Below are 60,948 nucleotides of genomic sequence, written 5' to 3' on the forward strand. Positions count from 1 at the left end.
GTTAATTAAGTGCTTTCAGATCTCCCAATTCAAGGAGCTATATAATTGCAAAATATTAATTATTGTTTACTACTTATCACTAAGCCAATAGCAAAACCAGATGCTTATCTGCCTCAGCCATGACTCAGAAAGAGGATGATGGCTGATAAAGATAGAGGTGTAGAGTCCAGTTAATCCTGTACAGTGACACACGTGTATGTGTATGTGTGTGTATGTACATGTGCAAAGGCACCTGACACAGCAGGGCCAAGGCCAAATTAGGCCATACTCATGTCAAAGCCATGCAAACTGGAAGTCCATGGTGATGAGCAAAAACTCATCTTGCCAAACACCTAGTTGGGAAAACGGATGTCTAGCAATGATTCACATGTTTGAAAATCATGCTCATGAGAGAGACCATGTGCCACAGAGAATTACAATAGTCAAGGCTCTAATAAATTACCATCAATGACTACAAAGTTATTGTAAGCATAAGCTATCCTCACAGTGTGTTTGAAAACCTCATTGTCAAAGATAATAACCCATACGTGAGGGGCAGGAGAGAAAGAGGCAGGGAGAACAACATCCAAGAAAGGAGATCTTGGCAGACAGATGGAGACGAAACTGAGCTTAATATTTTGTCATATTTTGTCAAATTCTTGCAGGATGGTAGAAATGAGGTTTGGGTTGGACTTTGAACCAGCTGGTGGTCAGAGGACTGGAGCAGGGTGGGTATTCCACAAGCAAAGACCACATAGGTGATATCCTCTGATTAAAAGATGTTTAGGGCTGACCATGTTGATGGAGCAAAAAAGATTGACTCTACTGGAAAAAAGACAATTCTAGGCAAACTCTGGTAGACAGATTTGGGAAGGACCCTGAAGAGGGATGAGGGGCACCGAGCTTAATGCAGCTTGTTGAGGCCTCAGAGGAGGGGTGAAGGGCTCACACTGCTGGATCAAGAGCAGTTATGCTTTGCAAGGTGCACTGGGGAAGGGAGGAGGAGAAAACATGGAGGAACATAGGAGTTTTGGGCAAAGGGTGGACTGGGTCCCAGAGATTCATGGAGGAAAGCAGAGGTTGGGTTTGGGAAATCCATGCCATGGACGATGAAGAGCTTTACATTACAAAGGTTGTCAGGCATTTACAGGTGCCTCCAAATTACCATCTGACCTCAAAGGACCTACCGAATCCCTTAGGCATTCTAGCATCCCTAAACACCTCAAATTGCAGCCTAGCATTTACACTGACATGTAAAATTATCTTCCCTGTGAGGGCTTCAAAGAGAGACCTGGAAGCCTGTAGCTGTGGCTCCTGCTTGGCTGCTCGCAGAGCGCCAGGTGCCTCTGAGCCACAGTGACTTTCTCTGCAGGTCAGTTCAGAGCCAACTGCATATACTGTTGGCAGCCTGAGCAGCTCTCCTACTCACACATCCAGGGAAATAAACACATGGAAGCTGGATAAATTTCCCTAAATAGGTCCTCAGGAGAACAAGAATGGTTCTGACCTACAAAAGCAGGATCCACAAGTCCAAGTCCATTTGCTTTCGGGGGTCTTTAGTTAATATAAATGACTATAACATACTAGTCCAAGGGAGTTATGCAAGTTGATGCTACCCAGTAAGGTGAAAGATGGGGTAGCCGATGTGCCATGAAACCAGATGCAGACCAGGAATGTGCACAAGTCAATGGCAAGAGCCAACAGCTCTCTTCACATGGAGAAATATCAGCAGGACCCAAGTTGGTTTATGGCCAGGGGCTCATGGAGCCCTCAAGCTGTGTCCTCTCTTCCATCTAGGGCCAAAAACAAAACAGGCCTAATCTAATATTGCAGTGATAAAATGTCCTCCACACACTACAGAACAAAGCCACAGGACTTCCTACAGCCCATGTGTTGTGGTATGGAAATGGTGATGCAGCTCTCAGTGCAGCACACTCTCTGAGCAGTCCTGTATTTCATCCACCGTTCACTATGTTAGAAAACCAACGTCAAAGCAACCATCAGACACTATTTTTTTTTTCTCCTGCTTTGTGACTTCTGCCTAACTCGCCAGAAGCGATGTAGAGCAAACAAACAGCTCCCATCAGAAAATCACTGTTGTTCTCTGAGACACAGCAACTTAATGATGTCCTCTCTCCGATCCTGGTGTCGGGATCTAGCTCCTGATTCTATACCCACCTCTGACGAAGAGGTCTAGCCTAAGGAAATACACTTAAGCTTCAGGGTGTCTCTGAGATATGATCAGTCTGGAAGGCCCCAGTCTGCTGGGGAAGTTTCGTTCTTATATTGCAGATGAAAGTTCAGAGGAGTCAGAGTATTTGCCCAAAGCTATTCAGAGAGTCAGGCACTCAAATGCCTTTTGTCTGACACCTGAGCCACCACACTGATACCTTTTGAGTCTATTGTGACCATCCTCCTCTTCATAAATTGCTCCCCAGTGACTCCTGGCTATGGTGAAGTCTGTGCAGCCTGAACATCACAGAAGCTCAGCGTCATGTTCTGCTGGTGGCTGTGGTGCTTTCAGGAACACCATTTGCTCTTGGTTGCAACATTCCTTTTAGGAGCACTATTCTTCCTTATTACTTTCCATCATCCCCTTGAGATTCTGCTGAGAGTTTTGTACTGTCAGGATCCCATTGTGCATTTGCAATGAGCTCAACAGAGAGAACAAACAATTTAAATATTGACTGATTTTTCAGGTGTATTATTTTACACAGCTACAGCCCTTTTTGTTCCCATCCCTCAAGCTCCTGGAACCACATATTTCCAAAACATCTCAAAGAACCAACTTTTAAAGCCTTGCCAATCATGTCTGGGCCCAGATCTACAAAAGTGACCTACATTAATTGGGTTGCCTTGTTACAAAAACCAGCTGCTTACTTTCATGTTGAGTACTTTTACCAGCTTTGACTGAAAATCTAAGTCTCAACAAGCAGAATTTATTCTTATAGCCTCTTGCCAGATCTGTTTTGTAGCCATGAATAAATCTGGGTCATATCCACATTATAACACTAGCCTAATCACAAAACCTGGGTCAACAGATTTGATGGCTTCAGTATAAATCGGACTAAATTGTGCTAATCAGAAATAAATAGATTAAAAGGTAGGTGTTCTGCCTCATTCTAGGCCTGGAGTCTGATTCTTTTCTGACTGTTCTGCCTGAAGGTCCTGAGAGGAGACATACCAGCAGCCATAAACACTACTGACCCCAGGGTGTGGAACTTGAGATTATTGCAGGCATCATTAAAGAGGGAACTTGCCTGGTGCCCCGATGAATGCAGAGTCAAAAAGTAAATTGCAGACATCCAATCTGTCTCTTACTGTCCAACAAGAAGCAAAAATAAATAAATGATGAGTCACAGCATCTTCCTGTTTATGCTTCCTTAGCTAAGAGGAGGTAGATTTCCATCTGAGCAACTCCACCCCGTCTGCATCTATTGTCTTATTTGTCCTGGCTCCCACACTCACTACTTTTACACTCTCTCGTACCCTCCGCAGCATCTTATCTCGTACCCCATCTCTACGTTTGCTGAATGGCTGACCTCTCTTCTTAGCTGCAGAGAAGCTAAGCCCCCTAACTGCCCTTGCAACAGGACCCCACCAGAAACAAGGTCTCACCAGTGCTACAGATTCAGTCCTAATAGTGGACATACTTTCAGTGTTTCTGTGTTCCCCAACACAGATCTGCTTATAAGGGCAGACCAGACCTAACCACATTTTATCAAATGACATCTGCAACTTGTCCTAGACCCTTGGATAAGTTGGGATCATGCAAACATCTGAACTACTCATGACATGGATCTCTGCTCTAGCTGGGTTTCCTGCCACAGTGAAAGTTGTAAGGTAAATGCACACTGAGATGAGGAAAGAAGAAAGAAAATACAAGTGGCCTTGTGAAGGTGAGGCCACTTAATCCTCATCTTCCACAGTCTATCAAATCCCACAACTTCCTCCTCTATGAGATTCCTACTGGCTCTGACCAAAAACTTCACATTGGAAGATGCCTTTGTGTCAAAAGGGACAGGACTGACAGCTGCCCTCAGGGTGTCAGGTAGAAACTCTCCGCTGTGTTCTGTAGGTTGGAGGACAACACAGCAGAAAAGGTGGACCTTGTTTTTCTCCATACATACCTCAGTTCAGACTGAACTGTCCTCCAACAGCCTTCCCACGGCACTTGTACTATTGGATCTTGTGTGGCAGCAGCAGAATAAGGACAGTGGGCTCCGAAGAGGGGATTTCAAACATGGATAATGGGTTTCAAAAAAGGAGCAGTCAGCGAACTTGAGGAATTGACCCTAGGGAAAAAAAATATAAATCAATAACTCAAGTGCAAGAGAGCCTGTGTGCTACCAAAAGACATTATGGATGTGTTTACTCGTCACAAGAGATCAATTAGTGCATTGGAAGGCATTACTGCCAATAAACTAATGTGATAATTGACTATATGCAAAAGACTAGTCCGTTGCAAATGCGATAAAAAGGGTTTGCTTAACCCAGCCATGAAAGTGTTTAAACTAACCCATTTAATTTCACAACCAGGACAGGCTCAAACAGAAGGAGAGAGTCAGTTACTATGTTTCATCTGACAGGTAATAATTTCTTAAGATGTGTTGACTTAATTCTCTTGCAATTACATGAGCATGCCCTTAATTAAGCACACAAAGGCAATCTGTCCTGATGAGCAGGGGAGAAAGGCAGTACAGTGAGAGATGACAGTGACAGCATCAGGCGCCAGTTGGTGACCTGGGAATCAGAAAGGAATTGTACAACAAATGAAGATGCTGTCATATGAGTAACGATGAGACGGAAAGGCCCAGGCAGGCAAGGATAAAGTCAGATAGGCTGAAGAACCTGCAAGGGTTAGAAGCTAGTGAGATATATAAGGGGTTCTACAGAAGAGGTTCTTGAATTACATTGGAAGTAAGTGGAAGACGAAGAAATGAAGATCTGCCGTTTACAGGAAAAGAGAACACATAGCAAGTGATTGACTGAAAGCTGGTACGTCCCATGCCACGCTTCAGGTGTAGGAAAAGGTTAACTGGGACAAGCTACCAACAACAGAAAGTGTTAATAAAGGGTGGGAGGATAGTCCAGAATAGGAAAAACACAAGTCGAAGCCCAGTGGGCAGAGTTTAATAAACCAGGGGTACTTAAGGAAGCAGCTGGAGACACTTTGGACCCATTAGTAATTATCTCTGAGATCTCTTGGCCTTCCCATAGGACTGGTGCAGGGTAAACACAATATCTATCTTTAAAAAGCAGGCCCAGGAGGACACTGGGAATCCCAGCTCAGTTAAGCCACCTTCTGTACCTGGAAATATCTCCGCCTGCCGTATTAACTGATTCGTTTGTAAGTTCTGGGAATGTAATGAGGTGATAGGTGCAGTCAAGATGGGTTTGTTGAGAAGAAACCACGTCAAATCAAACCTGTTTCCTGGCAGATTACCTCATGGTCTGGGAGGAATGAGGAGACGAGATACCACTCTTGGCACTGTCATGCATGAAATCCTAATACAAAATCAACAGAGTGCGGCTGTAGTTCTGGTTAAAAAAAAATCTGCGCTCGGAAACTGTTGTGCTCTCAAATATGTGAACGTCTCAAAAGGATGCTCAGAGGGGCCAGCCTTGGGCATCCTTTTGGTCTGTATTTTTACTGATTCCCAGGTGGAAAAAGAGGAGGCTTGCAAGTGAGTCTGGGAGGCTTTGGAGAACAGGCTCAGGTAGAATATAAATGGCTTTAATAAACCAAACTAAAAGGCTGTAGTGCCCAGGGAAAAAAGGGTGGCTAATGTGTGGGTGGTAAGGACAGGAGAACCAGAACTGGGGCATGGGAAGTAATTATTTTGCTTTTTCCAGTGCTGATGGAGCTGGAGCTGGAGTCCAGTGCCCAACTGCAGGCACTGCACCTCTGAAACTGCAGTACAGACAAGCCAGAGGGAGTCAGGACAGATCAGCAAGAATGGTTGGAGGTTTCAAATGGAGAGGTATGGTGTGAGTTCCAACCTGCCTGCAGCACAGCTCCCAGCTGCCAGAAGGTCAGCATGAAGACCACAAGCATCTCAATGTGCCAAGGACATGCAGGCAGGGTTGGGGCACCCACGTGAGCTGGGGAGAATGAGGGTCCTGCAGGTGCTGGTATTTGTGGTCTCCCAGCTCCAGCATGTGCTGGTATCACTGACCCCCTTCCACAAGCCCTCCGCAAGGTTTCGTGCCAGAATAGCTGCATTCGCTGGGGGCTTTGCAAGTTGCCGCCAAGTTTAGGGGAAAACAGCACTCTGTGTGCAAGGACTTCGATGGGAGAGACATCACCTTTGCCCACACAGATCTGGACTTCATGGTTTCTACCAGTCAGTACTCATTTATAGCCCAGACGTTTCTCCCTGTGCTTGGCCAGAATAAACCCAAGGGTGCGAGGCCCTGGCTGGGAACCAGAGAGATGCACATACTCAGCAGCAGGCATCTAGCAGAGGCTGATGGACAGCCCCCAAGAGCAAGGCAAGCAGCGTAAAAGGAAGAAGCAAGTTGTTGCTGTCACCCTGTCAGTCCAGTTCCGTGACTAATGCCCTGGGTGACACGATGCAGGTGATTCAGCAAGGAGGGATGGAAGCAGCACCCCTCTGCTCGAGCTCCCCACAGGGTCCCCATCCCCCTTGCCACCCCCAGTTCTGCTGCCAGATCCAGCTGGGCTGAGACACCGGGCGCCCAGGGCCAGCCTGCCTCCATGCACCCATCCCCTCCCCAGCACAGCGTTGCCTCACCTTGTCCTCGGTCACTCCGCGCCAAAGGGACCCCGCCAACTCATGACGCAAGAGCATTATTCATCAGCAGCTGGGAGAAAGGGAAGTCGGGTTTTACTTTCGCAGTGATTTTTTTGTTTATGCCGTTCCCTCCCTCAGGGGATGCCTCTGCAGTTGGCATTGAGTAGGATAAGCCAGGACCGTCAAGCAAGATTCACATCTTCATGGGGCTGAAGGTTGTTTTCCCAGGCCGGGGATGCTCAGCAGTCACGTTAGGCTGCTGCTGCAGTAGTCTGAAGGGGTTCAGGAAGGAGACCTACCCAAAAGGTGGGCATGCACCCAAGCAATAGGTTCATACTGACATTTAGGAACAAGCCTAGTGTCATCTGCCCCCAACTTGAGCCACGTGAGCCATCCTCCTTCTCTGTTTATTTTACATAGCCTGCACCCAAGCTGCTCCCCCGTGCCCCTCATTGCTGGAGCAGAGTTGTTTGGCGATGGGTCCACCTTTCAGAAAAACCTCCTCAGCCACAACAGGCCACACAGCACAAAGCTACATAATTTGCTGTGCCCCTGCTTATGAGATAGAAGCAGTTACCACCAAATCTCAATTACTCACCAATCTTTCCCCAGTTTGCAGGCAGGGCATGTGGGACATCCTTCACCATCAGCTCCACAGGTCCCTGCTCCTGAGTTTGGACCCTTCTTCCTCATGTTGTCTAAAAGTAGACAGTTTTGGTCGTTAAACTGGAAGAGAAAATTCATCCCTACTCACTCAGCTATCATGGCTGCTGGAATTTCTCTCAAGTAACAAGCTAATCAGGCCCACCTCCAACTTTTTTCCTGTTCTCCATGCTCAACGCAACATCTCTCTCCCCATCCTGCACAGGGGCAGGACTTAGTGCTGCCAGCCCCGATGTCCCCAGCAAGCTGCTTAATGAAAACCACCCCGGCTCAATTCCTCCCGCAGAGAGACTACTCCACTGCTCGTGCTTCCCAGGGCAGCCACGGCACCTTGTCCTCAGCTCAATCCAACGAGTGGCTCAGCGATATTCCCCGAGACCTCCCACCTCTGCAGCATTGGGTCCACCAGGACCTGGCACTCCCCGGGTCTCTGGTGCTAAGACTTGCCCTTGCTGAGCCTCTTGAGACCAGTCTTTGCCCAGCTCAGAGGTGTGTGCAAACCGGGGCACTGCTGGGAGAGGGTTAAAAACCCAGTGCTTGCATATTGGTGGGGTATTTTGGAAACCATGAGGAATTCAAGCTACTTTGTACCAGGGTGGACAAGGAAACCCAAACAACCACAGGCAGCTTGCTACGTGGTTAGGAAGCTCTCAGTTAATTGCCACCTCCCAGCTGAGATGTGGTGCTGGACTGTGTACTAATTTAGATGCAAAACAGCAGATCAAGACATTCACCTGAACTCGATCACAAGCCAGAAAATAACCTTCACATGAAACTTATAATCTTGCTTTACATAGCAGGTTGTAAAACCAGGGACCCTTTGGTCCAAAAGGCAAGGAAACAATTAATGTCTTCTTACGGGAAGACAACTCCTACACATACAAGACATCAGATTTAGTGTAGACACAATATCTACAAGCTTTGTAAGATATTTATGTTTTTCAATGACGTATTATTGTGCAAGAAATATTACCTGGCTTGTTGGCTGGGAGCAAAGATGTAGGAGGGTGTTATTAGAGCCATTAGAGCCAATAGCTATGTCAGAAAAACACGAGCCTACGTTCTGCTTGAGAAAGATGCTAGTTTGAGAAAGACGCTAGTTTGAGAAAGGCACCAGTTTAAGTAAGGGCAAAAGGCACTGCAAATTTTGTACGGAAAAGTATGTTCTTCTAGAGGCACTTTCTATCCTCCTAGTATCTCAAGCCGATAGATGGCTGGAAAAGTTTCTACAGATGTTAGTTATCTTTCTGATTCAAGACTCTCACTAGCCTTGGTTATTCCTTAACTGACTGTGATGACAAAACTCTTTGAAGAAGTTTAGTGTGGATTTTTTTCACCTTATACAAACCTTCATGTAATTACCCCTTCATTGCTTTTTTTATGTAAATGTGGGAGGGTTTATGTTGCATGTGGCAAACTCCCTAAAAAAACAATTGTTAGCATGATCACCACCAGAATACAGAGCATTTATAAGAATCAGGAGATTATTTGTCTGGCAGCACATAGACAACTTCCTTAGAAAATTCAGAAAGATCTGAAGTATGTTAGGAAGAAAAGATGGTTGGATTTTTAAAAACAAATAAAGTGTCAAAATTTTCTTCAAGAATTAATATCATTAAAAAGACAACTTCCATGCTGGAGGACTTTTATACAAAAAGTAAAGTTTGTCCAGTTTATCTGGAACAAAATCTCCACTCCTGTAAGACCCTAAAAAATCTAGAATGGCATCTCACCAAATTTAAATCCATTCAGATAATTTCTTTACTCAAGAATAGAGAGAAACAAAAATAACTTCTGTAAGAATGACAGAGTTCACAAAGCCATAAGCTGAAAATTTCAACAAGCTAATCCCATGAGGACACTGACTCATTGCAAGGACACGGAGGCAACACAGCAGCTTGCTTCAAATCCAGACAAGTATAAAAGAATTGTATTTTCTTTCTTCTTTGGGTCTTTGGAAAGAAGTGATCACAAAAAAACCCTCTGAACTAAACATGTAAATGTATCCTCTATCCTCATCCCTCAGCACTCATCACACCCTCTCTGCAAACAACCCCAGCAAAAGGAACAACAGAAATAAAAGAGTTTATCACATAGCACAATTGTCAGACTCAGCAAAGTTTCAGCAAAATGACATATCAGAGACTTCTGTGCGCTGGGTGGGGCAAAGCATTTAAACCACTGCCCACGAATCAGAGCAACACCTTTATAGATGTTAATGGGTTTTTTAAACATTCTGGTTAATTCTGTATATCCCTGTTAATCTCATGATTGGGTCATGTTTTCCTGGAGATGAAACACAAACAAAATTACAATGGGAAAGAAAACCAGTAGGATTTGATTGTGCTTTGGCTAGTTACTGAGATTTGCTATCTCAAGACAAGTCTTTAGATTACTTTTTCTGAATAAGAGGCTTTGAGGATTTCTTTGATTTCATAGGACTTTATTAATAGCACTTGTGTTTGTCCATTCAACCTAAGAGTTTATTCTTGACATGCCTGTAAGGATTCTCCAAGAAGGAAATGGTACTGCCGCCTGTGAAGCCTCTTAGCTACCGATGATACTTCTTGCAGCAGCTCTTCTAATTTGGGCAAAAGGGTGAGCCCACTGAGAGGGGTAACCCTGAAGGGCTTTCTGCAAAGGGGTCGCAGCAATCTGAAACACTGTTCACTTTCTGCTTACTTTAACACCCTACAAAATAACTTTGCCTTTGATTATGTTGCCTGTAAGTGCTGAGCAAAGATATCCAGGAAACCCTCTGGAGTGGAAATGTCCTCCCCGTGAACCAGGATTAAAAGAGAGTCTACTAAGAAAAATCAGGCAGCACATGTAGGTGCCCCGAGTGGTGTCCACATTGAGGTGAGATGCATTTTCATCAGTGCTGTGAAGCTAATGTGGGGCAATCAGTTATTGCATGCCAGAGACATAATGACTGCCCCACTTCTAAATTGTGCCTTGACTTACCCAAGCCTTTTAGATAAGTCAGTCAAGGATTTGAGAGGCAAGAAACTTTTAAAACTGCATATGAACTGCAGTGAATGTAGCTGGAGTAGAACCAAAATAGCAAAAAAAAAGCAAGCCCCTGCCCTTGCACTGCAACTACAGAGGTCCTGAATCCGCCCATGCAGAGTGCAAGTGTCTCACCTCGCCTGGCTCATCCTCATTAAATACCCTGTCCTCAAACCACCTTCCAAGACCATCAGCTCTTCCACTCTTTCTCCTACCTCTTAGTGAGGTACTCTGCAAGAAGTGCTGCCTCTACAAAGTTACGTATACAACAAGGATTTGACTGGCTTTCAAAGATCTCTCCTCGCTAGCAAATAGAGATATTGCTGTAAGTAACTGCAGCTTTTGCTTCCTTCAAGCCACAGCGAGTGTTTTTAGAGGAATTGGATCCTTGGCAAAGCCAAGGTTTCTGCCTGCTATTCCTGGAATTACCTTTTGTCTTGCTGCTACCTGGTAAAATTCAAGATAGCGCAGATTAAGGGAGAGGTAGATCACGTTCAGGAAGGTTTATTTGTCAGCACTGTGAAAAGTTAGGCTCAAATCAGATGCTGGAAAAAAGGAGTATCTGAGGCCACTGTATTTAACTCTCAGAATCAACATGCCAGTCTCTTGATGTAGAATTATGGAAAAATAGACTTGGGGAGGTCTGACTAGCAATCCGTGGAAACCTGGGGCTGGATTAGTGGATTAGTATTGCTCAATATACTTTTACTAATCCAGAAAAGGAAGTGAGCAGTTAGGTGACAACTGGTTCATTGCTCACTCCCTTCTCAGCTGTGTTTATGAATATATTAAATAACAATGACCATAAATTAGCACTAGCTAGTTACACAATCATAGAGACTTGGGATGCAAAGTGACCTTGAGAGAGCCAAGAAGGGGTCAGCCCTATCCTTGTGATTACAGAGAGATGTTTATCTAGCCTGTTCTTTGAGATTCCCCTGCCGGGAATTTCAAGCCTGCCCAGATGACACGTTCCAGCACCTAGCGATCCTACTATCCATAAGATTTCACTCCCTCCATCTCCATTGCTAAAACACACCCTCCTAACTTTCTGCCCCTCCAACTGGGAGAACAGCTTCTTCCTTGTATTTTATGCATTTAAAAATTGACACTGGGTCCCTTTCAGTCTTCTCTGTGCAACAGCAGTGGTTTGCTGTCTGTCACTTCAGTGTTGGACCCTAAATAAGTTCTCCTGCAAGTGCAGACCTTTTTAGAGATATATCTGTAGGCAGCTCTAAAGCATATAGAAACTTGCTTTTCTTAGACACCTCTTCCAGACCCTTTAAAAATAGACCAGAAGACAATAGACCACAGTCCAAAAAATCACTGCTCTAGACTAAACAACCCTTGTCTCATCAGTCCTTCTCCATGCGTCATGTCTCCTCACCCTCCAATCACTTCTGTTCCATTCCTCTGGACTCTCTCCCACTGGTACACATCTTTCCAGAAGGGTAGTGCCCAGAGTTGGTCATATTACTGCCATGTAGGCATGGTCTACACTAACAGATTCTTGGAAGTATTTCATGTGTCCTGCAAACAATGCTCCTGTTTATACAACCCAGGGATGTTTAAGTTTTCCTTTCTTTTTTGCAACACCATGACGCTGTTGACTTATGGTCAGCTGATAATTACTACCACCACCTGCAAAGCCTTTTCTATACAGCTGCAGTCTACCTGACTGTTTGTCTGCCTCTCCCCTATTTGTACAGAGGACTGTTCCTGCATTCATACCAAAACCTGAGCCATCCTCCTCGAATTGCATTCCTTTTCTCCGGTCAGAGCTAACAAATACGGTGAGCAAAGAGCAAACGGGGCTGGGCATGGTAACCGTACAGTGGTCTATAACACTGGCAGGTGGAACTCCATAATACCAACTGCAAGGAAAAAAACATTTGAATTATTCAAAATATTGCTTAGTTCAGCCTCTCCGCAGAGAGACCTGACCACCACAGTAGACAACTCACTGACAACCTCTATTCCATCTGCAATGAATCACATATAGTTTATTTTTTAATTAAATCTCTGCTTCTGAGTGGAAAATTCTCCCAACACCTCCTGATTCCTTGCTGACGATCTGCAAGAGGCAGCCCAAATAGCGCATGTTTTATAACAACCTGTGCAAACGAGCGTGTGATTGCAATGTTGGCACCATGCAGCTCCAGTTATGTCCAAGGAACAAGGAAGTTCAGGCAGGGATTCCCAGAAGCAAAAGTGAAAAGCGCAGCTTTCCTGATGCCCGAGCCGTTAGCCAGCACAATCTGCATCGCTGCAAAGATCTCATCCTGATGCAACGCCCATTTTCGCTTCACATTTCACCTGTTGGATGGTAGTGACCCTGTGAGCTCCCAGCAAGGTGGAGCTTCAACATCTACCTAGGGCTCTACACCTTGGCTGTGTGGTAGGTGAGGTGGATTAAACAAGTGACAGCAACTCTCGAGAACAGTGACCAGGAAACCCATCAGAGTCATCCTGGCTTTTCATACATGCTTCAGCAAAAGCTGAAATTCAATGCAAAATATCAGCAAGAAACAGGAGGATGGATGAAGGGGAAGTCTCAGGAAATTTTCTAGCTTTATCAAAAGAATTACGTCTGGAGACTTTTGACTGAATACCTTTACTTTGAAATGCCCCACAGACAAGAGTTGTGTGGGGAGTCTCACGTAGGGTGTCCTGTACAGACGATGCTCGCTGGTAAGACCAGGGCACTCAACCTCCTACAGAGGTGATGAGGACAAGCCAAGCAGATTCATGAAGGATCTTGTAATGCCCATCTCATGAAATTTCCCTGTTTTATTTCTCTTCACGCTGAAGAATACTTTAACTGACACCAAGCTTCTCAGCTAGTTCAGGTCACAGATTAAGACAGAGCAAAGGTCCATCAGATTTTCTGTATATCTTCTTCCCTTTGTGTCAGGATCTCCTAATCACTAGAATCTCCCTTACTAAGTAGACCTGAACTGACTGAAGAGCAAGTGCTTTAGCACCCAAAGCCCTACAGCTTTCTCTGCTGTAGTTCCATGCAGGACATCCTTCACACACCTGACAATCCCGTCAGCCTCCTGGCTCACACACGGCCAGGTGTCAGCTTCTCCCGCCACTGTGAAATACTTCTAATTTAAAGGAATACAAAAGAATATAAAATCACAAGTTATCCCACACGCACAGCTTCTGTAGCATGAAAGATTATTGCGAGGGCCCTGGTGCTCGGTGAGATGGATGGGGCAGACCCACCTCACCGGGCTGTGCAAGCCATGCCATGCCACGGCCACGCTTGCAGCACATCCCTAGCAATCTCAGCCGGATCTCCTCTAACAGGAGGGGAGGAAGGCAGAGGAGGACTAATGGGAGTACCGAGGAGGCTCTGGGCTGCTGGAGCACCCCATTTGCTGTGTGATTTGACCACCTCTCAGGACAACTCACGCGCTGGCCAGGCAGTGAGGCAGCAGTGCTGCTGAGCCAGAGTCTGTTTCATGAGAGGGCCCCATAGCTATTTTTCTTCCATTTGGCACCTGCATCAGCTGTTTCCAGCCCATTAGCTGTTCTGTCGCAGCCTGGGTGTGGATGCTTCCATTCCTGGGGCACGTATGAGGCCCTATTGATGGATTAACCACCTGAGTGGGCAACGTGAACGGCAGGCATGATTTGTGCTCTCAGGCTGCAGCTGCCAGGCGGAATTGGATTTTAATCTCACGCCGCAGGGGTCATATCTTCAGTTCACAGCCTGAATCACATCCTCACCTCGCATTCCTGACCCACCTTCCAGCATGGTCCAGCCGCCTTGGTGAGGAAATGGTGAGGGCTAACTCCAAGCACATCACTGAGGCATCGGAGGGGAAAGCCATGCATGAGGCTCCCAATGTAAGCAGTGGAAAGGGCGAGCAGCTGAGCCCTCTTTAGACCTGGCCCTCAGGAGGAGGAACCCAATCCCTGCCTTCTTTCTTTTTAAGGAGAGCAGAGAGGACTTTTTCGAGATGGATGTTGACCGAGAGCTATCAAACCCACAGTTGCATGGATTTGCGTTCCTGGCCCTCTAACGCTACACCCTCCCAGGCAGCGAGCAGGCTAGAAACAACAAACCCATCCATGCCCCGCCACTTAGCCTTCTCCCATATCACAGGAATCAGGTCTGGTTCTTGATTCAGCAAATGTCCTGCAAATAAATTACACAAGAAACCTCTGATTACATAAAGTGCATTGCACAACGCATTATATAAAACTCAGGTCACGGCCCAATCAACCAGCACTCAGCTCCCTTACATCGAGAAAAATTAATCCGAGGAGCAGCAAGGAAGGAAAAGAAGGAGGAGGATGCTCTTCTCCTCTTAAGGAGGCGTGTGGCATGCACGTGGCAAATGTGCCCACAGAGTGCACCTCCATTCCCGAGCCGGCCTGAGAGGAGAAGCTCCCAGCCAAACCCTACCTTTTGGCTCTAAGTCCACCTGCAGGATACCCAGACTGGAGGGAGGGTTATGCGTCCTGCAGAAGAGAGACCTATAATCACTACCACCTTGCCATTAACCTCGTTTGACTCTAATCAGGTTGCCCAGAGGCAGGGGGTGTCCATCCACCACTGTAACACACCGTGGAGGGGAAAAACGAGAAACTTCTCTTGAATGCATTGCTCAAAAAGGCCTGGTTTTCTTTTTTGACGCTTTCTGATTTCAAATCAGCAGGAAATAACCATGGGGAATGGCTGAATGCTGACAGTAATAGAGCAAGTTTCACACCAGAAGGCGGAAACCAAAACAAAGTGGGAATGCTATGCCAAGACTGGTGCCAGAGATGCCCCCAAGACATACAACAGAAGCCAAAGGTCCCATTTCTGTGCCCCAATATTCAGATTTTTCCAGGAAAAGGATTTGGGATTCATAGATTTTAAAGCCCAAGAACCCCATTAAATTAGACCCAGCATTTCCAATCAATCCACCATAGGGACGACAGGTGGGACCTGCTCCTTCTCTCGGGAAACCTTGCTCTTGGAGATCCCTGAAGCTACCTGTGGTTTTAGTACATCTCTTTCAATCAGCTTCAACCAGTCTTGGACAGGATTTTGAGCTTGCAAGCACTTCAGGGGCAGGAAACGTCTGCAAAAGTTTCTACCGTGCCTAGCAGGATCAGATTGAATCAGCAGGGATCTCAGTGAAATTAATTTGTTGCTGCTGTTTTCAGTGATAATAGCACACATTACAAAGGAAAAGCAATAAATCTATAGGGGAGATACACTGAAAATAAACAGTGAGGTTTCAGCTGTGCTTTGAAGTACCATGGAAAGGCCCAGAGGCAAAGAAACGCTGGGAACTGCTTGGTCCATTGTGTCAGATCTGCAGAGGAGAAGTTTCTTTACCACTGGGGAGACTGAAAGGTGTAAGGAGAGGAGAAATGCCCTCTCTGAGGCTTGGTTTTGCTGCTGGGCTGGGCTTTTAAATGGGAGGTGGTATTCCAAAAAGTGAGATGTGGATGTAGGAAAAGTGAACGGCAGTGCAGAGAAGTCCTCATGGGATATTTCTGAGCCTTGGAGGAAGGTGCTTTTTAACGTTGTTTGCCAGGAGAATGACCATAAGAGAATCCAAGAGGAGCTGGGATTTTGTGCACTGGCACATCTCCCTTCGGTCACAGAAGCACCAGCTGTCAACATGGGAACACAGAGGTGGGTCAAATGGATGACACCCAGATGGAGGGGTGTCATATGTCTCTGGCACATCCCAACACAGCTGGCAGCAGATTTAGGGTAAAAAAACCCAGAAACCTTGCCTGTGTAATAAAATCAAAAGGGAAATCTTGAGGTGGAAAGGGAGCCAGAGCACCATTCCGTGTAACCAGCCCTGCCTGGGGAGGGAGTTCCCACCATGTATCCCACAAAAATGAATGAGTCAAGGAGAAGTTTCCACGGGCACGACGGGGCACACAGGTGTGCACAGGCAGAGCAGGGAGACAGCTTTCCTCCTCTGTTGATGGGAATGAGGAGGATAACTCAGGAGATCTTTTTTACAGCCAAGGTCTCCATGGATCGGATCAAACAGGTTCTCAGGAGTGGAGATACCACAGAGAGGTCGACATGCCAAAGCCTGGCTGTGGCACCAGGAGAAATTCATACACTTGGACCCTGCCTGAGCTCAGTGGCTGCTGCAATAGCAACTGGGTTTGGGTTGGGGCGCAGAGGCGACGGGGTTGCTCCTAGCTACTCCTTCCACCCATACTCCTTTTCTTCCAAAAATGATGGTATCTAGGGGTTATTCAGTACACAAAGGCTTTTCTGTGCCAAGGTTAGTTCGCTGAGTCACTAAATGGAAAGCAAACCCATGCCACCGGGGGGAAAATGTGTGTAATGCAAAGGCAAGAGGGCTCTTGCACAAGGTCCTGGGTTCCCAACGATGGCTGGCCCCACGCCTAGCAGAAAGTTGTGGGCTTTTATACTCCAAGTAAAATTTCCTGGGCAGACACAAGATGCCAACCCATGGGATGCTCGGACTGGCTTCACCTCCTGCTCATCCGGTCGGGAAACTGGTTTTGCAGCATGACCAGGCAAACCTGGCCCCCGCGGTGCCTGCACCAGATCCCCCCTTTATGTGAAACAGCATTGAAGAGGTGTTCCCACTCACGCTTTCCCCAAAAAGACTGATGTGCCACCCACACCTCTGTCTCACACAAATGGTGCATTCAAGAGATCCCCGCTTATTACCAAAGCAAAAAGACTTTGCACTGAGACCTGTGCAAGAGGAGATAATCACAGGATCATGTTATTCTTATTAAGATCAGGCTCTGAAGCCCATACTAACACAAAGCTCCCATCAAAGTCAAACAAAAGACAACACAATTGGACAAAATGGTCTCATAGTTGGCCCTGGCAAGCCTTAGTGACAGTCAGGTAATCCAGAATCATGTTTGATACACAGATTGATGCCTCTCAGGGTTTTTTGTCACTGTGGGTAGCAGCACACGATTGCTCAGATGCACAGGGGAGGTGAGACCCTTCAGCTGCAGAGGAGCCCTCCATGGGCCACGACAGAGGCAATGCAGACCAGCCTCATCAGCCTTCCTGCACCAGGGATTTCCTGGGTCAGGGAACCGATGACGATGAATACACTTTGCACCAAAGAACAAGGCTCGTAGGAGAACACTGCAAACTCTTGGGGTCAAACCATTCACCAAAGCCAAGAAATGGAAATTACTAATGGCACATTCTTGGCCAAACACCGACTATGTTGGTACAACATAGGCAGTGCACAAGAAGGGTTCCTGGCAAGGCACTGGCCCATCAGTCCATCTCCCAAGGCTTTGTCAAGCCTCAGATATAATGCAGAGGACTCAGTGCTGACCTCCTTCACCCAGTGGTCTTCACTTGATGATCAGGGGAATCCATACTCAAATCCCTTCTCTCCTTGGAGAAATCAGACCCAAAACTGAAGAGATCAGCCCCTGTGCTAACAGCCACCCTGAGTGTCAGACGGCCGTGGGTGACATTTCCACATCTCTCCTTTGGAAAGTTTTCCCACTTTCTATGAAATAATCCAAAAGAGAAAGCGCAAGTCACTTCCATCAGAAAGGGCATGGCAGAGGGCCTTCAGCAGGAGAGCTGGTGAGAGCCCTTCACCTCAGTACCCTCTCAAGTCCACTTGAGCTTTCATGAGAGTCGTGGGTTCAGGTCTCTGCAAGTGGGGAGGGAGCTGGACCTGGCTCTCCTGCAAACACAGGATGGGTCAGAGAGGTAAAAAGGTACAAAAAGGAAAGCAGCTGGGGAAGGAAAGGCAGATAGCTGTAGGAGAGGACAGACCAAGACTACGTATCCTCCGCTGCCCAGAATTAAGGGGGATGGAAATGGTGGGTATTTGGCTTAAACACCTCCACTCTCAGATTGGAGCATTTTGGGAATTTTGGAAATTCCCCAGCTGTGCACTGCGTAGAGGCTAGGGGAGTTAATACCATGTTTCCTAGATGGGAAAGGACACTGGGGTTAGAGGTGTCCCTGTCCCACAGCAGTCCCCTTCCCCAGGCATCCCAGGGGAGCCTCGCACAAGCTCTCCATGCCTCGGTTGAAAATTGCCATGATGGAGCTGCTGTGCCTCGGGCTGTGCAGGGAGGGTCACGGGGCAGAAGATGCAAGGCGCAGGTATGGCAACACTTGAGTCACCTACAGCCCAGTGCAGAAAAGATCTGGCTGCTGTTGCGGGGACACTAAAGCACCCACTGAAGTCAGGGTGATTTATGGGGAGCTCTTAGAGAGCAGAGGCAGTTGTGTGTTGCAGGTCCAAAATCACCTTCTGCATGGGACCAGCTGCCTCCCTGAAGCCCCATGGTGGTGTCCACCCCTCCCTGAGCTCTAGTAGAATAAAGAACATGTTTCTTCCTCCCCTTGTTTCTGGGGTCCAGTGCCTGGCTAAGGAACAGCAATGGAAAGTGATACGTGTATATATATTGGGAGACAGGTAGCAGTGACCTTCGCAGTTATAGTTATCACTTGACTTAATTATGCAGACATCATTGTGTACTTCTGCCACAGTAAAACACTTGCCAGCATTTTTCTGTCATATTTATTAGTTACCACAAATGTTAAGGCATTTTCAGGGCTCTGATCTACATGCACAAGGTCAGGCACAGTATAAAGCTGTGACGGAAATGATCTACACCATGTGAAGGAAGGGAGTCCAAGGGATTTGCACCAGGTAAGAGCTTGGCTGTCTGGTCCAACTCAGCCGGCAGACCTCTGGATTTAGTGCCAGTCCTGCTCAGAAACTGTGTCTTATAGGGGATGCAGTGCCTGGCAGACACTCTTTGCCAAAAGGTTGCATGTCTGGTTTTGATCGGGGCAGAAGCAGTAGCATTCACCCCAGAGCCCAGGCGAGGAGTGCTGCTGAGGCAACCTGGTGATGCCCTGCGTGTGGCTCAAGAGAGGCAGGGAAGGCGTTCCCTTCACCACTGCTCTTGCTGCTTTCCTGCTTGGGCATGGGAGAAACATCAGCGTGGTGTCAAGGGCAGGGGAAGGCAGATTGTCAGGCAGCTGAGCAACCAGGTCTCTTCCTTGTCATCTTTTTCAACATTTTACCTTCTTTAATCTATGGCTTATCTGCTGCTGGAGCTTTGGGGCACCACTTGCTGCCCAGCCACTTCCTTGTCTTCCTCTCTACAGCCTCTTTGGTCAAGGCTAATCAAGTGTTACAAGGCAAGGGAAGCTGACACCTTCTCAGAGGCATCAGGCATGGGCAGCCACGGGCAGAGTAGACAGATCGTGGGTGTAATAAGGGAGTACTCACCTTCCCTTCCTCAGGTCAACCAGACACCCCTTGCACCTTCAACTGTTTCTGTGCACTCTCCTATCTCTGCATGTGGAGGTTGGCTCCTTCTCACATTGAGACCAATGATGAAAGCGGGAAATAATAAACAAATAAGGTAAATTGAGAAAGATCAGCTCATCAGGCCAAGTGCAAACACTACCTAGTCATCCAGGGAGCGTCTTGTAACGTGCAAACGGGAACTGATAGAGATCCTTTTCCAAGGGCTGAGCCGACTCATAACTGGCAGATTCCCTTGGCCAAAACCGCCTCCTGCATATCTGGGTGTGAGCACTGCTATCTACCGCTGCATCGTGCACAGCCCAGATCTCTCATGGGCCGTGGGCAATTCTCAAATTAGAGAGAATGGTAGCATCAACAGCAGCAGATCTGTTGTCCTCGTTAGTCCAGCATGTCAGAGAGCATTTCAGGATGAAAGTGGGGGGCAGGAACATGCATTTTTATCTTGTCACATTCTTGCATATGGAAGGGAAGAGCTGAATCCCTGTGACGAGCTCTGCCTAGCAGACCTGCAGGACCAGCCTGTGGATCTCATGCTACAGCCGACCAAAACGTCACCTTGGGAACATCTCTTGGTGTTCACACTGCAAAAGGGCTCAGTGCCTGGCAACAACAACTACAACAGTGGAAAAATAGCCTCACTAAGGGGTCAGGGCTCTCAAGGTACTGCAACTTTCTTCACAACTAGTCTCACCTACTCTTTTTTTTACCCTGGGGAAGCTGAGCTGTGGGAAGCCACCTGAACACCCTCATAGGAAGTGCTGTGATGGGAAGGGTGCCCAGCAAAGCAGTTAGTCTCACACCTCACTTCCACTGCACAGGGCATTGCTGAAGGAAGGGACATCTTAGGATCACTCAAGGGCAGGTAATGAGGCAAGACAGCAGCAGGATGAAGCAACAACGTGGGCAGCACAAGGCACAAGCAGGAAAACCTGCTCTTGGGTCAGATTCCTTGGTCCAGGACAGGACACACAGCTACGTCCCATTCCTGGTATTATTGCCGCTGACCCCTGCGGAGCAAACACTGACATCCAGAGATCTGCAAGGCAGATGGACCGTAACCATCAAGGCTGACCCCTGGCATCACCCAGGCCAAAGAGCTCCACACCCAGCAATTCCCACTCCAAGCCTGTCCGTCCTGCTTGGCGGAGGGGGTCTTGCTTTCAGCATGACACCAGACCTTGGTTGAAAGGCTGTGCCACCTGGTGCAGTGCTGGGCGGGGATGCCCCACACGAGCTCTGCTTGATGGAGGACGGTAGGAGGAAGGAGTTAGGAGCTAGCACAGGCAGAGCAGCCAGCTAACGGGGGGTACAGCACCCAGTGGCCAGTCCTGCTTGTCCAACACATGCTGGGGTACCTCTTCTCCACCCCACGCAGCCTCCCCTACCCCCAGCACTGTCCCCAGCACGGACGAGATGCTCAGGGCAGGGGAAGAGCAGAGGAGCGGCGGGATGGTGGGACTGTGCTTAGCTTGCTTCAAAGGGGCCTGGATGAATCAAACCTGCTAAGGGTGGAAAATGGGCTTGTCCTTAAAAGTGTAAAGCAATTATTTATTGGCCAACACACACACACACATGCACAAAAGATAGCTAGGACTTTGTGAGCTCCTCAGCTAGGCGTTAGTGTGCTTGCTACCTCGAAAAGGTGCCCAAAGGGTCTTTGCTGGCTAGGGATTATTGTCTGTTGATCTTCACAGCTCCTAGGGATGGTCTCACCGTGGTGCCCAACAAACCCCCCGACTCCCCGCATTTTTTCCTTTAGGAATTTGCACCTTCCCTTGCTGCCACCATCTCGACTATCCCACCTCTGTCTGCAGTCTTACCTTCCCCAGCGTGGTTCTTTCCCCAGCTCGCGGCCAGGGTATGGCAGGGTCAGAGCTGGGACTTCAGACTCGGAAGCTGAGCCCTGGCAGCAGGGGATTAGCCATAGGTGGGGTTATAGAGAGATGGGGTGAGGGGGCAGAGCAGAGGCGGCCTCTCCATGCTTTTTGCTTGAGCTGTTCCAACTAGAAAGGCAAAAAAGAAAAAAGAGTCCCTTTTTTACGCACCAGAGAGCGCGTAAAGAGCAAGCGCAGCCCCACCGTGAGTCACCTCTGCTGTAAGACAGGAAGGTAAAGTTGATGTTTCCCACTCCATGAACACAGGGGTCAGTCTGGCAATGCCACTTCATGCTGGGGAGCATCTCCCACGGAGTAAGAGACACACAGCCCTTGGGGACTGAACGAGCCAAAGTTCAGCCTGAGAAGAGCAAACACCATGGCACAGCTGATACGTGATCCCCAGTCGCGTGGCTTGTGTGACATTCAGCAACACCCCTTTGAAGTCACAGCTTAATGGGGTCAGGGCAAACCTCCCTGCAAAGCGAGGACCCAGCCTGCGCGTAGAGAGCACAGGCAGCATCCGGAGACCATTCCTTGGACATGTTACTGCTGAAATCCCAGGTGGATTAAAGATGAATACAGGAACTTTTCGCACTACTGCCACACTCCCACTGGAAAGACTAAACCCAAACCTACCCTCAGAGCAGCCCACATCCTTTGTGCTGCTGCAGAGAGAGCAGCATGAGAAGTTTCCACCTGCTCTGCCCTTCCCAGCCTTTCCCCCTGTATCCCAGGAGATGGGACAGGGTGCAGAAGCAGCGTTTGGGATGACAGTGCTTGTGGGACCCATGGGACTTAGGAACCCAGTTAGGGCCTCCCTGCTCCCACCCCAGGACTGGATGGTGGTCACCCAGCCCCCCTAGAAGGTCGTTGCGAAGGTAGATGCTGACCTTCAGCCCTCCCGGCTGCTTCAACAGCCAAGCAGACACACGGGCTCAAGGCACGAGCTGGACGGACACAGCTCATGCAGGGGGTTCTCCTCTCAGGGCTTTGCAGACCTTTTTGGGGGTAACACAGGTTCAGGCTGTCCTAGTGGGTAGCGCAAGGGTAACCTGAAGCCCAGTGGTTTAACTGGAGATGGGTACACTACAGAAGGCAGGATGGAGGCAGCTTGGGCAAAGCAGAGGGCTGTGCAAGCTCTACCCTCCTCTCTCGGTGCTCCATCTATGTCCACCACCCCCAGTCCCAGGTTAGGTATTTTTGTTGGCAATGCACACGGCCTGGATCCATGTCTTCTTGATAACTCAGCGTGGGTAATCCCCAAAGAGACCTCAGCTCCCCTGGCAGCAGCGTGTTGCAACACTCCTGCTGTGCACGCTGCACTCCTCAACAGAGCTGCTCAAAACCCAGCAATTCAGGGACAAGCAAAACAGTTTTCTCCTCTCGGGAGCCCCAGATGGCTGATTTAGTAGTGAACTCGCCTTTGCTGTCTCTGGCAGCTCCCAATGGAGGCTGCTAAGTTTTTTTCTAGGAGATCAACACCTTCCCAAGGGCTGCAGCACATGCGCTAGCACAGCCGAGGTCTGCCGTGGCTCACGCCGAGACCCGTTTACCCCAGGGGTACCGGTTCAAGCTGTAAATCCCAGCCCAAGCGAGGCCTGCCAGTTCACGTGGCCCAGCCAAAATTCCTAAAGAAAAACTAATCCTAATAAATAAAGGTTTGCTGGAAGTGCTGGCACAAGCCAGAAGGAGGTTGCTGAGCTTTGCACAGAAACCTACCAACAGTGTTGTGGTTTCAGATGAAACTCAAGACACGTGAGCCCTCGGCCGAGTTTCACCGCCGGGTTTCAGTGTCACCCTCAGCAGCAGGAGCCAGCCACCGCTGCGGGACGTGGCCGAGGCAGTGCCGGGAGATCAGGCTGATGGCTGGGAGCACGGCTGGCCCCCGGCCCCTCCAAGGCTGGAGCAGTTGGGCTGGTTTAGGAAGCGGAGGGGAGTTGGTCCACCCTGTACCCACGATAACGGGGTGCCCTGGCAGCTTTCAGGTCCCAGATTTCAGCTCACTCCCCATAAGGTGGCAGGGAGGCAGCCCAGCCCTCTCCAGCTTGCACCAGGGAAGCAGCGGAGGCACACGGGGTGGCACCTGGATCGCAAGCCACAAAATGCAGCTGGGACCTGGGCAGGCAGCCCATGCACCCCTTGCATGGCCATGCAGCCACTTCATCTCTCGCCCTGCATCCCCGAAACGTTGCGGCTTGTGGATTCAGGGCTGCTCGCTGCTGAGCAGGCTGTTTTCTCCTTCTCCCACCACCAAATAAATTTTCCCCCGTGCAAAACTGCAGCCAGACCTCCCCCTGTTTCCAGGGGTAAGCGCCTCAGGGGGAAGTCCCTGTGCTCAGGTAGGGCTCTTTTGCCCTCGTCACAGGAGGGACAGCAGCTTTGCAGCATCCCATTTACACGGAGCTGCCCCGCTGCTGCACACCGGCACCCGGAGGTGCAGGAGAGGCCTCGCAAAAGTGTGTTATGGGCTGATAGTTTATCTTGGATCGCTCCTGAGCGCCGGCAATCCCACACCCGTTGGAAGAAAACCCTCTTGGCAGTTTTGAACGTTATTCTTCAGGCGCAGCAGCAGGCGCGTGGAAATATTTTCGTGCTCGGGAACAAGCTATCTGTGAGATGCTACGCTGCTCTTCCCAGCCTACAAAGCCCTTGAGGCAGTCTCAACTCGGTAGAAGAGGGGGTGAGAGCCATGAGGGTGCTCCCAGCCCTGTCGACAGCTTGCCCTGGGGCTTTAGTCACTTCCACAAGCCTCACGGTGGCCAGCTGAGACAGGAAGATAAAGGCAGCCGTGTCCCCGCACCGCCAGACCATGGCTGTAAGGCATTTTTATAGCACTTTTCACATACGGGTGGCAAATAGCGCAGCCATGCAGGGAAACCGCCGGGTTTGCCCCCTGCCCTGGCCCTGGGGAGACGCGGGAACGGCTGCTGCATTGGAGAAATGGTGTAAGCACCACAGGGAGCACAGGTTTGGGAAAGGCCAACGCTTTTCCCCAGCATGGTGGCAGCATCAGTGCCGCAGTCCCACCTTGGGATGGACAGCACGTCGCTGGGGCGAGCAGGGGGTGCCAAACATGCTTTTGTATGCTTTTGTTGAGGGCTAAAATGAGGTCCATGTCCACGGCAGGGAAAAGAGCAGGGGAAGGAGCCCTGCAAGCCCATCTCGCTGTGAGCTAGCATGAGCGAGAAAGGGAGCCATCCTCCTGCCTCGGATGGCAGGGACAGGCTCCTCCCATTTTCAGGGTCATTCCAGGATCCATGGCTGTGATGTACCACCCCATCCCTGCCCCGGACCCCACGCTCCCCCCATCGGTCCCTCCTCGGCTGCCGCTCACGCCCTCCATGTCTCATCCCGCCTCCTTATAACCGTCAGTGCTTCAGGGCCAGGAAAGTATCTCATTGCCTCTTTGTGATGGGTTGCGGCAAATCGCTGGCGCTAAACAAATTGCAGTTCTTGACAAAAAACATCACGGTCACAGGGCAGGAGCTGTGAGTATTACTCACTTGGGGAATTGCTTTCAGTTGTGTCAAAAGGGGCCAGGGGCAGGAGCTGCAGGGATGGAGACTGGGAGCCCTGGCTCTCCGCTCCCAGCCGATGATGAAGTGGCACAGGCCACCATTCCCCCAGCTACCTCTGCCAGGGAAAGGCGCGTGGTTCCCCAACACCTCGCCATCCCCCAACAGGTACCCAGGCACCCCCAAAAAAGTGAAGGACAGATGCAGGCATACCTATATAAATACAACGTATAGGGCAGGTATAAGACAGGGCAATATATTGCCCTGTGTCCATGCAAGGGAGGGACATGGATGTCTATTTTGAAGGGCATAGGGGAAAGGAAATGGGATGGGACTGTCAGGACAGAAAGTGACGAGGTCCTGGCGCCGCGGCCACGGGAGGAGGGCTACCATTCTGCAGCCCCAGACTGGATTGGGAGGCAGCCTGGGGTCCGGTTGCCCATTATTCCACCTGGCTGAGCCTTTAGGAAAGCTAATCCCCACTGACAAGACCTAACAGCCAGAGCTGGCTCAGCCCTGTGCTGTCGGACACCCCTCAGACCGGGCGGTGCTGCCCTGTGAGCCCTGATCCCACTGGATGGAGGAAAGACATCACCACCTGCCCCCTCCGCTCTTCCTTTTGTTTGGGGGGGGGGTGTCCTCACTCCAGGATGGGGTCTGCTGCTCCCTGGTGTCACTACAGAGCTGGCTGCCCACCAGCATTACCACACCCCTCATCCCCTGCCCTGTAACACCAGCGGGGTCTCCAAGCACACAGAAGGACACAGTTACCCCGTGGCAGCATCTCCAGCCCATGATCATGGTCTGGCCCTGCGTTAACGCAAGGCAGCTCAGCATTCAGCAAAACCAAGCTTGGCTCCTATGTGTTTTGGCAGGGAAGACCCAGCAAGCTACAAACTCGCAGCCCAGTGGAGCCACCACTGTAGTTTTCCTCCCAAACACTGAGATCCTTAACGTTTTAATATGCACGGAAACAACGGGCGATTTAGCCAAAAGGGAGAGACTCCAGCTAATAAATCTACACTGTCCCAGGCTCCTGCCATGCCCTTTGCTGGCACCTCCCTCAGCCTTTCCAGGCACATCCAGGAGCAACGTGAACAGGAACGGTCTGTCTGCTACCTTCGGCAGCGCAGGAGCCACCAGCACAAGGCGCGAGTGTTTCTGTGCGAGCTCACGGCCAACACAAGCTCTTGGCACCTTCGTTAGTGACGGCAAATGAAGCCCTGAGGAGCAGATCTCCCCTCTCTCACTCTCTGGTGGGAAGAAGCAGTGAGTTTGCTGAACTTGATCCCAATACCCAGCAGGAAAGTGGAGTAATGGGGAGATCCTTGATGCGTTCCTCTGCAAGAGCCCACGATGGCATCACCAGCCACGCAGCACCTCCCCACCGCGCTCATGGTCGATGCTTATTTTCCTCCCAGTGGCTGCTGAGCCTTTAGCGCTTGGGTCTGGCACAAGGACTTCATGGCACGAGAGGCAACGTCTTTGCGCCAGTTTGAGCAACTGCTGCTCCCCCAGCACAGCCCTGGGGTGCCAGCAACCAGCATCACTTCCTCCACTGCCAAACTGCCCTTTCTTTCCCAACCCCAGCCCCTTTCCAGACCACATTTCTCCCATTTTTCAATTCCCCCACCTGACCTTTTGCTTCTCCCTTCCCTGTGGTGCACCCTGCACTTGCTACCTGCCACCCTCGCCGCTTGAGCAGCATCACTCTGCCTTCCCGGGGAGACCATGCACGTCAAAACCTGCCGCTTGCCAGAACTGCTTTGCTACCGGCGCTTCCCGAAAGCTGCTGCCTTGGCTGGCAAAAATCACTTCAGGTCCAGAGTGTTTTCCTGATAACAGAAACCCCAGCAAACAAGCCATCGCCCAGCCAAGCAGCACGGCTGCTGTAGGAACAGCAAACTAGGGGAGGATATTCCCTTTCTGTGCCAAAAAAACAGGCAATCCCTCCTTCCCCAGCCAGCCATGGAAATTTAGCCTAAGGGTTTTCAAAAATGACCAGTGATCGTAGGTGCCTGAGCAAAATGCTCCCTACAAGTGCCTTTATTTCCAGGAAACACACGCTTCTTGCATTCAGGGAGTCTGCCTGAAGCCAGATAGCCACAGAGACCCCAAACCACCTCCAAAAAGATCCCGGTAGCCCTGATCAGTGAGAGCTGAACCGTTCAGCAGGCAGGAAAATCCCACAGCACTCAACCTGCTCTGATCATCCCAGCCGCGTTTCATCAACTTGTTCCCCCAACTTCGTTTCATAAATCTTGCGATTGCCACTCAAAGCTACCAAAGGCACCTGGCAAGCAGCGGTCTGGTGGCAGAAGAAAGACTCCGTCCATCACCCCTTCCCCTGAGCCACCCCTGAGCACCAGCTGCCCTCCAACAACCCATTTTACAGAGAACATCCTTGCAAAGCACGAGCTGACCTTTTTAGGAGAAAGCTGCCCAAAGGATGGCTCAGGAAAAGGCCCAGGAGGACACACCAACTTTTGGGAAGGTCTGCTAGAAAGCAGATACTGCTGAGCCCTGTCTTGGCTGACTCCATCCACCTGCTAAGTATATCAACATCGCTCCAGCCCAGCCTTGCATTTGGAAACACCTCCCTGTTTGTGCTCACCCCCCATGCATGGGAGACTTGCCGTAAAGAGCTTCAAAAGGTCTCCTATCGCTCTACAAAATCAATGTGGTAGCAATGCCTACGCATCCCGAGCGGTGGCAACACATCAAATCCCATTGCTATTGCCTCAGCTCCGGCGCTTCCCTCCCTTTCCCTTTGTCCTGCCTCTTGCGACATGACAAGGTACGGGCTCTCCAGGGCCCTCCGTGTTTGTACAGCTCTTGTTTATGGACGGCACCACAGCTAAGCAAACACCTGCAAGCAAGTGCCCACTCACTGCTCTGGAAGTGGAAACCCAGCACGGGTTGTCAAACAAGCGTGCTCTGAATAACCCAGGCCCTACCCCAGCTTTCACAATAGAAATTAGTCACGGTGCACCAACAAAAGCAGTAAATCGGGCAACAGGAGATAAAGTTTGCAATGGAAACCTCACTTGTCCTCTTTTACGTACCTGAGACACCCCTTTCCTTTGGCTCCTGCCTTTCCAGACCCATTAAAGGCACAGGGACGCTCTGCTCCTGCGGCAGAGGTGCTTAGTATTTTGCTTTAGATATCAACTGTTGCTCGAGAAGTCAGATAGCACCAACACTCGGTCTCTAAGAGCATCCCCAGGCTTTTCCAGCTAAATTTCAAGGTGGTTTTGTCCACCCACATTGGCCACAGGGATCTGATTTTAGCAGGTGATAAAACATGACCCAGAACATGTGCAACGTTTGACCATACAAACAAGGGCTCCAGGGTGGCTCAAAGGTGCCTTTAAATATTTGGATACTGAGGGATTTGGGGCATTGAGGAGTTACTCTTCCTCTGAAAGAGGAGGCAGGAGCCCATGGATCAACCAAGGCTTTGGCAACAGGAGGAGCATTACAAGCACAGCTGGGATAACGTGTTACTTGGCTAACTTTTGCTGACACAGTTGTATCCCCTCCAGGTGACATGAGCTGAGTTACCAATGGTCAGTTTTGCCAGACTTAGGTACATTTATTTCAAGGCCTTTGCTGAGATACCATTATCCGTCACCAAAATGGACCTTTACACCAGCAAACATCTGCAGCACAGGCCTGACCTAGGCTCGCATCTGGCTGCTGAGCTGAGTGGCGTTACCTTGTGAAACACTAGCAGGTTGGTACTTGTATGAGGGTTTGGTTACGAGTGAGTTCATTTATCATCAGTTAACTTGGCGTTGTCATTTTTGCAGAAGGCTATGGACACTGCCTGACCCTTGGTTGCAAGCTGCAAATGGCAGTGTTTTACCCAAGGATGGAGGAGCAGAGAGGAGATCCAACGCGCAGCAGATTGAAGCTACACGTGGGTTTACCTCTTTTTAAAGGCAAAAAGGAAAAGGAGCAGCAATACGATACCTGACAGGCGTAACAGAAGCAGATAAAAAGAGAGGTGCTGCAGGGGCACCCCTACAGAGTATATCCTTCGCATACCTCACAAGCTACCCCGGCCAACAAGCCCGGCCCAAAACCATTGACATCTGCAACATACAGCAAGAGGAAAAGCAAGGGCAGGATGGGGTGTGGAGGGAGCAGGGAGAGCTCTGGCACAAACAAGCAGTGCGGCAACTCAAGTGCTGTCCAACAGTTGTCTTGGCAAATTTACAGGACCCCAATGTCAAACTGTACATTTGGAGCAAAGGTAGATAGGCACAAAAAGCAGGAACAATCTGACTACCGAAGAAAATGACAGCCATTACTGAAGGCAGATGGGTGATTCCAACATCTAGGGGATGATAAAACAGAACAAAGAGAAGCTTAAAAATTAATCCTTAATTAACTGCTTCTGAAACCTGTCAAAATCACCGCCTGCATCTCGTTTGCTAATGAGCCTGTCAGCAGCTTCTTAGGCTGCAGGGGTCATGTTAGCAACAGAAAGTGCTGCTTTGTTCTCACATTTTATACCTATTTTGCCCAGTTTTGCTGTTTTCAGTTTAGGTGTAGTCAAAAATATCTCGCAAGCAAAGGATGGGCAAAGGATTTCACCTACAGCCTCCCTCAGCCATTGGCACAGGGAAGAGAGAAAAATGTTTCCTGTGATTTTAATATAGCAGATATATCCCAAAACCAGGATGCTACACACATGTATCCCGTAGGACACACTGTGCCTCCAAACACTGGATCAATGGGCACTAGGGAGGCAGCATCAGCCCAGTGCCACAACTCTGCCACAGCCCGCTTTCAAACGCTTCAGAGAAAACATTTGAAAAACAAGTTGTGAATCTCTTCCACAAAGCCTTGGACCCACTTCCAACAGCTGGAGAGGCCAGTAGGTCTTGAAGCAACAGATTTAACAGCCCATCCGAAATCCTCCTTACCAAGCAACAACTGTCTACAGTTATCAAACCGCCTGAACATGCACTTGCCTTTCCAAGCTTGATGTATTTTTGGTTTCTGCTGTTGTGAAGTCTGTTTTCTTTACTCTGCATGTGATTCACCCATGCTTTGCTGTCGGAACATGTGTGCTGCCTCCATCAGAAGAGGGGATGGGACTAGTGCATTCACTCCCTCTTATTTCTCTCTCCTTCCCCATCAGGAGTCCCCATGATGATTTCACACAAGAGAAATAATCCAACACCCTGCTCAGAGTAGTGTCACCTAGAGCAGGCTGCCCAGGACCCTATCCAGTTGGGTTTTGAGTATCTCCCAAGGATGGAGACTCCAGCACCTCACTGGGCAACCTGTGCCAGCGTTCAACCACCATCATGGTAAAATAAGTGTTTTAACTAGCATTTCCTGCGTTTCAATTTACACCTCTCATCCCATCATTGGGCACCACTGAGAAGAGCCCTGTTGCATCTTCTTTACTTCTGCATCAGGTATTTAAACACATTGGTAAGATCCCCCCTGAGCGTTCTCTTCTCCAGGCTGAACAAGCCCAGCTCTTGCACTCTCTCCTCGTATGAGAGAGGCTTCAGCCCCTTTATTGTCTTTGTTGTGCTTCACTGGACCCGCTCCAGTGTGTCCATGTCTCTTTTACTGGGGAGCTCAGCACTGGACACAGCATGCCAGATGTGTCTCACCGGGGCTGAGCAGAGGGGAATAACCTGGTCATTTTTGAATGGCTCTGTGTTTCTTTGGTTTTGCTAACCACTAGAATAACAGCAGCTGCTATGAACTCTCTATTGAACTAGGAAACTGCTGTCCCAATACACACCTCAGCCAGAATCTTCAGGCCTTGACATTTTCATGTGAACACAGCTTTGTTTCCTCCAATGAACAGGAACACTTTCAAAAACTTTATCCCATCTTTGTATTTTCTTCAAAATAAAAAGGCATTTGTATTCTTGAAAACAGTAACAGGTCCCATCGCTTTTCTGAACAAGGCATATAAAGATAAATAGAGTAAAACACACAGTTCTGGGATTTAAAAAGCCGAAAGCCTTTCCTAGGACTGATTTATAAAAAGGAACAGCCCCAGAGTGAACTGCTTCAGGACGGGTCCCTCTGACACCTCTCAGTGGCCTCAGATAGTCCATTTCTCTGTACGAGCTTCCACACTTTTGACCAGGCCTTCTCCCAAAACCTCAAAGTCCTCCAGAATTGCCTCCACATTGGGAACGCAGACCAGCTCGTTGTTCAGAGATGTCACCATTCTTCCTTTCATGCTGGAGACCTGCAGGACATACACAAATGTTGCGCAAATGGGAGCGCCTGCTCAGAGCGGCTCTGCAACCTCTGCAAGCCCCAAATAAGAAGCAAATTGCTCTCCCACCTTGTCACATCCAACCCCTGCTACACCACTACACCCAATTTTTTAAGCTTCACTTCTCAACACCATCAGTTTTCGTTATTAGAGCTAACAAAGTGCAAGAGTGGGCCTTCCAGCCCCTTTTAGGGTTCACCCTGGAGCCACAGTCCAAAGACCGCAAGGAAGGAAGAGAAGCAAATGGCCACGGACATGGTGGAGATGGGAAAAGAGTGTGCAGGTACATGGCAGAGCTTGTGTAAGCAGAGCAGACAGGGTATACAAAAGGGACCACACCATGACCCTGAGTAAGAGCTGCCTAGGCTCTACTCTGCTCTGTTGTTGGGTGTCAAGACCTTGAGTGGGAAGAGATTCTTGGCTCCACCGGTACAAAAAAACCCTCATGTTTAATCAAGCCACACTCAGCTCAGATGCAAGCATCTCCTCCTCTCATTTCGCCACTGTGAATAACTAGGTTTCACAACTGCAGCTAGGCTGAATGGCCAATGCCCTCTGGCCATGAAGAGAGGGGAGATAAATCACCTGAAGACTGACAGCAGAAGAGCCTGGGCTGCCAACTCTGAGCCATGAGTCACTGGTTTCTTTGCATCTTTCCTTCATAGAAAGCAGCATGAATCACTCCAGCGTGCCTCACACCTAGCTTAACCACCCTCTAGAGTTTGCCAGCCCACACAATGTAGCTGGAAAATATCTCTGTACATCGATAGGACTTGGGCACTATGAACCTAGGCTTGCCACCCCAGCTTCTTGCGGGTCGGGTATTTCTGGGTAAGACGCCTAAAGCCACAAGAATGGGACAGCCTGCTGCACACACCAAACATCTTTGGCAAACAAGGCATCGGCCACCTCGCAGGAGGGGACCAGAGAAGATCACCCAGGACAGGGAGCTCTGTTCTGACCCATGATCATGGTGCTGGGGCTTGTCCAGGGACACATGCTCCCTTCTCAGCTCTGCTGATGACTGGGGGCACTGTGGCCACAGCTCTGTCTTGGTTTCACCCTTTCTAAGAAGGGACAGAAGTATGAGCTCCATTTCTGAAAGGGTTTTGGAGCTGATGAGAGTTAGACAAAGCAATTACAAAGCAGAAAAAAAGCCCTCCAAGCTTTCAGGGCATAAAGGTAACATGAAGCTTAAAGTAGAGTCGAGAACTCACCTTAAAAGGCTGCGGCTGAAAGCTCAAAGGTTTCCACAAAACTGCAATCACTTCCCCACCATGCTTGTCATAGAAGAACAAGGCGAGATCGCTGAAGGCATCCTGGGTAGAAAAGAAACAGAGGTTGTGCCAGATATCCCAGAGCCAGAGCCCATCCCTGATTCAGTCTCCTTACACAGGGAGACACAGTAGCTCCACACCAGCCAGGACTGCAACTCTTCCAGTGGATTCCCAACAAGGAAAGCAACCGGCAGCCTATGGACAAGTCCTGGGTGCCTCCTGCTGCCTCTTTTCCCCCAGCCTTGATGGATACAGTGCACTACCTCCAAGTTTTGCATGCAGACCTCATCACTGACTACCTCTTGCTGTCCCAGAGAGCAGAAACGTGATCCACCACCTCCCACAGGCCTGCAACAGCACCCAGACATCAGCATCCAGCTTTAGGACATCGGACTCCCTAGGTGACAACCCACTGAGAGCTCCTCACCATGGTCCCCCATCAGCTGGATCTGGCACTACCAAGCTGTCCTATCCGTGTCCGACAGCCATGTCCAAGATTTCAGAGTGCATCAGATGGCAAGAGGTGGGCCCTGCTCAGCAGGCAATCCTGCCTCAATATGTTTCACTACAAGGCAGCAAAGACCAACCCCAGCCAAGGATTCTTCACCAAAGGCCAGCATCTCGAGCTCTGCAATTTGTGCAACAAAGGTATCAAAGCTCTTTCTACTCCCAGGACAAATCCCACGAGCGCTGTCAGCACACAGTGTCCCAAAAGGAAACATAACAGCAGAAACTTTAAGTAACACAAAGTCCTGTGAGGTGCAGGGAGATGGAATAGTCAGTGGAGGCAGCACTGCAGGAATCTGCTCTCCTTGCCCCTGCGTTTCAGCAGCTGTGTCAATGAGTAGCTCCTTTGGCAGTGCTGGGCAGGAGAGCTTAAAAAGAGATCTTGCATAAAGAGATGACTAAAGTCCAGAGTCTGGTTTCCCCCAAGCCCACACAAGCTGGATTCTCAGCACTGCAAGAAGGCAGGAGATGAGTACTGCAGCAGAAGTTAACAACGCTGTGTGTAAGCAACTTTTCAAACCCAAAAGTCTGGTGCTACAGCTCAGCACCCAACATGCTGGTACCTGGAGATATGCATCCCGAGCACAGCTGACCAAGACAGCCAAGAAGCTGCTCCCTGACACTTGTTCACCTTGGTGGAGATTAGTATCAGGCAACAACACATGTTTAACCAGGCAGAGCAAACAGCCCCCAGTATCAGTACAGGACAAGTTTCTGCACATGGCCTCACCAGCTTTGGAGCAACCTACTGCAAGAAATACAGACCCTCTGCTCCCTCTTCATCCTTCTCCTCCATCCGCTTAGTTTCGGCAGCTGCAACTGAGCCTCGCCCTTACAAAGAGAAGTCTCTGCTGGCATCATTGTATCATGAGGTTTTCATGAGGATGTGCATGAAAAAAAAATAAACATCAAAGGCAAGCTCGCAAGGGGTCTTGTATGGACATACCAAGATTGCAGTGGGAGGAAAAAAGCATGGATTGGGTTGGTATTACCAGTGATCACAAAGGGTGGGGTGGCATTTTAAAAGTAAAGACCTGATAAGCAGGGAGGGGTGGTGTTGTCTGCAACCTTCAGAGCCAGATTATGAGTTCGGACTTGAAGTATCACAAACAGAGGGCAACATGATTAGGCCATCAAGCTGGGAAGATCCTGAGACTTGCCAGCTCATCTCACTTCATGGGATCTTCACGGGGCAAGGCTGGTCAAGACATTATCTTGCCAAACTGGCTAGAAAAACCACTGTCTAAAAATACACTGAGAAAGAGGCAACCCGCCCTGGCATTTCTCAGCTGAGAGCGACAGGTTACTCTAAGAGCCCAGTCAACAGGGAATACTCCTCCTTTTGCCAAAAGGCAAACAGCAGGAGGGAGGGAAAGCTCAACGAAGGGCAAGAAAGTTCAGGGTACGCTGACCACCAACGTGCAGCTTTCCAAACTGGAAGGGAGCAGAGCGTGTTAGAACCTGAAAAAGCCCCACTACTCTACAGGGAGAGGTCTCAAGTGCCACGCGATGCTCCCTATAAGAAAGGTATTTTTTACAGGCATGTCTTGCTGGACAGGACCAGGAACATTTGCCGGAAAGGAGCCATCCCAGGCTCAGCTCATTTCCCAATAAAACCACTGCTCAGCCTGATACACAGCACCTTTTATCCAGACAGCGGAGAGCAGAAGGCAGATGTTAAAAGGACAGCATCCAGTTCAAAAATCACAGCAAAGGGCAAGCTTCTGCACTTGTGCTGCTCCCAGCATCATCCACATGACAGCGCTTGGACCAGCTCCACCAAGCTGCAGAGATGCACATTCAACTCTTGGGAAACTGCAGCATTAAAAGGGTCTGATGTATTAGTCACCGCGCTTCTGTTCGTACAGAGGCTGGGGGAGTAAAAGCAAACAGAGTTCACCTCCCTTTCCGCATCCCATGCTCCATGCCCAGTGCCACTGGGCTTGCCTGAACCTGCAAATGCCTTTCTCAAGGGAAAGTTGAAGAGAAAAGGGAGAAAAGGCAGGGAGCACATTTGAACACCTACTCCCTTCTCGAGCTGCTGTTATCTTTGGTTGCAATTCAGCTTTAAAGGCCCAGGGAAAGCTCTCCCTGCTCAGGACGATCCCTGCCATCAGCAAAACCTACAGCCGGCTCCCCTCTCGCAGAGGCACGGGGGACCTGTGAGCTCGGGGCTGTGATTCAGAGGAGCCTAACAGTCCGAGGAAGGGGTACATGGCACCTGGAAGATTAGTTCAAGGTCCGTAAGGAGCCATCTGGGTTGTTTGAATCAAAGGATGGCGAAAAGGTGATGAGTAAAATAATACCCTGATCTAATACGGGATTACTGGATTAAGCAGCTCAGGCTGAAGCGTGGATTTTGCAATGAGGTAAGAGCTCACTAGTTAAGCAACTACATTGTTTTTGTTTAGGGGTAGGTTTTTTTGGCCTAACCATTTATCCACCCATTTGTTCACTGTTCCTACTTATACCCAGAGATCAGGCTCATTGCATCACAGCTACTGGAAAAAGAGGAGCTGTTTAGGGAGGTCTCTGCACCCAAAATGCACCTAGCAGCTCTTCCTGGTGCAACGGCAGTTCAAGTGGCAAATGCATCAATCAACATTTGCTCAGTGTTTAGAACAGTTTAAGTGCTCCCAGCAAGAGATCTACCAGTATAAAACCCTATTGAAGCTACTTACTTCCAACAAATGACTACATTTGTCGTTAACTCTTTAAGGTACTTGTCATCCTACTACGACCTGCCCTGATGCTCACAGGTTATGTGATACAGACAGAGCCTTCCCCCACCCCTAAACAGAGCAAGGAACACTGTCGAGTAAACCAGGCTGGGGTTACTTCTGGGTCAGACGGGTTTTAAAAGAGAAAAGAAACCTGGATGTTAGCTTTGAGATTCACCTGGCAAAAGGTATTTCAAACTATCCAAACTTTTCCACCTCCGAGTGCCTCATCAGAGCCACATGCGCATCCTCATCCCGGGGGTTTGGAGCAGCGGCAAAGAAATACGGCAAGGAAAAAAGCCACCCATGTTCTCCTGGCTGCATTAGCAAACATGCCTTGTCCACCAATCCACCAAACCATCTGAGATGAAAGTCTTCAGTCGCTTCCTATGGGATGAATCCAAGGCAGACCTCTAGGAAGGCATTACCAACACAGGAGAAATATAGCCACAGGTACCCTCTGAGCTCACCCAAGGAGCACGAGGGGCTGATGCCTCGATACGCACATGCATGCCTGTGTGCATATGCACACGTGTGTGCATCCATGCCCAACCCTGGGCACTACGCTAAGGGTCATGTTGCTGCTCTGAAGCTGTAAGAGCAGGGAATTTCCTACCACCTCTGCCCCTCCAAGGGCACAGGTCCAGACAGGAAGGTTTCCTCCGTGCTACAAGAGCCCACAGAGCTTTTTCAGTTTGTCTCTGCCTGTCGGAAGTCTCCATAGGAGGAGTCAGGCCTGTCAATCAAAACAGGAAGGGAGCAGTCTGACCTGAAAAGATTTCCAGCTACCTCCCATAACCACAGCTTATATATTGTAAGAGACTGAGAACTTTTAATATCATTAATTCCTTCCTAACATGCAGTAGCAAGATACACATTCCTACACCGTGGGAGGAAGAAAGAAAAGGACTATAAGTCTTCCAGATAGGTCTTGTCTGAAGGTGCAAGAAATGCAAAACATTGCTTTAGAGGGAAGGATGTTTACTGTAAAGCAGGAAACATTTTCCTGCTCATCTGCACAGGAAAGATCTCCCATGTACAAGACGGGCAGCTCCTCTGCCACGAGCTGTCTGATAGACATGTGCAGCCAGAGAAAGCTAAATCTCAGTGAAAGAGAGTGCTTCGCATCCAGTGACCCACTGAGACCAAAGACCCGGTAAGAAATGTTAGGTCTTTTAACAGCCATCACAGACATGCAGATGGGCATGGCACAGGCAGCTTCATCTGATTTTCCCCACCATAAGAGAACAGCTCTGGACCCTGGGAAGGTGACCAGAACCTTTGGGCTTTGCGAGCTCCTGAATACATGCAAGGCAACTATATCCACAGGACTCACTGCATGCAGGCAGAAAGATCATCCCTTGAGCTCAAGGACAGCCAAACCACCCGGGAGTAAGAGCTGCGCTGACTGACCCTTCCCACGCCACGTCCCCAGCAAATGGCTGCGGGTTCTGCAGCTTGACAGCCACCATGACACAGACCAGCAGTCACAACACAGATACCATGGGAGCCTCATTTGAGTCACTTAAACTTAATTTAGCCTTGCTGGAGAACTCCTGCCAGGACCAGACCCAGGGTTTGCTCGCTGAGGTGCTCAAGATTGTAGGCGCCAGGGAGACTAGTGATGGGCTGAAGCTCCAGGGAAGCCCTCTCTGCAGGACATCTGGCACCTGCTTTCCCTCAAAAGCATCTGTCAGCAAAGCTGCCTCATCTGGAGAGACTCCCAGAACAGGCCTTTTCTATCAGATCCATCCTGGAATTGAAGATCTGAATCCCATGACCAGCCTTTCATCTCTACCCAGAGCCTCCCAGGCACCAGAGCAACTCGATCAGACCAGCTCCTGCAGCACGTCTCCTCGGAGCAGGAAAAATTAAAGCAGTCAGGACTCAGCACCTCCCCTCCTTTCGTTTTATCCTCTCATTAGGCTACTTGGGGAAGGCACGCAGCAATCCTTCAGGTCCAGAGCACTCCTGCCTTGCTAACCCCTTTGATTTGAGAAGAACAGGGACCTCTCAAGAGCAAACAGGTTGGACAGGAGAAAAGTGGGTCTCCTGGTTACTGGGCCAAGGACACTGGGGAAGCTGCTACTTCCTGCCCCTCTCAACTCAATCAGTATGCCTGGGCATTTAAATCTCTTTTTCATGTGGCAAGCTCAGAAAAGGGCAGATGGGTGGTTTTTGCCATAGAGGAGAGCAAAACTCCACAGCATTGCTGCATGTCAGATGTCTCCCTTTGCTATAAACCCACCGCGGCTGCACTGTCAGCCTCGGCTACAACCCTGTTGCTCAATTCTGTGGTTTGTGCTATTAAGGGATAGCAAATTACTCTGACTCAAAGCCAGCCAGTTCTGCGTCCAAGTGCCTTCTCAGCCCAAAATCTATCGTAAGGATTCACTGCTGTCACCATACTCCTTACCAGCACCAACTTCTTGCTGCGTTTGGATCATCCCTGGGGGTCCCAGCCTTCAGGGGGAGGATGAGCTGAACACTGCTTTGAGAAGCAAAAGCCATGGAAGGAGAAATGCAAAGGTGCTGGAGAGGCTACCAACTAAAGCCAAGTCAAAGCACAAAACCAATGCAAAGGTCTTGCCTTCAAGCAACAACACTGGTACACTGAGACACAAAGCTGGATGTTTTCTGATGGGACAGTTTCGACTGACAGTATGCATCACCTGCTCGCTGGTGACCCTGCAGTGAAAAGTTGGCTTTCGAGGCCCTCCAACACAGGTGGACATGGCTGAGTTACTGGAGAGCACATGCAGTGTCACCTCTGATTTTTCCAGAAGAAACACCTGTTTGCCCAGAAAGAGATATTCATCAGCCCCTTTGGGTCTAGCTGCTACTGATCTGGAAGCTACAAGAGCAAAGTGAACTGGTACTGCAAGATACCTCCAATATGACAGCCACAAGAGAACATGGAGATACCTATCTCAGAGCCTTCAAGAGGAGGAAAAGCCCCCCAGCCAGGGCTGCTGAGGCAGATTTCAGGCCCTCTACCCCATAGTTTGCCCTTTGGAGAAACCTGTGACCAGATCCTGCTTTGTTCCTCCCAAGCACCCTCAGGCCCAAAAATGAGAGACACCAAGTGAACGCAACACTGCTTCCAGTGATGCAACATGACCTTTGCTCATATTCCTGTTCCTTCGTTGGGATGTTAGTATACTGGATTCAGGACCAGCTGTAATTTGTAACCCAACCAAACCCTATTCTGAGTCTATTATTACCTGTTTTAGCAAAAACAGACAGTAAAATTCAGTTTGGATGTTATAATTGACTGGATCAATTAAGTCATAATTGCTTAAAGGATAATGAAAGCTGCTTTCCAGGGAAGTCTCTTCTGCACTTTTCACTTCTGGAGCCATTTGCTGACACCAAGCTGACTAGAAGCACAAAAAAGTCCTACAAACTGCAACACGCCCCAATGAGTTTCCTGATCCGAGTGCCTCGATATACAGCGTGATTTGCTGCAAGCCTCTGAACAGCCTCCCCAAGGAGCCTGCTCTCCCCATCGGCTCATCCAACAGACTCCAGTTCCTCTTCAAGCACAAAGTCAGCCTCCTGCCAGCTCTCCGTGAGAGCTGCTTTCCCCCAACCCCTCCAGAGATGCAGCAGCTCTGGCCACATACATGCAGGCACCTCCAGCGCCTTGGCAGCTGCTGAAAGGCTCCATTCAACTCTAACCCCCTCTTCCAGCATGGTGCAGAGAAGGATTTCAGGCTTAAGAAACTCCATTTCCTACCCAGATCTATGTCTCTTGGTTGAGGTTTCATGGTGGCAGGTCAAATCCTCATCACACAGGGAACAGAAGAGAGGGGCTGTCTCTTCTGTTCTTCGCAAACCCAATACAGGGGCCAGTCTTGATATTCCTCCTCAGATCCAGACGCCAGGGAAGAGTGAAATAGTGAATGGTTCCCAATCGCTGTGCTTCCTGCTCCCTTTTAAAAAAGTCTTGTGCAGGGTGCTTCTTCCCCTCCTTCTTGCATATCCTGGCCCCCAAGAAATCCCCCAAATACTCCCTGCCATGTGTCCTACGGGACCTCCAGCTTCAAAACCACCTTCCTTCTCGAAGGCAGGAGAGCAGTGGCCAACTTCTCTCCCCCCTCTTCTCCTCCGTGACTTTCCAGCTAAACAAGCAGTGCTACCTGCAGGGAAACTGTGGGACAATGTTGAGGTCTTCCTCAATTTAAAAAGGGCTTGCATGTATCCCTGTCTCTCGCTTCCTTGCCCACCTTCCCAGACTGTCCCAACCTGCTGTGGGTGACAGTAGGACTGAGCTCGCACCTTACTACATCTGGCAGCTCTACTGAAGCCACAGCAGATTCCCATAGACTGGGCCGAGATCAGCACAAAAGGCAGCTGGCAGGTGGCGTGGGAGGTAACGGAGCTGTGCCTAGGTTTGAGGAAACCTTCAAAGAAAGCCTTCCAAGTTTTCTTTGGCCACATCCTAAGCTACCTGGATTAAGGTGAAAGGAGAGCTTGAACCTAAAGGGCCCAGCATCTTCCAGCCTGAACTTGAGTTTTCATTCAGGCACCTGTGCAATTCCTTCTATGGACCTGGAGGCAAGATCTGGCCCTTTTTGATGTCCCTTCTTGCAGCTGCCACCACTGCTGCGCCTGGCAGCGGCAGCAGAGAAATGTTCAGTGGCTGTGCCAACTTTGGGACGAGCAAATGCTAAAACCTGCAGAGCCTGCAGGACACAGCCCAGGAAGAGAAGAGACACTACCCAAAAATTATTTTTCTTTTGCAGGCATACCTCCTTCCCCAACACAAGCTTGGAGAGATGCTGATACCAAATCTTCAGGCAACAAAAGCATGTGGGAAGATGGACAAAACCCTCCTGGCGTGTTAGTCAGGAGAAGGGCAAGAGGAAAGTCCTCTGACATGCCATGCTGCCCAGGAGGGCTGGGAGGGCCAGCCAGGAGCTGCCAGAGCACAGCTAAAGCTGGAGCCCCCCCAGCTGCAGCTCTGCCTTCCAGCAAGCTGCCACTAGCACAGCCCAGCTGCTGCAGGGACCTGAGGAGTTAACACGTGCTGCAACAAGGGAATCACAGAATCACTAAGGTTGGAAAAGACCTGTAAGATCATCAAGTCCAACCATTAACAAAAACAAACAAAAAAAAAAAAACAAAAAAAACCCCACAACCAAAAAAACACACCACACACCACCATGCCACGTCCACACGTTCCTTGAACACCTCCAGTGATGGTGACTCCACCACTTCCCTGGGCAGTCTGTTCCAGTGTGTCACCACTCTCTCAGTAAAGAAATTTTTCTTAATATCGAGTCTAAACCTCCCCTGGCACAACTTGAGGCCATTTCCTCTTGTCCTGTCACTCGTCACTTGGGAGAAGAGGCCAACACCCACCTCTCTGCAACCTCCTTTCAGGTAGTTGTAGAGAGCGATAAGGGCTCCCCTCAGCCTCCTCTTCTCCAGACTGAACAGCCCCAGTTCCCTCAGCTGCTCCTCATCAGACTTGTGCTCCAGACCCCTCACCAGCTCCATCGCCCTTCTCTGGACACGCTCCAGCACCTCAATGTCTTTCTTGGAGTGAGGGGCCCAAAACCGAACACAGTATTCGAGGTGCAGAAGTATCAGTCAGATATTAGGAAACAAATTTTCACAATGGTGGCCAAACATTGGGACAGGGAGGTGGGAAATCTCCATCCCTGGACACAGTCGGCGTTCAACAGGACTGGGCTCTGCACAGCCTGCTCTAATGTCAAAGCTGGCTCTGCCCTGAGTGGTGAATGGGGCTGGGAACCTCCACAGCACCCTTCCGCCAAAGCCAGCCTACGATTCCTACGGCAGTTCTTACAATGCTCACAGCACTTCTGTGGGTAAGGGATGATGGCAGTTGAAAGTCGAGGCAGGTTTTGAAAAAAGGGCATCACAGCCCCACCTCTCTGCACACTAACATTTACTCAGCTACTGCACGCAAAGCTGGGAAGGGCCAAAGAGTCAGAGGCTGCACATCTGCAAAGTCCTGGCTCTCCAGATCCAGTGTGGATCACCACTGCCACCCAGCATCTTGCGTATCTCCCCAGCTTGCTGAGACTTTGGCATGGCTACATGGTGGAAAACCATTGGGTTGATAACTTTGGATACTGATGTCCTCCATATACCCGCATTACTATCCTCCTCTGCCATCATGCATGTAACCAGCTACAGAGAAACCATTCTGTGACCAATATTCAGCCTCTATGGCTCATGCAACCATCGGCCTAACAGCAGGAGCCCTACTGGTATCATGCCACGGACTCCTGTAAAACCCCCCAGAAAATATGGGTAGCTACTGTCCATCATGCACTCCAGTTGGTGCAAGAAGCCATGAAAAGTCAATTTTCATTGAGACTGGAGACAAATGTCTTAAAGATACTTTTGCACTGAAATATATTCTTCAGCGAAAGCTCCAGGTGCTTTGTATCTGAGGTCATTCTCACATCAGCAGCACCGCTCCCGTTTCCATGGAACGGGTGGTGCATTCACCAGGTCTTCTGCTGAAGAAGCGATTTCAGATGCACAGAGTGACCATCATGTGCAAAATACACAAAGATGTCACCAACTAGGTCCTGCAGTGGCAGGCAACTAATGCCCTGAATGCCAGAGGCAGCTCCCCCTTAGGCACGTAGACCCCTGTGCCTCCCCAACGGGCTGTGCTTACTCTCAGCTCCTGGAGGTAGCACTGTACAGGGTCATAATCCACCACAGGAAAGAGGATCCTCACTGCAGCGCTGTTCTTCACCACGCCACGGAAAAATGACTTTAATGGCTGGTCCACGCTCTCCAGATGCCGAGGAATCTGGTTTGGCTTCAGGTGGATTAGGACATCGTAGAAGTCCAAAGGAGGGCGGAAAACCATCTGCAGGGAGAAAAGACCAGTGCTACTCAATATAGGACACAGGCGAGCAGGAGAGATGAGAGAGGTTTCCCAAGTCCTTGCCTGCATTTTATTCCCTTCTCCTTAGAAAGCAGTATGCCAAAGCCAAGATTTTTGTGAGATTAACATCTGAAGTTTGCCAAAACATCCACAGGAAAAACCATAGCTGTGGTGGAGCCACAGGTAGCTCCAGTCCATACTGGCCACCCCATTCCCTCTGAGCTGAGGTACATCCCCTATCCAGCATGGGCTCAGCTCACATCAGAAGGATGCGACCCTGACTACGCTGTATTCCACGCAAGTGCTGTAATAAGGACTCGTCGAGAGCAAGGTGGTTCCCCCATGGCCATCTCCTGGTGGATAGGCTAAATGTTCTCTGGACCAAAGTGCACCAGGAAGGACACACAATCGCCAGAGCTTAACTGTCCAGCAGGTTCAACCCCTAGAGAAGGGAGCTGCTCCCTACCCACATCAGACATCTAGCCAGAAGGGTTACACTCTCTAACCCTATTGGTTTCCCAGCCTGGCAGAAAAATCTAACCGCTGTCCCCAGGACTCAGGGACAGTCCCTGCAGAAGAACCTTCCACAGGGCTAAAGAGGTCCTCTCCAGCCCTGACCACAGACCCCAGGAAGCCCACCTAAGTGCACGACAGTGGGGTGGGCAGTCAAAAGAGGGACAGACGGTGAGCTGAGACAGTTAACCATGCCGAATGCAGCAGAGTTGCAGAACGAAGAGGAGTGTCAAGAAGCTAACAGGAGCCGAACGACACCCAAGGGACACGAGGAGCTGTGTAATAACAGGACAGTCCCATCCGTCCAACAGGAGTTGCCCCAGAGTGCAGCAGCATCTTCCATCAAGCAAACAGAGGGTGAGAGCAAGCCCTGTTAATGGAGGGGAGCAATCCCAGACATATAAATATCTGGACAGGCAGGATCTGGCACTGTGGATACAGCTGTATTAAAATGGAACAAACTAAAAACCATGCGTATATTTTTGTGGAATAAATGATGCGGGAACATGAACAGAGGCATGGGACACCACCCAACTTGGTGCTGGCAGAAAACACGCTGCTTGGAGCTGGTTTATAGCCAGGCTGAGGAGAACAAACATGAAGATCAGTGACCAGCACCAAGTCCCAGCTCTGGTCCATGCAGAGCTCCCTTCCCACCCAGCTGACCAAGTCCATGGCTTATTGTACCACCCTGTAAGCAAAGAAAGGGACCTCACAAACCCACGTCTGCATCTGCACGAGAGCAGGCACATCCCCAAGCAACTCAAATGCAAAGACAAAAAAAAACTTGGAGCACCCTCTTAAATACATGGGAAGAGGAGGAAACTCCAAGTTGCACTGGAAAGGTTTTTCCCTCCTCCCAGCCCCACGCTTTGCTTACAAACAGATTAGCAGCCCTGGAAACAGCATCCCATGTTTATCCCTAAGGAACGTCACAGGCCTGGGAAGACACTGGTACAGACCATCCCCATACTCTCAGGATGACAAAGGATCCTGCTGCAATGGCCAAGGGAAGGGGAAGGGGAAGGAGGACCAAGGAGGCTGAGTCAAGGGGTTGCAGAGGATGCTATGGACAGGCAACAGCTTGTTTCGGGGGCTAACAACCCCCAGCTCACACTGCACCTCCTGGATTTCGGTCCTGGGTCCACACTGTGACTCTGGCACATCTCACACATACAGCATATCACCCCTTCACAGCCCTGTAACACACACTGCTCCTGCCTCAAGTAGATCTCACCCCTGTAATACTTCCAGCACAAAATGCAGCAGAACTGAAAGTAACATCAGTAAATCCTTTTTATACTGCCTAGGGAGGAAAAACAAAAACCACTCTATGTGGGTTTTTTCCTAATGTGAATCTGTCATATCTAACCACTGTTTGGCTTTTCGAGTCCTCTCAGCTTCAATTGCCTAGGCCACTACTTGGTATGCCAACAAGCTCCCCTCCAGAACATGCATATCTCCCTCCACAGGGCAAATAAATGCGTCTACACCTCCCACGTCCATTTGAGTAATGGATGCTTTAACTTAAAAAAAATAAAATCACTGAGAAAATGAAGAAGGTTAAACTATATATAGCCTCGCTCCTCCACTCAAACCAAAACACCTTCCTAAACTGCCTGTTAGCGTCCTACCGAAACCTCCGCCACCCTGGGCTTGGTTAGAACCCACTCGAACACACAAGCCAGATTTGCATAGCTATGCCAAGACAGAGTCTCCCAGAGAAGCCATTTGCTCCAGGCACAGACACGCAACCAGTTCAGCAGAGGAACATCGCAGGTTTGCTCATGCCCCAAGAAAACGAGAAAATACAAAGTAAATTTGCCCTAGTCAATGATATGTCACCTCAAGTTGCTATTCAAAGCTGGGCCCCCCAGAAGCGGGGTAGCACAGCAGGGCACCAGCCTCCCAGCTCCCATCCTTGCTGCTCTTCATCCCAGGGCAACCATGCGTAGCCACAGCCTGAATCCTACTAAGACATCCCAGTGATCATCACTGAAGACCAGTATGCTTTGCCAGAGTCTGAAAACCCTTGTGCTGGTGCCCTAAGGGGTTACCTTCAAATCCTGGCTGTTGAACGGGTCCATGAGCTGCTCCTCCAGGGCCCGGAGAGACTCTGAGGCCAGCACGAGAAGGCGCTGCAGGATCTGGGGAGGGAAGAAAGCCGGAGGGTGAAACTCGGCAGTCCTGGATGTAGCAGGGACCCCATTCACCCACAGGCCATTGGAGCTGGCTCCAGCACTGGGAACAGGGAACTGCCCCAAGCTGGCAGCCACCACAGGGCAAGGACAAAAGGTTCCAGCTCACCTGTGCTGAAGGTCGCTCTTGGGTCCACATGGAGCTCCACTGGTCTTTGGGGGTGGCGATGAACATGACGGGGAGGCGAGAGCGAGCGGCCACAAACTTGTTCTTGATCTCTGTGCAGTCAGTATCTGGAGAAGGCAGGCAGATGGGTGAGATGCTCTGCCCCATCCACAGCCTTCCAGCCTCCTCACCCATGTATCGCAGCCCAGAAAAGGGCAATACAATGGGCTTTTATCCCCTCCCACCCTTTGATCCCACATCCACATGCAACCAGAGCTCCATCACCACAGGCTTGCTCTGCTCTCATGCTTCCCTCAGCATCCACCTGCAGAAAGTTTTGGAGACAGGATGCAGGGCTAGATGGACCTTTGCTCTAAACCCCACCCAGCTGGGCCCAGACATGGCTCAAGACATGGCAGGCACTGGGACTGACACAGACTAGGAATTGACGTTATGAGCAAACAATAGAGTTTGTACCCAAAGAGTTTTCTAACTTTTTTTTTTTTACTTTTTTTTTTCCTCTCAAGTGAGAGGGAAAAAAAAAAATAGCTCTTTGGCCAAAAACACTTCCCATCTTATTCATGAAAAAAAGCTGGAACGTAGAAAAGTATCAGTTTCCAAAACCCAATTCTCTCTCTCAAAAAAGAAAAGGTTGAGGGAGCGCTGAAACCCACAGAAACAGCTGCTCCCTCCAGCATTGCCCACACCACTCCCAAGCAGCTTGACCTTTTCTTATAAATCAGCTTTGAAAGCTGGGTGTAGCTATCTCCCCCACTACCACCCACAGCCAAGACAATCCCATGGTCTCTTCTGGCTCCTGGGGAAAGACAGCATGTATCCGAAAGACAATCAACAGACAAAACACAAGGAAGAGGACAGGACCGCAGATCTGCTTGGATGCACCAACATGCTCCTTTGGAAACCAGAGGCCTTTACCAGGAAATCCCCAAAGCTCAGGAGGTAATAAAGCCTGGAGGACTGCAGCTCTTTTCCTTTACAGGTTTTGAAATCAGGGACTAGATGATCATCCCCACGATCTGAGTGGTGCAGGAGTGCTCTCAAAGCAGACACAGCGCAGAAGTCTGAAGCTTCTTGTTCAAGAGCCCGACTGCTCTCCCAGCACAAATGAAGGTTTGGCCCCCAAGAGCCAGGGCAAAGCCTCAAGCAAAAATGCCAGCTACAAAGGAGCAGAGGGCTTCAAAGACACCACCACATCCAGCACCACCCAGGCTCGTCACAGATTTCAGCAGGACCAGAAACAGCAGAGCATCACCACCTCTTCAAAGGCAGGCTGGGAGAAAAATAACCCACGCCACAACCAAACCCACCCTGAAGCCAAATGAAGCAGGGCAGGACAGGAGTAAAGGAGTGGCAAATCTCCTTGCCCTGGCAGAAGCTGTGATGTATACATGTATACAAGATCCCTGGAGCCAGGAGCTCACCAAGGAGGGCTCAAGACCCTCGTGCTGTGGCTCTCCTGCATGCTGCCTGCTCACCTGTGAGGCCAGCGTTCAGGTTGACAATCAGAGGGTTGTTTTTCCAGTCAAAAGTTGCCAGCAGGTTGAGGAAGCGCAGGAACCCCACCTGGGGAGAGCTGCAGACGAGGCAAAACAGTTCAACACCAGCATTTACTTGCTGGCAGCAAGAGGGGCTCAAGGGTGACTTAGCGATGCCCAGCCCACACATAGCCCAAGAAAGAATGTCCATGGTGGGAGACCAAAGTCCAGAACAAGCATGAGGCACTTCCCCTTTTCTGAATCCCTGGGGAAAGTCTTTCTCCTTTGTTCCTCCCTCCCCAAGTAAAAGAAACCAGCAAAAAGTGAAACATTGCCCCTAGTCACTCCATCTCCCACCACTCCCCTGACCCGAATTCTCAGGGCTGGAGCAAGAGGGAGGTGAAGATAAGGCTGCTCCCATCTCCAGTGCAGCTCCGAACAACACCAGCCAAGCTCCCACTGTACCTCTTCCCCTGTGACACAACACGTGCACGGAGCAAGAGAGCTGGGATGATGGGGCTCCTGCTAGCAGGGTATTTTAGGAGACAGAAAAGCATTTGAGGCATCAGGCTGTTATTCCTTGCTACATTGGGGAAGGAAACCAGACCCCAAGTGCAGGGCAGAGTAACCTTTTGGCACTGCACGGAGCAAAAACGCTCCCTTTAACTTCATTTCACTCCCTCTGGGCCACGTTCTGTCCACCTGCCAGGGGCCAGCAAGCAATTGGGCCCATGGGCTTATTTCCCAACATGCTACTCCAATTCAGCTTTCAGCAGCCGGCCTCTCACCCTTTCCTTGGGAGTCCTCTCCAGGAGGAAGGGAGGCTGCAGCCGCCAGCACCACCTTAACATCCCTCCCAGGGAACCCAGGAGCCCCACCATGCTGGTAGCCACAAGGCAGCCCTCTCCCCTGCTTCTCCTAGCCTTCCCCCTCAGGACAAGGGGCACCGCCAGGCCTCAAGAAGGCACAAGACACCCCATGGCTGTGCCGCCAGCACCCAGAGGCCCCGAAGATGCTTGCTCCCATCCTTACCTCCTTCCCCTCTCACTCTGTGGTGCACTGGGCGGGAGGAAGCCACAGCCCCACAGCACAGAGCATCTCCATCTCCTCTGGCCAGCCACTCCCAACAGGGCTTAGGACAGCATTTTGGCAGCACAGGGGCCTCACGCTCACTGCTGTGCATGCTCCCAGCACCTCCTGCCCTAGCAGTATCCCATCCCTCCTCCATCTCAGGTACGTAAAAAAAGCACTAAATCCCCATCGGGCCAGCCCAGACTCCTCATCCTCACCTGGGCGGCGTGAAGGGGGCCGGGTGGAGGAAGAGGAATGCCACAAGGAGGTCCACACACTCCTCAGAGATGTTGTCGCTCAGGAGCTGGGCGCTGACCCAGCGCTTGGCCAGCCGGCAAGTGCTGCCAAAGACGGGGTGCTGCTGCTGGAGCCTGCGAGGAGGGAGACAAGGCACTGCTCAACCCACACATCCCAGGACCCAAAACGCCCTTTCAGCATTCGTCAGGAGAGAAGAGAGGGGCAAATATCTGCCAGGAACATATGCGCAGCATCACGAGCACAGGGTGCTCTCTTTGGGCCTTGAGATTTTGGGGAAACGAAGGGGAAATGCTGCCACATGCTCCTCTCTAACCATGCAGCTCTTTGGTACTTGTCTCCCCATGCCAGTGACCTTGGATGTGACAACAGAGACAACTGGTGCCGCCCCCACCTACATTCATCCCTCCATCCTCCCACAGAGCCTCTCACGAGGTAGGCAGAAGAGCCACTTCCCACAGTGAGCTCCTCTCCCCACCATCACCCTCCAACATTCAAGGGCACCTCCACACCGGCTTCCAGCCACGTCCCATGTCCCGGCCCCCCAGGCACCCCCCGCCTCACCTACCCATGCAGGGAGCTGGTTAGATAGGGCAGATGCAACGTCTCCAGCTCCAGCTGCCGAGACTCCTCTGTGTCCTGGTACTTCAGCATCCCTTCTGGGGTGACCACTTCCTTCAAGATCAGGGGCTCCCGGTGGTAGGCTACTTGGAGACGGAAAACGTAGCCGTCCTGAGATGGGAGCAGAACATGAAGTCAGGCTTGGTGGGAACACAAGCAGGCTGGTGTGCTATGCTGCGCCTCAGGGACACAACAGCAGCATCCTAGCTCAGTCAACGGCACAGTCTCCCTATGCTCCTTCCTAGGCCCACCATCCAAATCCTGGTTCTGTCCAGTGGGACCACTGCCACAGCCCCCCACCTGCCTCCTCAGTAACAAGTCAGGTCTGGAGAAGGTCCCCGTCGTCTCCCTACCTTGTACACATCAGTGTGGGTGACTGCAGGTCTGCAAACCAGCTGGTGCTGCTGCTGGAGGAGCTCAGCCAGCTGGAGATGGAAAGCTGCCTTGATGCGCTTGATGGCTTCTTTGTCCTGCGGCCACTGGCCGCTGCCTTCCATGTGGCAGACGACTGGGGGCAAAGGGACAGCAGGAGGCCAGTGAGCCCCAAGCAGAAATGAGGTGTTGAATAAGGGTGGCTGGGACTAGAGGTTACAGCAGGAGAACAGGACGAGCCGGGGCTCTGCTCCTGCCTGCACCACACCAATGCAGCAGTAATGGAGCCAGCACCGCCATATGCCTCTGCTTCCCCCCACCAAATCATCTCCCACTCACATCTCTCCCCACTTACTCTTCAAAGGGGCTATGTAGGCTGGGCAGGGCTTGTCCTCCGAGGGAAGCAGCAAGTGCTTAGTCCTGATTCGGGTATGGAAGGAATAAATCGGCTTCATGGGAATGGGAGGGAAGACCTGGGAGAGAACAGCCGCTCAAGGACTGAGAACAGGGAGCAGAAACCCCAGGGCACCACGGACTCCCTCGTTCCAAACCTCCTGCTCCAGCAAAGCCCCCCAGCATGGAGGGCTTGGCCAACTTGTGCACAGCCAGCCCCAGGGATGGGACAGCAAAGAAGAGACACTGCATCACCCCAAGGGCTCGAGAGCCACAAAAGCAGAGAGTGACTAATTCTCTCTGTTCCCCCTCAGCCCAGGGCCTCCCCCCAGCTCCTTGCAGACCCCCACGCAAGGGCTGTGCCTGGGGACACTCACATCCGTGTACCGGAGGGCTGGATGGACACCCTGTACAGCCGTCACCGTCAGCGGCAGCCCCTTCAGGTTCCACAGCTTGCGACTCAGGTCATCGTAGGAGCAGACAACGCTGACCATGGCCTCCTCGCCCGTTCCCGACGCCTGCAGACACACAGGGAGCCGGGAGCCTCAACGTTCACCTCTCCCGCTCCTGCACAGACACCCACCTCCCCCCCCTCTCAGGCTGGCATCGCAGCCAAGCTCTGAGGAACCAGGGCTGCCGCCCCAGGAAGCAGCTTCTGGCAAAGAGCACTCAGCAAAACGGTGAGGTAAGAGAGAGAGGGAAGCCAAGGGCAAGATTGTCTGCAGGTCCCCAGCAGGCACAGGCATCCTAGAGGCTGTGTTTCAAGGCAAAGTGAAATTATTTCCTGTGCAAGACACTAAGGCAGCACCAAGAGCTGTACTGCCAGCATTCTCCCTAGGAAGGAAGAAGCTAAGAGTGATTTGGGGGTAAAGAGATCACATACCGGCAAGGTGAGAGCTCTGCTACTGCTTCCTCGCCAGTTACCGTGATGCCAACAGAGGCGGCAGTTAACAGAAAACTGCACCGACTAAATCCTTAGCCAAGGCAGAGATGTGAAGCATGGCAAAAGCAAAAGACAGAAAATATCCAGAGCATTGCAGGAGCCCTGGGGAAGGTGGATGAGAATCACAGAATCACAGAATGACTAAGGTTGGAAAAGACCTGTAAGATCAAGTCCAACCATCAACCAACACCACCATGCCCACTAAACCATGTCCCACAACACCACGTCCACACATTCCTTGAACACCTCCAGTGATGGTGACTCCACCACTTCCCTGGGCAGCCTGTCCCAGTGTTTCACCACTATCTCAGTAAAGAAATTTTTCCTAATATCCAGAGCACCAAACAGAGAATTGCTGCTGCCCTTGCCGCTTCTATCTCCCAAAGCACAGCAGAGGAGCCTGAACGAGGAGGAAGAGACATCACTGACATCAAACCACTCAGCTCAGATGCAGCTGAATTGAGCTGCACGTATCCAGCCAGGCTGGGCTTTACGGCAGAGCAGCAGCACCCTCTGCGGGGTGTGCCACGAACAACAAACCCCCATCCTGCCTGACTCTAGAGCTGGCTGCACTGTCCATCTTCCATTGTCCCCCACATCCCTCGACCACCGCAGACTCTCTGGGCTGCCTACAATCAAACAGCTGGAGGAGCAGAGACAGACACCCCGACCCACCACCCCACGCACAACAGCGAGTTTCTCCTTCATTCCTCGAGGACTGGCAACAATCAGGCTTCTAAACACCCCTCCAGCTCCGGGAAAGTGCATCCCCTCTCAGCGTGGAGTTTATCAGCCCTGAGCACCCCAGACTAGCTTGCAGGGACACAGCACATGCAGATTTTGCCACCTCGCCACACAGCAGGCTGTGCGAACTAGCATCTCATCCCAAATCTGACATGCAGCTCTGCCCAGACCACAACTGGTCCTGGCACAGATGATTCTTTATCAGATTTGCTCCCCTTTGCTCTTAAAAAGGGGAAAGGGAACAATTTCCTTCTCCATCCAACAACCAGGTAAAAAGCTGGTTTTACCAAAGACCAGCAAAGCTGTGCCAAAGTGCTCATGGCTCATCTCTAGGCTTTAATTTCACAAGCTGGAGAGCAGAAGTAGGGAGGGAGACACTTTCCAGCCTCCAAGATGCATCTTTTCTGTCTCAAAGTGACGTTTCTTTGTTTCAGCTGCATGTTCAGCTGGAGCACTAAGTAGGGCTTGGTGGGCATGATCTAGCACTTTGCACCATGACAGGAAATATCCTTCTCCTGGGTTTCCCAGCTGGACCTATGGGATGAAGGCACAGAAGTGTCTGGCCCATGTCCTGAAGGACGCAGGACCTGAAAGGTGCAGCCAGAGGAGTACAGTGTGACAGTGATATATCCTCAGACAATGTGGACATAGTGGACACAGCACAGAGAGGAGGCCAGCAAGATGCTTGCAGGGGAAAATGGAGCGTGGGGGCTGCCAGAGCATGCGGACTTCAGTAGCTATGCCTTGGTTGGCACAAAAGGCTTGGCAGATCCAAGGAAAGCACCGCACTGCCCATCAAAACACCCGCAGGCAGGAATTTTCCATGCCCTCGCTACCTTCCCTTGGGAACCACATGGATGCCTCAGGGCCACAAAGCTAAAATGACCTCTCCATACCACCCTTCCTCATGAAACCCACAGCCCCACTGGGGGAGTAACCGTACCTCTTGCCTAGTCCTGATCACAGACTCCAGCAGGGCTCCCGTGTAGCAGATGGAGGATTCGGGAATGTCCGCATGGCTACATGGAAGAAGACAAGAGAGCATTAGAGCTACGACACACCAACCCGTCCATCCTAACACTGCATGCTGCGCACATAGGCAAGGGTCAGTCCAAGACTAAGGAATTTCTCCATATAGGATGGTCACAGTGAGAAGACCAATCTCTGTGTGTTTCTCCCATACCCAAGTTACCCACCCAAAGTGGCCCAGCAACTCATGCAGATTTACAGGATTCAAAGCCAAAACCTCCAATGCGCAGCCTTTCCTCACAAGACCCCTCCTCGAGTAAGGATAAAGAGGCCCAAGCAACCCCTTCTTTCTGTGCAAGAGCATCTTGTTTTTGTCAGAAGGTATAAACTGCTACAGGGAGGCTTTCCAATGCTGCAGGGAAACCCAACCTTGTGAGCCGCTACAGAGTCTCAGAGGATTTCATGAAACATCCTGCAAGTTCCAGACAGCTTCTCTTCCAGCTCTACCAACAATGAGTGTCCCAATATCCCATCTGCATGTAAGGGCAGGACTACGCTGCCTCCTTGCCCTTAGCATTCCCATCAGCAGAACCTACAGCCCCATGTGCTTGCCCTCCCCACCTTCTCTTGGGAAGCAGCTCGCAGCATCAAGATCGCAACTGAAATGACTTCCAGATTTCACAAAGCCAAAATGACCCACAACATCCCCCAAGGCACAAAACCAGCTATGGGGTTACCAGGAACATGGCACGAGTCAGGAGAGCAGCAGTGACCCCCGCACAGCTGCAGGTCCCCCAGCCTCGGCTGCTGCTTGGTATGACTTACAGCTTCAGCAGGTGCCTGACGATCTGCTCAGGAATGAGACGTTTCTGGCAGATGGTATCAGCCTCCCACACCACTGCCTCGCAGATGCTGCCATCCTGGAACCGCCGTAACTCTGATTTCTCCCCCCAGAAGGTCCGGAAGTCCAGGGCCTGCAGGGGTACATTGGCCAAGCCAAGCTAGGGACACGGATCACCACTGGGGCGGGCCAAACCATTCCCATGGCCACCAGCCAGCCCCACAGCCACACGCAACCACAGCACGACACCAGCTCTGCTCCACCCCACTAGGCACAAGCAGGGCTCCCCTCACCTCAGGGTGATCTGCCTGTGGTCCCTTCTCCAGCATGCTGGCAGCAAACTCGGGGACAAACAGGAGCCCAAACGTCAGGGGCCCAACATCCTTGTGTTTTGGAGGTTCAGCATCAATCGGCCACTGTGGGAAAATGGGGAACATGAACCACAAGCTGAAATGAGGTTGCTGGAGCAGCGGCTGTTGGGATATCAGGCTGCTAGATGAACATCCTATACATGCCCTTGGGTGCCTGGACAAGCACAGACAGGGAAAGCCTCATTTAATAGGTCTCCCCTATGAGAAAACCAGTTGTCTTCACCCTGTCCCATTACTGGGCCAGGAATTCTGCCCAGACCAAGCCCCGCAGCTGCACCCCACATGCCAGTACAGGGCCTCAGGTCCTGTTCTCCCCACAAAGGGGACAGGCCTGTTTCCTCCCCCAGTGAGCAAAGATCCTCTCCCCGTGCCCAGCAGTGCCACGAGGGACACACAAGACCCCACATGCTGCGAAGGATGCAGTGTCATTGCCGAGCTGCATTACCTCGGGGATCTGGGGCAAGGAATGAGTCACGAGCAGCGCTCTCCCAGCCAGCCCACGGGCCAGCAGCGAGATAATGAAGGGAAGGGCCGCAGCCACGTAGTTCCCACCCCGATCCATCAGCTCATTCAGCAGCTGCATCTTCTTGCAGGCACCCTGCAGCTTGGAGACATGCTTCAGGCTACAGGAGAACGAGAGACGCTGGTCACCCACCTCTGCCACCAAATCCTTTCTGAGAGAGATATGCTAGAGGATGGATAAAAAGGGGAGCTGAGGGTCCTGCCCTAGCATGGGGGCTACAAGAAGAAACACTGCACTCTGGCATCTCAGGATGCACCACAAGAGATTCTGGCTCTTGGGACAATCATCATTCCCAAAGGCCAAAGCATTGCCCTCCTCCTCCTGGGAGGCTATCTAGACAATAAAAGCAGAATAGCCAAATGCAAGAGGCACCAGTGTCTATCTCAGCACTAGCAGGGCCACCTCCCACCAGGCATGTCCAAATCCACCCCAGTCCAAAGCCAGAAGCAGCCCACTCCTCTCTGAACAGGCTCCTTAGCATTACCCCACCAGCACGGCGAGACTCACTGGAAGACATGGTCAAAAGCTCTGAGCATGGGCTTCGCAGTCATGAGCAGCACCTGAAAGCCATCCACCATCCGATCATCCAAAATTTCCATGGAGCGCTTGGCTTCAAACTGGACCTGAGCAAGGAGACAAGACAGAGCAAAAGCATGAATGGGAGGGCAGAAGGAAAGCAAATCCCTCCAGCAGTGGTTACCAATGCTCCCCCATCAACCACGGCCACCCCAGCTCCATGGTCACCAGCAGACCCTGATCCCAGACAGCCTCTGTCCTCAGCATGATGCCAAGTCATCAACAGCTGTTGCTGCTGGCCAGACAGTCCCTCCTTGACATCCCTGCCATCAAGGTGAGTTTTTTCTTCTCCAAAACAGTTATTTCTGCTAAAGAGCTGCTTGTCTTCACCCAAAGGTGCCCACAAAGAGGAAAACAACTTTCCTCCATCATTCAAGCAAGACAGGTAAGGCAGCACTACATCCAGGTCTTAAAATTCACTTCTAAGCTTCAGAGCTGGAGATGGATGTTAAAAGCTTAAAAAGCAACACTGAACCCCCTCCCTACATCCAATGTCCTCCTCCAAGACATCTAACCACCCTCTGCCTGCCTCAGCTTGCTCCTAACACAGCATCTCAGGATGCCATCACAACCTGCCCAATACCTGGTGGTATTTGCTGGCAGTCATATCAGCGCAGAGGTTCACCAGCCCAGAGGGATCCACAAAGACCACTTCAAATGCCTGGTGGAAGTCATCCAGGACAGGCTGGAAGAGCAAACACAGCCCTTAGTGCCATAGCGCAGCACAGACACCAAGGCACCACGACCTCGTTGCCATCCAACATCCCTGTAACAGGCACATCCCTGCCTGGGCAGCGCAGGCAGCACAGCCGGCCACAAGCATGAGCTCCTCCTGGAGGGTTGCTTACCAGGGAGGTATCTGCATCCTTCGCTAGGCTGATCCCCCTCACACTCAGGTCAGTGGTGGCTGTGGGCAGACAGGAAGGAACAAGTCACACCGCCATCCACATCTGCCCCACTGGTGAGGGTGGTGGTACAGCTACATGCCAATACCACTGTGGTCTCACAACATAAACAGTGCTAACAACATGATGCTGGCTTCCACCACCACCCAACCCTCTGCAAGCTGCTCCATCCAGCCCTGCTCTGCTGCCCCTTCCCCATCTGCCCATCTCATCCACAGGGTCTCAGCATCAAAGGGAGAAAAGCCACAATTCCCCCTTCTCCCCACCATGTTCAGGCTTCAGACAGAGACTCTGCTGACACCAGCCTTTCCCTGGAAACTCACCCAGGAACTGCAGGGTGCTCCTAAGCACCTGGTACCCACTCATCATCTTGACGATCTTGCGTGTCATCAGCAGGTAGGCAACCAGCATGGAGACCAAGAAGCCACTGAAGCACCCCAAGCCCTGTGAAAACAGAGGGCTGAGTCAAGAAGAGCTCAGCGAGGCACCACGAGCTCCAGAGTCCACCCCTCATGACTGCTTCTAGCCTCTGTCATCACCAGCACGGCAGCTCCCAAGCCCCAACCCTGCCAGGAAGACGCTGAGGCAAAGCCCCATACAACAAGATATGGATCCCCTTGCAGGAAGACAACGCTTCAAAGTTCTTTGGGAAACAGGATGAATTCCCAAAAAAAAGACCAAAGCCAAAACCCCACACCATTCCAGGGATCTCAAAGAAGCACAATTGTCTGGTACACAGAGACTCATTGCAACCCGCAGGGTAGGATGGATCTCCTTGAAACCTAACACAGCTGAAATCAGTCACAAGCCCACCACACCACCCACCTGGACCAAACCACAACCTTTCCACCAAAGGCAGGTTAGCCAGGCGAGCAGAGCCTGCCCTGTCCCCTGGCACAGGACATACCTTGCTGAGCTGCCGCTGGTTCAGCCAAACTTTGAGAAGGGCCAGGCCATCCTTCATGCCCGGGAAGTCGGTGGCTGCACTAGACAAGAAGTGCAAGTGGGAGAGCAGCACCGTGTCGCAGAGGATGGAGTTGTTGTAGTGAGGGGTCGGGGGCTCAGTGGCTCCTGTGTGGGGAGACGACAGCACATTGGACCCAACCATAAACCTCCTCTTCACAGAAAAGGGCTGCAGTGAACCCACCTCCCGATACTGGGTGCAGTCTCTGGCTGAACCAAGCAGCCTTGTGTTCCCCCAGGCCCTACCTTCTCTGGGGGTGCTCTGCTCCATGAACCAGGCTGTCCGGACGTTGTTCTTGCTGGGATAGAAGCGACTGGGTTTGAAGAGACCCGGGGCAGGACAGGCATGCAGTCGGACAGTGACCATCTTCTCATCCTTGCCTGTAAGCACCAGGGGGTAGATGTGCAGGAGGAAGAGATGTCAGAGACCCAGAGACTAACCTGAGAAAGCAAGGAGCATCCCCAGCATGGGGAAGGAAAAAGTTCCTTCCCAGCAAAGCTCAGCAGCAGTGGAAATCATCTCAGAGCAGAGAGCGACCACATTCCAGAACCAACAATAACCCTGAGGTCACACTGCTCACGTCCAAGTCCCGTCTTCATCCCCACTGGCCGGTCTGGTACCCCAGCACTCTCCTGCCTGCCCTGGCCTTGCCACACCACTGTCTGTCCCATCTCCAAAGGGTCTGTTACACGGTGTGAGACCACCACCACCCCCCTCCACCTAACACCAGTACCCACTCACAGCCCCCACCAGAGCAAGGCTCAAGTGCCACCTTGAGGCCTCAGGAGCAGGATGGGCTTGAGATGGTTGCTGTTCATGTAGGCAAACTTCACGCTGCCAAAGAGCTTCTCCTTGGAGAAGTGCTGGGCAATGTGGGCCAGGTACAGAGCTCTCTTCCGGTGGTAGCGCTGGTTCAGGTTATCTTTGTCCTGGAAGATTTCCTGGGAAGAAAGGGATGGGGCAATTCCACCTCACCTGCCTGCAGACCCCAGTTCAGCCCGAGGCATTACACCACCCACCGCTCCCCCTGGCCCCACAGACAGCCCTATCTCAGATATGCAGCTATAGCCCCAAGGAGCTCCAAGTCGGTCAGGAGCACTGCCTTGCTGCTGGCTCACCAGACTCTAGGATCACAGGAGACAGAGCAGAGCCATACAGCCAAACAGGGTATCGCTTTGTCTCAAACCGCATTAGAGCAAGTCCGGGCAGCAAGGGGAAGGAGTTCTAGAAGGGTAACAGCCTGCAAATATCACCCTCCCTGTAACACCAACTTGGGAGCTGGGACAGAAGTGCAATGGGGTAGAAAGCTGGACAGCATCTATGTCCCTGGCAAAGCGGAGAAGGTTCTAGCCCAGGCAGAGAGAAGGAAGATCCTCCTGAAGAGCTAAAATCAAAGCAGCTGAAAGCTCCGATTGAGTGAGCGGTGAGATTGCACTCCCCAACTCCTCGTGGCAGTCACCACACTGCACATCCAGATGCTGTAACCTCACTCAGGAACGGAGAGGACAGGGCAGGGGCCACGGGGGAGGGGACAGAGCTCAGCCAGGCTCCAGGCCACTCAGGTGCAGGCACTGCCACACTTACCCGCGGCATGGTCACCGCCACATCCACGTTGATCTCCGGCTTAATGCAGGTGCCCAGCAGGTAACTGCCCACCACCTTCAGCTCAGCCGGGGGCAGGAAGCGGAATCTCCCCTTCACGCTGAATGGCACCTGCAGGAATGGGACCTTCACGCCCTTGGGGAGCCAGACCTGGTTGGTAAGCTGAGAACAGACAGGACACACAAAACACTCTAAACATCACCAACAGCAGATGGGCAGAGACCAGGACCCCTCTCCCCACACAAGTGCAGGCACCTGCACCCAGGGCTTAAAGATGGAGCATCCCCCTCTCCTCTCCAACATAAAGTAAGGTGGTATTTTTTCAGTCCCTAAGGGAAACTCTGCCTGTACAGCAACAGCAGAGCCTGCTCCATACAGGGGTCTTGCCACCTCCTCCATCCCTCTAGAACGTACTTCAGTTTCTGGGGTCCCTGGGATGGCACTCAGCAGGCTGTTAATTTCATGGAGGAAGGCATCAATCTTCTTCTTCTTCGTCTCCTTCAATGTCACCTCCTTCAGAAGCTCTTCGATCTGTAGGGGAAAAGGGGACCACAAAAGGCAGCTGCAACACTAGAATTGCTCCTGCCCTTTACCTTGTCCTCCAGCACTAACCACGAGCCTGGTGAACAGGGCAGCAGGTGAGCTGGGGAACAACACCTGAGCCTCTCCACAAACCCAGCCCATGGGCAGGAGGATAACGCAGCTCCTGCCCTCTCCTGTGAAGCACTGGATGGAAATCAACTCCATCCCACCAGCTTTTGTGTGAGGCCCAGCGACAAAAAAAATGGCATGATTCATATAGGCTTCGCTCTCAGAAACGTTTTTTGTATGACAGAGTATCAGTTTCAGAAAATGACCTTGCAGACCCTAGAGATCCTGCCACCAAAACCAGCAGATCTTCAGGAGATCAAAGCTCATAAAATCACCAACATTACAACCACAAGGAACCATCTGGTCACCATCCTGACTTCCCCCTAACACAGCCAGTTTGCTCCCAGGACATAAACCAACTCTCCTGTCCCATCCAGAAGCTGGTCAATGACAGGAGCCAAGTGCACCTGGTGATATTACTTCCTCACCCCGATAAGCAATAAATCACAGCAGCGAGGGATGCAATGGTTGCGCTTCCACCATACTGCAGTTATGTGCTGGAGGGGTTCAATTTTAGTGGTGTAAAAGAAGCAAAGGGCCCGGCGTGGGATGGTAATAGGAATTACAGTGGAAATACCAGTAACACGCTTGGTGCCTTCTAAAGGCTGTGCCTTCTGTCCCTGCCCCGTGCCCAGCTCCTGCAGAGGAGCAGCTGCTGTCCGGATTTACCGGGTCAGGAGGGCTCAGGGGCCTGCCAGCGGCCCGGGGTCTCTTCCCCAGGCGGTTCCCGGAAAGCTCCAGGATCCCGCTGCTCCCCGCCCCAGCTGAGCCCCCAGCGGGGCAGAGCGCGGCCAACGGCGGCCCCCCGGGCCGGTGGGCCTCCCGGCTGACCTGTAGGCGGAGCAGGCTGGAGTGGAAGAGATCCTCCGTCTCCTTCAGCTGGCTCAGCTCCTCGCTGGTCGGCGGCTTGTAGAGCTCGGCCCGGCTCAGCTTCGCCGGCTGCAGGGCTCCGGCCCCGGCCGGGGCGGCCCTCTTCCCGCTCCGCGGCCCGCTCCCGGCGGGAGGCTCGCGGTCCTTTGCCGCCGCCTCCGCAGAGCCCTGCGAGGAGAAGACAGCACGGCTGGCCCCAGAGTCCCGCGGGCTCCGCCGCATGGGCCCTCGGGGCGCCGATCTCCCCCTCCCCGGAGCCCCCACCGCCGCCTCACCGCCATGGCCGCCACCGCCACCGCACACGCGCGCGGACCCTGTCACCACGTGCGACGCCACGCACCCCTCTGACCGCGGAGCGCAGTTCCCCATTGGCCGCGCGTACCAGTGCAAGGCTCCTATTGGCCGTACTGGCTGCGCCCCGCCTTCCCGCCCCTCCCTCGGAACCGCCCACGGAGCCGAGAGCGCTGAGGGGCGGCTGTTTCCTCGCTTTGCGGCAGGTCGCGCTGGGAGTGGAGCGTTTTGCAGCTGTTGCGAGTGCTTGACGGCAGCACGGCTCCCGCCCCCCACGGCTATGGGGAGGAGGGGCTCTCCGGGGCGGCGGTCGCAGCCCCTCGGGCCCATAATGGGGCACGGCCCCAGGGTCGTGCCGTGGAGGTGCCCCCTCAAGCCTCAAGCCCCGCGGACATCCCGTCTGAGCCACCCCCCGACCCCCTCGGGCCTCCCCCTCCCCCGGCTGGGATGGAGGCCGGAGCCGCCCTCGCTGGCTGGCCAGGGCCGGGCAGGCTGCAACCCGAATTCACAACCTTCACCCCAAAACGGCAGCTCTCGGGGCAGCCCGGTGTGGTTTCATGTGCAGGCTGGCCGCACGTGGATGCCACAAGCCGGCTTGCCCGACGGGGTGAACCCGGCCCGGGACTGGCATTACCCCGCTGGCCGGGGCCTGGCTGCGGTGCCTCTTGGGGACCCCGATTTAAACAGTGCCAGATTTTTCACATCGTGTTCAAAAGGAACCTTAAAATAACTGGAGAGAGGGAGATGAAGTCTATTAAGGTTTAATAAACACATCGGACTCATTTTTAGTATGGTGTGACTTTGTACTGTGACATGGGGAAAATTTTGGGCTGTTTGGGTGTAGGGGTCAGGTGGGCAACAAGGGCATCAGCTGGGTTCAGAGCAGCTGATGCTGGCTGTGTATAAACACGTAGTAAAATAAGCTGCAGTTTGTAC

The 60,948-nt window shown here is 51.2% G+C and overlaps 1 protein-coding gene across 1 annotated transcript; it reads right to left on the reverse strand.

Annotated features, from left to right (window-relative positions):
- Positions 1-31,004: 31,004 nt before the first annotated feature.
- Positions 31,005-60,002, reverse strand: NOL6 (nucleolar protein 6). Its single transcript, XM_059833400.1, has 26 exons — positions 59,997-60,002; positions 59,683-59,889; positions 58,615-58,731; positions 58,183-58,362; positions 57,371-57,539; positions 56,844-56,978; positions 56,542-56,705; positions 55,958-56,078; positions 55,578-55,636; positions 55,313-55,414; positions 54,661-54,776; positions 54,076-54,253; positions 53,553-53,675; positions 53,244-53,392; positions 52,393-52,468; positions 50,140-50,280; positions 49,725-49,842; positions 49,351-49,505; positions 48,945-49,108; positions 48,340-48,492; positions 47,051-47,148; positions 45,558-45,682; positions 45,308-45,397; positions 42,522-42,719; positions 32,571-32,672; positions 31,005-31,323 (listed from the first exon to the last, which is right to left on the reverse strand). Exons 1-26 carry the CDS (start codon positions 60,000-60,002, stop codon positions 31,174-31,176), a joined length of 3,396 nt encoding a protein of 1,131 aa, XP_059689383.1. The 3' UTR covers positions 31,005-31,173.
- Positions 60,003-60,948: the final 946 nt, after the last annotated feature.

Source organism: Gavia stellata, chromosome Z (genome assembly GCF_030936135.1).
Source record: "Gavia stellata isolate bGavSte3 chromosome Z, bGavSte3.hap2, whole genome shotgun sequence".
NCBI lineage: Eukaryota > Metazoa > Chordata > Aves > Gaviiformes > Gaviidae > Gavia > Gavia stellata.

Excerpts from the sequence above, each read along its gene's own strand:
- NOL6 (XM_059833400.1), bottom strand. Across the intron at positions 55,637-55,957 it reads GAGCACCCTGCAGTTCCTGG|CCACCACTGACCTGAGTGTG; the intron begins GTGAGTTTCCAG and ends GTCTGCCCACAG. Across the intron at positions 53,393-53,552 it reads CACAGGCAGATCACCCTGAG|GCCCTGGACTTCCGGACCTT; the intron begins GTGAGGGGAGCC and ends GTACCCCTGCAG.